The 72089-nt window shown below is 43.3% G+C and overlaps 4 protein-coding genes across 6 annotated transcripts in view; 2 read left to right on the forward strand and 2 right to left on the reverse strand.

The window, feature by feature from the left end:
* Positions 1–2849, forward strand: part of borcs8 (BLOC-1 related complex subunit 8) — a 4418-nt gene extending 1569 nt beyond the window's left edge. Inside the window, exons 5-7 of one of the 3 annotated variants that reach the window (XR_008810023.1) lie at positions 34–124; positions 1068–1170; positions 1765–2849. Coding sequence is in view for 2 of the 3 variants with exons in the window: in XM_056276997.1 (XP_056132972.1) it covers positions 34–103 (70 nt within the window). In the remaining variant the exon portion in view is untranslated. The remainder of the gene's footprint in view (positions 1–33; positions 125–1067; positions 1171–1764) is intronic. The other 2 variants (XM_056276997.1, XM_056276998.1) reach the window with 2 other exon arrangements.
* On the reverse strand, positions 892–3548 carry tmem221 (transmembrane protein 221). The gene is made up of 3 exons (XM_056276996.1): positions 3247–3548; positions 2457–2542; positions 892–1427 (listed from the first exon to the last, which is right to left on the reverse strand). The coding sequence occupies exons 1-3, from the start codon at positions 3546–3548 to the stop codon at positions 892–894; spliced, it is 924 nt and encodes a 307-aa protein (XP_056132971.1).
* A 23868-nt stretch (positions 3549–27416) lies between these two features.
* On the forward strand, positions 27417–39822 carry mef2b (myocyte enhancer factor 2b). Its single transcript, XM_056276999.1, has 9 exons — positions 27417–27519; positions 33777–33850; positions 34710–34913; positions 35007–35135; positions 35389–35578; positions 36794–36942; positions 37600–37714; positions 37903–38014; positions 38289–39822. The coding sequence occupies exons 2-9, from the start codon at positions 33797–33799 to the stop codon at positions 38617–38619; spliced, it is 1284 nt and encodes a 427-aa protein (XP_056132974.1). The 5' UTR covers positions 27417–27519; positions 33777–33796; the 3' UTR covers positions 38620–39822.
* A 2532-nt stretch (positions 39823–42354) lies between these two features.
* Positions 42355–48227, reverse strand: tmem161a (transmembrane protein 161A). Its single transcript, XM_056277455.1, has 11 exons — positions 48184–48227; positions 47554–47657; positions 47374–47457; positions 47047–47138; positions 46696–46852; positions 45542–45757; positions 45106–45249; positions 44885–44998; positions 44545–44719; positions 44241–44337; positions 42355–44085 (listed from the first exon to the last, which is right to left on the reverse strand). The coding sequence occupies exons 1-11, from the start codon at positions 48184–48186 to the stop codon at positions 43781–43783; spliced, it is 1491 nt and encodes a 496-aa protein (XP_056133430.1). The 5' UTR covers positions 48187–48227; the 3' UTR covers positions 42355–43780.
* Positions 48228–72089: the final 23862 nt, after the last annotated feature.

Raw genomic sequence — 72089 nt, forward strand, 5'->3', positions numbered from 1 at the left:
TCTTTTCTTTTTCCTATTGGCACATGCATGCAGTTTAAATGATGTGATCCCCTCTCCCATCCCCTCTGTCCCTGCTCCACATCCCCCACCCACTTCCTCATGACCTCTGTTGGACGTGTCCAAGGTTAGTAGTTCCTCCAACCATAAGTAAAAAAAAGGCCTGTACTTACATGTGTTTCCAGCAGTCATTTGGAAATGGGAGGAATATGCACTCAAGTGTACTTTTTAATGAGCTTTTTGTTAACATTATTTTAAAATACAAGCCATTTAAATGTCCAGTAAGCGTTCGCTGTCAAGTTGAATTCAAATGTGAAGTAAGTATTTATTCATTTTGTAATGAAATAACTTTGAGCGATACATGATGTAAATTCACTTATCTGCACACTGTGCACATATGTTTGGCAATATATCCCCGTCACTGTTCACCACTTTGTTTCAATATAAATTGTTCCATGTCAACGGATGCTATTAAGACTTAAAAAGTTTTGCTAGTTTGATTAATAGGAAACATTGATATGCAAATTAGTTTTAAAATCCATGTAAACTATTCAACAATTGTGCACAAAAGCCTGTCAGAATACTGAATACAAAATAGACTATGATCTGATAAGAGGGGATAAATTATGTCAGACGTCTTCATTCTTATTGTCAGTTTCGTGGGTTTGTGTAAAACCATTACATTCATTCATAAAATTCTTTACATGGTGTTTTTCAGTCTTTGCTTGCACCAAAATCAACGGCGATAAGTTCACATTCTATGCAATAGCAAGTGTACAGGACACCATGTGTATGGAGATGATACTTGATGTTAGCAGCCATCTCGTGGTGTTCTCAAATGTAACCATATCTTCCTTAACTGCACTATCTTGAGAAAGAACAGCCTCTTCCACATCACACTAGAGTAGAGTCCTTTGTGGAAGCCCCCGATTTGCGTGCCAGCACACTTCTCATCTCGTTATTGACCCCGTTCCAGGGTTTAGTCTGGGCCTGCAGCAGGCCGGACTCAGTAGACAGGGTTCTATGCATCCGAGAACTGCCTCCACTGCTGTAACCATCTTTGTCACTAGCCTGGCTCTGAGGCCCTCCAGAAGGAGAGTATGGCTGGTGGTGGTGGTGTTGATCCCGCTGTTTCGGGTTTGCACATGGAGGAAAGGAGATCTGACGGTGGAGGTGAGACTGACTGTGATGTAGTCGGGGTTGGTCCACTCCAAGTTTGAGTTCACATGGTCGGGAGAGGGGGGTGCTACTGCTTCTGTATTCATTTCGGAACAGGGTATCGGGGCCATCATTGTGCCTGGTGCTGTGGGACACTTTAACTAGAGAGTGGGTCAAAATGACCAGAAGGACTAGGATCCCAGAGGACAGGACACATGCACTGGCGATACCTGTCTCCACCTCAAATATCAGAAGCATATAGATGGACATAGCTGCCAAGAGGGATGGGAAGAGGAAGAAAAATAAATTAGGGAATGCCTTTCTCCTGCAAACAGACAGCTGTTTATAGGATGAAGCTCTTCCATATGCAACATAAAATTGACCAAGAAAATATTGGGCATTAGGCTATGCTAAGAAAAGCAGTAACATAGAAATTGTCAGTTGCGTGTAAAATGGGGAAGTAAATTTCTCTCTATCCATACATGAGCCCGGTTCTTCAAATCTGCAAATTGACAAATATATATCTTTGTCATAAAATGTCAAAGAAACAGCATTTTGTTTGGTAGACTAGTTGTTTTGAGCTAATGTGTCCTCTCTCTTGGTTCTCAGGAAAAGGACCATGGATCCAGGCATTCTGAAGGAAGGGGGAGAGAAGCACAGCTCTGGAATGTGAAAATACGTTTTTTTTTCAGGGGTGCTGCTGCAGCATTCTCTCCCTCTGTTCCCCTCTTGATAGAGGCTGAAGTGAGGCCCAAAGGGCAACACCTCCCTCGTCACAATGGAGCAACTGCCTCCAGTGACCCCCACCACCACCACCACCTCCAAACAAGCAGCTCAGCGGATAGAGGACCCACACCACTGCCAGGTTCTGCAGTAAAAAAAAAAAAACTCATGCAGTGGCCACCGCTCAAAGAAGGCTTTGTTCACCTGGACACACCAGTGAAAAAGCAGTAGTGCAGCAGTTTTCCCTCTGCTGTTGAAATCCTCCTGCTTACGTTTGGACCTTACTTTTTTTAAGCTGCGCCATTACGGCAGTCGAATTAAGTTGAGCACAAACAACTGATTGTTTATTTGTGAAGTCTGTTGTAAAAGGATGAAATGATTTAAGAATTAATCTGCTTTGTAATGAATTGTACTTGACATGCATATGGATAAGGTACACATGTGTGGCCACAGGACTGGGGGAGAATGCTGGTGACTTAACAGCACCTCAGCGCTCTTAAATGGCAAACTTGGCAACATGTTCTTACAGAAAGCCGATAAAGAAAGAATGACATGTTATTTCTGTCTCGTAATTTTACCTGCCAGGTACACCGAAACCCCAAGGCAGAACAGTCCAATAGCCACATGTCTCACAGCTCTGCTGTCCAGCAGGAACCAGTCTGCTCTGTGGAGGAAAAAATGGCAAAAATATCAACTTACAAGTGTCATAGCTGCTAAGTTTTTATATATATATATGTGTTTACCATGTGACATTGCAGCTTTGTTTTAACACATACAGCCATTTATAATTGAGTTTTATTTCCTTGGATCTTAGCTGTGTTGTCAGTGGATGACTGAAATTTGTTTGTTCTCGTTATTTTTCGGTTATGTTGATAAATCTGACCTTTAAAGTCATGCAGTGTGTGATTATTGATTCTTCTGTTTGCATTATCTCCATGTTAAATATATTGTTTAAAGTAAATTGATATTTGTCAAAAGTTTTCTCATCAACCCTGCCCTGGAATGTCCTCTTTCTATGAAGAAAGATTTGTAAACCAACGTGGGAAAGAGCCAACAAGTGGCCGTGCACTGACTGCACAATGAGTGGAGTGCCATTGTGTGGACGGGATTCCTGGTGAGTTTAGAGGTGGGGGTCGACCAGCAGCGACAATGCGATCCGTGCTTCTGCACCCTGACACAATAAGCATGCACCTAAATAATTTGGGGGGGGGGGGGTTGTTTTTTTTCCCCCAATGAATCCTGATTAAAAAGTTTCCCTAAATACCAGCGTGCAAACCAGCGTTATACATAACCTAATTAGCATAGCCTGCAAGCAACAAAACGGGAGCTGCAGCCTTTCGATCGGACGGGTTTTATCCTGGAGCGTACCTGTCCGTTAACTGTTCCCCTTTGCAGATCTCAGTTGAAAAGTAGCTGTGGAGGAGACAAACTACCACGGAGCTCAAACTGAGCGTCAGGGACAGGGCAGAGAGCACCGTGCACAGAGGCAGCAGCACTACCCAGACATGGCTCGGCACGACGGAGGTCGCAGGGGGAGAGGAGTCCTTCCCTGCACCGTGTTGTGACTGAAGCTGGAAAATCAGAATGACCGACAAAACGGACATGATGGCCGATAAGATCCCTAGCAGAGACAGCACGAGAAGAGAGCGCTGGCTGTAGGTGTGAGTCATCTCGGCAGACAAGCAGCTTCCTGCACTTGCAGAGAGTTGTATCCTCTCCCCTCTCTCCCTTTTTTTCTTCTTGCAAACCAAAAAAAAAAAGTTTTAATCCTCCGTAAAGTCCGCCAGCATTTGGGAGTTTGCACACAAAAAAAACACAAAAAAAACAATTTAGGTGTCCTTTCGGGGTGGACCGTGGCGTTGGCAGTAGTGTGCTTGTTGTGGGAGCGCAGCCGCTGCTCCGTCCGTCTGAGCATGTGATGTGCTTTAAATCCGCAGATTAAAGAGCCGGGCAATAACAATGGACTTTTCTCTCGGACTCTCGGATACATAATGTCGACGTGCTCCCCGGAGGAGCTGACCAACTTAGCAGAAATAGTCCTCGGCTGAGAAGTGATATCAAGATAATTGTGTTTGCAATTTTGTGTTTGTTTTTCTATTTTATGTAAAATGACCCCTACCTTAGAACACCCCTTACAAAAAAAAATACTTAAAGTTCATTTTATTAAGTAAACTTAAGTGTAGTTGAAGTATAATTTACAAGTTTACTTCATGTAGTAAGTATACTAATATCAATGTACTAGTGGTATACTTGTAAGTATACTATTTTAATATTTCTTCGGACTAAATTGGCCCACTTTTCAGTTTATAATAGTAAACGTTTAAGTATACTATGTAAGTATAGTGTAAGTGTAGGAGTAGTAAACTTTCAGTACAAAAATAGTTCACATCTAAGTTTTATTTTGTACTGCAACTATACTTAGAACTATACTGTAAGTAAACTTAAAGATACTAGTTATAGACTTCTAACCCACTTTTTAGTTCATGAAAATACACTTTGAAGTAAACGTAGACATATACTGTTAGTTTACTAGTTATGTTATACTAGTCCACTTTTTAGTTTATCAAAGTATACTTTAATTATTCTTTAGGTGTAAAAGTAGTAAACTTTAAGTACTCAACTAGTTTTATTTTGTACTGCAACTATACTGTGAACTATACTAGAAGTGAACTTACATGTATACTATTAGCTTACTAGTTATATACGTACTTCTATCCCTCTTTTTAGTTTATGAAAGCACACTTTTAAGTATATCCTCAGTAAACTATAAGTTTAACAGTTTTTATACTGCAAGTATACTTGTACGTTTTCTTTACATGAACTTAACATCATACTTATAGTTTACTACTTAGATAAACACTACCAGTGGACTACACATATAAAATTTCACAAAACATCAAAATGTTCAACCAAATATTGTATTGGATGCCAAAAACGTAAGAAATTAAGTCAACATTCCAGTTTAAACCCAAACACACAGTCTTTAAGGAAGGGTGACTGCTATACCTCTCTACATTTTCTGCCCTGTTAAATGGCCATCCTGGGGTAGTGGAACCACAAAATCGACCCAAAAAAGCTCAACAAAAACATTCAAAAAATTTCCCTTTCAAATGGTCTTCTTCGTGGCCTGCTTGGCATAGCTTTCGTTGTTGCATTTTTTTTTTCTTAGGATACGTCTCACATCTTGCATGCTGATGTCTGGGAACTTTGACAGAGCATGGCCTGTGAGTTAAACACACACAAAAACAAAACATTACTGGTTTTTTTTCTCTCACACAAAATTTACCATACAGCATTAACACAATAACACAGTTAAAGCAGCATGTAGAGACGTGAAATTCAACTCAAGCCCGATTGTTATCTGAACACTAATGCAATCAGCAAAATTTCCAACATGGAACACTGCTGTCATTTTGTAAGAAAAGTTGTAAAAGAATAATGTATTTTATGTAAGTTTATTTTAGAATTACATTTCCCTAAGCACTCACCAATTATAGCATCAAATTTTGTGCTATCGAGTTGTGGCTTTGATTCCATGTGTTTGTGTGCCCTTGATTGTCTCCCTGTCAAACTTGAATGTGACAGGGTTTCCCTGCCATAGACAAGCACCGCAAGGTCACCGATGTAGCCTGATGGATTTGAAGTCTGCAGAGAGTTAAGCTGTCGTCTAGGGACTTTGACATCAGAGCCTGGCACAAAACAATTGAATGATCATTTAGTTTGCAAATGGTTATGTTGTTTTTACATACCAAAGTAATGATAAAATAATGACAGACATTCCGTGGTAAATCTACCTATTCATCAACTGTGCAGTTTGGCATTCCCATATCTCCCGATGAAATTAGTAATGGGATGCAAAATGCTGCTGTGCCACACAAATGAGATTCTGAACACACTGCTCTGTAGTGTTTTCATCCACATTAACCGTTTCATTGGGAAATGTGGGAATGCCACCCAGATTTCCTGTTTGGTCAGGCAACCAGTTAACATGCACATTCACCATTGATGCAGATTTCGAATTAATGTGTAAAGTCACCGTGGAGTTGGTTAATTTACAGATTTACCTGGAAATCATATTATCAGCATTTTCCCATATGGACCATAACATATCTATACATGTGAGCTACTTACCGTATCATCAGATGCTTGAAGAGAAACTCATGCAAAAACTGGTGAGCCTACAGATGTTGTGGGTGTTGACCAGGTGGATGGAGTAGAGGTTTTAACTTTTTCAATCTTCTTTCAACTCTGTCACAACCAAGCTCTGTTAAGAGGATGAAGATATAAATGATTATACGATGGAAATCAGGACGAATTGGAAAAATATAGTTAATTATTTTCCTTTTGGATGTAAAGTTCCTTTACGTTTTTATTTTCTCTGCGTTTTTTTTTGGTGATGTTATCTAGGGCTGAGTATTTGTTAAATTTTTTTTTTATAAAATTACCTCTCATGGCATCTAGTAGCTCTTTAATATTGCCTTCTTTCAGTTTCTTGTTCTCTCTTTTAAGAGCCTTTATTTGCTGCTGCACCTTACACCAGTTCCTGGACATTAGGTCCTTATCTGATGACTCCTCTTTGTCAGTAGATGACTACGCCTAAACACAATAAGGAAAAACAAATAAATAGACTGTCAAACACAAGATGAAATAGTCTACATCCTCTGTGGCAGCAAAAGTCGCATACATACAAGTTATTATTTAAACTCAAAATGACTCACTTCAACTAAAATCTGTAAATATTCAAATTATTTACCTCTAAAGATGCTTGCTTTGCCATCAACTCTTTCTTCAGGCCTTCAATCATTTGGTCCGCTGCCTCTTTTGGAGTAGAGGTTGCTTTTTTGCCCTTTTGCTGTCAAAATGACAATTTAAAGTATATCAGGGATGTGCAGTAAAATTGATTCCAATTGTCCACCTGCTGTTTGGCTTGGTCTTCCTCTTGAGTGTTTGGTTCCAGATGTCTATACCTTTTATGAATTCCTCCCTCTTCTGGCAAAGGTCACTGTAGTTGTCTATGTGTAAAAAAGTTTTGTGCACACTGAGCAAATTAAAATGCCAGTTCGGCCCTCAGGCTATGATCTCAGAACTCTCTAACAGACAGCTTGTTAGTAACTACACTTTTGTCTATTTAAGTCTGTAGATTTCTCATGCTAAAATTTAGTTCTGATAGACTGACGGTTATCCGTTGTCAAGAGACGCTCTAAAAGACATACTGTGTATTAAATTTATTAAATCCATTACCATAAATTAAAATGGCAACGTTACATTTATCCATCCATCTTCATCATCGAGTCTGGGGCACTGTGTTATCATTTTTGAAGTTGTACATTGCTGGTCTTCAATATTCATCCAACCAATATTTTCCCAACTTCCACGGTCTTGTCCTTGAAATAATATCCCAGCAAACATGCCCATGCAGGCCCACTGTGGGTAGGTCTGGGTTTACTGTGGGGCAATGTGGGCAGGAGCAAACCCGCACTAATCCCACAGCCCATAGCCCATAGCCCATGCGGAACCCACAGTAGTTTTGCCCTTTGAGGCCCCTATGTAGGATTATTGTGGGCAAGCCCAACTGTGCTCTTGCCCACAGTAAGCCCACATGGGCCCTCTGTGGGTTAGCCCATGCGGGGCCCACAGTAGTTTTGACCTTTGAGGTCAACCCCCTGTTGACAGTACAGTTAAAACGTTTTAAGATTACAACTGCTTTAGGGTAAGTGGTACTCAAACTTTTTATTTACCATCCATGCCCAATGCTGCATATAGTCAGACCTCTGCAAAAAGGACAGTAAAATGTAAACAAGTTGTCCAAGGTATAACCGGTCCATCCCATACTTAACTAAAACTGCCCATCCAACAAGACAAGTACCGTCTCAACTTTTTGGTTTGTCGCAGCTGTTTCATATTATAGTTAAGAGAAAGAACACTAGTTTTTTTTTGTCCCTTAAATGTTACCATAGAGCAGCTCATGCTGTTTTTTTAACCAACTTAATTACAGATTAACTATTACTCATAACTTTACAATTTTAATAATTTTGAACCATCAGAAATTTAGCGAACATACACACACAGCAGCTTATTGTAGTCTCATATAGTCTGCAATACATCTGACATGTTGTGCATGTGTGCAGTAATAAACTTGACACACTCCATCACTCTAGCACAACACAAGTAAATATAGCCTATAGCCCTGGTTCAGTTTGGGTTTGGTCACGAGGTGGTGCCAATCCTCATTACTTTAAATACTCCAAGAAGTTGGGTTTGGGTAGTTTAATTTGAATTTTGCCCCGCCTGAGTCCACGAAACAATCAAAGTGTCAGTTTACCTAAATAAATAAACACGGTCACATACAGATCATTTTGGCTTTACTTGCCCAGGTTTCGAGACATCTCTGTTCGGGATTTGCCTCTACCCCAACAGGTGAATGGAATCCCAGGCTAGATTAAATGCTCCACCTGTGGCCAACTCATACTGTGCACTTACATTTCAATTGTTGTTTTGTTCAGATGCTGTGACAAAAAGCAGCCGGGCCACAGCATTCGAGATGGAAGCTGCCATCAAAATGTGGCTCAGAAATGCCAGGGATAGAGACAGAGGAAGAAGCAGAAGGAACAAAAAATAAATAGATTCAATGTTTGGGGTTTTTTTAGATTTAATGTTCTTATTGTGTTCAAATGTGGTTCTATGTTTGTTGTTCTGTTTTATAAAAGCATTTAATTTGGTATATAGTTTTTTTTTCAATTCCAATTTTCAATAAATTCTTTCGTCGTATAATTTATATTTTCTTCATTTTTTTGTTTGAGCTGGTTGTCAAATGTCACTAGCATACCAGGTACACATGGGGCACTATGGGCCCGTGTGGGACCACTGCTCCCACCCCAAAGTGTGGGCATGCTAAGGGCCCACAATGGGTCCCACTGAGGGCCCACTCTGCTTAGTGTGGGCAGCCCACACTCAGCCCAGAGTGTGGGCTGCCCATTGATGCCTCACTAGGAGCCTTTAGTGTGGGGCCCACACGTGCCCCGCATGTCATGCCGGTAACGGGCTGTGGTCCCTCTGTTCCTGCCCGCAGTGGCCCCACATGGGCCCCAAACAGGCATGTTTGCTGGGATACGGCTGTGGCTTGCTCAGTAACAGACACGAGGCACGAGGTCTTGGTTAAAAAACCGGGCTTTACTCTTGGACAGATCAACCCGTGAGAACTGAGTTGGAAGAGAAAATAAAATAAATAAAAATACAATAAACGAAATGCATGTTTCACAATTCTTAATTTCCTATAGCAATACAACAGGTAGCATTTTAGCTAGCTAGCACATACATAGCATTCCATAGTAACAAGAGAAATTAGGTTAACTCAAACATACCCCGTGGGCTGCTTGTTATTAGGGGCTAAAATCGTCCTCCTTCCTTTAGGCTTCTACACACTGCACACACGTTCATATGCTTAATATTTTTGCCTGTATCTTTATTTTTCTTTAAGCTATTCTTTTTTTTTTTTTTGCTTCTTGGCGCCTTTTGTAAAGGTGTATAAATCAATTGCGTGAGGAACGCTGACGCAGCAGATTAGTTCCGCCTTTCGGACATTAAAGGGAGGAACCGAAAATTAAAGGAGGATGCCACGCTAAAACTTAACTGGTAATTCGCCATTGTGGTAGATGTTAAACTGACAATAACGTTTTGTTTTGTTTTTTGTTTTTTTACTCCAACCTGTTAAAGGCAGAGTTCGAAGACACTTAACGTCTGTGAGATGTTTGCGCGCGCGAACGGATAAAATAGTCTGGTATCGCGAGAAGTGTGTGGCTGTGTCGAAAAGCGGGAGAAGCGGGACATTCAGGATCACTCCCATCCAAAGGCTACTCTCGATCCCATTTGTCTTTGACAGCACAGTTCTGTGCAACATGGGAAGTGATGGCAAAACGTCTTGTTACAATACTGTCACACTCGAATCGTCAATAAAATCAGCCAAATCTTTATCTGTTTGTGTGGGTTAATAACACTGTGCAGAACAGGTTCAGTTCCACCCGTGTACTACTATTTCAGATATTGTATCCCGAAGCTGAGCTGTTACTATAAACTTGAACATGTAAGTGTGTAAGTATGTAAAATATATGCTGGAGTACTACCTAAAGATGCCAATATGTGTGAAAAAGTATTAGGCTAATCTATCAAAAGTATGCAAATCTCCATCAAAACAGTACAAGTATGCCAATAATACTTGAACTTTTCTGTCAGTATAAACCAAGTATACTTAAGTATAAGTACCAAGTATAAGCCAGATATACTTAAACTTGTCTGTATACTTGTCAGTATAGGCCAAGTATACTTAAGTATAATTTTATTTAGTACATCTCTGATCAGTATATAAAAAGTAAACCATAATCATACTTATTTTTAGTTTAAAATAAGTATACTAACAGTAAACTTGAATAAACTTTTTTGTAAGGGACACGAGACTCCAAAAGGAAATAAACCTGTGTTATTTGGTTATTGGAAACTTTCACTAATCCTCATAGAATGAATTAGTTTACTGGTATGCAAAATAACATCGAGCAAACTCAAACGTGTTGTTTCTCGGTATATTTAATTACACAATGGCAAAAAAAAAGTTATTGGAAAACGTTTGAAGGGTTTTCTATAAATTTTTATCACCTTGGCCTCTCTCTTTCTGCCTACGTCTCAACTTTGAATTCCCTTAGTCTAAGCCAGCGGTCGGGAACCTATGGCTCGCGAGCCATATATGGCTCTTCCGGTGACGGCATATGGCTCCCAGACAATTTTGAGTTGAAAATTATTTTTTTTTCAAAAAAATCAGTTTGGAACTGATTTTAAAATACTTGTGATATTTCTTAATAATACTGTGTCATTTTAAAGTAAACAGAAATTAGTTTTGAAGATAAATTTCACGGGTCACGGGTCACCCGTGGGTCGGGTCGGGAACCAATGGCTCGCGAGCATGTCCGGGTCATTGTAAAGGTGAAGAAATCAATTTTATCAGATAGCCAACTAGTTTATCCGCTTCAACCCTTGTAACGGAAAAGATGGCGAAAAGAAAAAAAGACGATGATTACCGTGCATTCCAGGCTGCGTGGACAGAGGAATTTGCATTTGTGGAGAGAGCAGGATCTGCGGTATGTCTAATATGCAATGATAAAATTGCATCGATGAAACGGTCAAATATAAAGCGGCACTTCGATACGCACCATGCTTCATTTGCATCGAAATCTCCAGCGGGGGACAGCAGGAAAAGGGCATGCGAGGAGCTACAGCGGAGAGTGCAGACGAGTCAGCAGCAACTACGTGTGTGGACCAAGCAAGGTGACGGAAATTCCGCTAGCTTTGCGGGGGCTTTGGCAATAGTAAGGAATGGAAAGTCATTCACAGATGGCGAGTATGCCAAAACATTCATGCTTGATGTGGCCAATGAACTGTTTGATGACTTCCCAAATAAAGACAAGATAATCAAACGAATAAAAGACATGCCCCTGTCAGCAAGAACTGTGCACGATCGTAGCATCATGATGGCAAATCAAGTCGAGGAAACACAAATTAAGGACATAAACGCCGGGACATACTTTTCTCTCGCGTTAGATGAGTCAACAGACGTTAGCCATCTATCTCAGTGCAGTATCATTGCCAGGTATGCTGCAGGTGACACACTGCGTGAGGAAAGCTTGGCTGTTTTGCCAATGAAAGGGACAACAAGAGGAGAGGATTTATTCATGTCTTTCATGGAGTTTGCTAAAGAAAAAAACTACCGATGGATAAACTTATTTCTGTCTGTACTGATGGTGCACCCTGTATGTTGGGGAAGAACAAAGGATTTGTAGCGCTTCTCCGTGAACATGAAAAGAGAGCCATCCTAAGTTTTCATTGCATCCTGCACCAGGAGGCGCTTTGCGCTCAGACGTGTGGCCAGGAGCTTGGCGAGGTGATGTCTCTGGTCATTCGAGTGGTCAACTTTATTGTTGCCCGAGCTTTAAATGATCGCCAGTTTAAAGCTCTGTTAGAAGAAGTTGGGAATCATTATCCCGGTCTGCTTTTACACAGCAACGTGCGTTGGTTGTCAAGGGGGAAGGTGCTCAGCCGTTTTGCAGCTTGCCTGAGTGAAATCCGGACTTTTCTTGAAATGAAAGGCGTCAAGCATCCTGAGCTAGACAACACTGACTGGCTCCTGCAGTTTCACTATCTCGTGGACATAACTGGCCATCTGAACCAGCTCAATGTGAAAATGCAAGGTATTGGAAATACAATCTCATCCCTTCAACAAGCAGTGTTTGCATTTGAAAGCAAGCTGGAAGTCTTTCTCAGGGACATTGAAACAGGTCGTCTTCTGCACTTTGAAAGACTGCAACAATTTAGAGATGCATGCTTAGCAAGTGACTCCACTCAACATCTGGATCTCCAGCAGCTAGCTGGCTTTACGTTCAATCTCCTGCAGTCATTCAAAGCACGTTTTCGTGCGCGCACTGGTCTTTTCAAGTTCATCACTCATCCACATGAGTGTGCAGTGGACAAAATCGACCTGACATGCATCCCCGGGGTCTCTATCGGAGACTTTGAGCTGGAAGTTGCTGACCTGAAGGCATCAGACATGTGGATGAGTAAGTTCAAGTCACTTAATGGAGAGTTGGAAAGTCTTGCGCGACAGCGAGCAGAGCTGGCGAGGGAACACAAGTGGAAAGAAATGAAAAATCTTCAACCTGAAGACCAGCTGATTCTTAAAACTTGGAACGAGCTTCCTGTGACATACCACACAATGCAGCGTGTGAGTATTGCCGTATTGACCATGTTTGGCTCTACATATGCATGTGAACAGTCTTTCTCGCATATGAGGAACATTAAGACCAACCTACGCTCACGTTTAACTGATGGAAGCCTCAACGCCTGCATGAAGCTCAACCTCACCACGTATGAACCAGACTACAAGGCCATCAGCAAAACCATGCAGCACCAGAAGTCGCATTAAAAGTAAGACATATTTAATTTATTATACGTTAAAAATTCTATATGGCTCTCAATGAAATATATTTAGAAATATTTGGCTTTTATGGCTCTCCCAGTCAAAAAGGTTCCCGACCCCTTGTCTAAGCTAAGTATGTTCGGGAATAAATCTGTTTACCAGAGGTCGGTTCTAAGGCGGCTAGGAGGGGGGGAGGGGGGGGGGTTAACTCAACCAGATGGCCGGGTGGTCCACCCATACTAGGTGATCAACACACAAAAAGGAGGAGACATTTTTTGGACCAGCTATCAACATCATTTCACATTATCTGTCCATTGAAACCAAATTTTGTACCCTGTCATTGCCCGTAACTCTCTTGTGGGTTTACTCTGGAGGGATTATCAATGTGACATAGTATTAAGTAAACACTTAAAAAGATTAGACAAGTGTTTCATACATAGTGTGACAAAATGGGTGACCTTATCTATAAAAGGCTTTTTTTTCTTTTTCTTTTTTTTTGCTCTTGGTAAGGGACCCCAGGTTGCCCCAAAATCTCATAAACCCCCTGTTAGTGTGGTCTAGAACTAGGTCTGTTGGAGATGCTGCACATTCACTATATTGTTCGTACTACTGATAACTATATTCCCACAAGCGCGTAATTGCCACGGGGGCCACGTCACCGCCCCCCCACCCCCACCCCAATGTACGAAAGAGGAAATTACCAGACAGGACACAGCGGCCGGCTAACGATCTGCAGCGATAGTTTCGGCGTATGGTAAGCGCGGTGCTAGGGCATCAGGAATGGGGAAGCTAAATTTCCTAAGAATTTCATAAGAAAATATTAGCTTAACCCAGCAGCTAGACAGGCACTTACAAATAATAAAAAAAGTCTTCATTTTACTTTTTTTTCTTTCCCCTTTTTAGTGGCCAATTGCTCCTTATTCTAGTTCAAACACCCACCCTCGTACTGTATGCGTTCGCCAACTGCATCTCTCCGGCCGGCAGTCTCGAAGGAGACGCCTCGCCAGCTCCGTGACAAGGCGACTCCAGGACGAACCACTGCTTTTTCCGACACACACACACAGAGACGCATTCATGTGACGAACACAAGCCCACTCCGCCCCCCTCCTGAAGACAGCGTTGCCAATACGCCCATTTCACGCCGCGGCCATCTTGGATTTTAAAAAAACCAAGCGGCGGGAATTTAGCCACGCCCCCTTCTTGCTTAATTGAAAACGCTGCTGGAAGCAACATGTCGTACTGCTGTGTGTACCATCCTGCAACTCCTATCAAAGAAGGGAAAGAGATAAATCCTTGACGTTTCACCGCTTCCCCAAACGCCTGCACACACATAAGGCATGGGTGGTGAAAATTAAGAGGGATACAGGGCCACATTTTCAGGTAACTACCAATACCTTCACCTAGCAACGTTGTTAGCTAGCTTTCTGGTCTAACTACAACCATAACAGTTAACATGTTGCTGACAGTAACGTCAGATATCATTTGTCATTATAGATCACAGACAACACCAGGGTGTGCTCAAAGCACTTCACCGAGGACTGTTTTCGCAAGATGTTTCTTGGGCTGACAAAACTGAAACCGGGAACTCTACCGACCATTTTCCCATGGTCAAAGCAACCTACGCCGAGGAGGTAGTTAAGTGTACTAACTTTACTAGCAGACAGACATCACGGTAGGTCATGCAGAGATATAATAACGTTAGCTGGATGTTGTCATGAAAATGATTTTAGGATGTTGATGAAATGAAACATAATACCTGCCATTAATAGCTTGTATTGTTAGGGTTCCTGTTCGTGGTGGTCAACCTGCTGGGGAGGTGACACCCGAGTCAGCAGATGAGTGAGTAACGTTTACAGTTGTGCACTCATGTTTACAACTAAATTCCACATTAAGATGCCATATGGCTAAATGTTTACTCCTCCTGCTAGTATTACAACAGACATTATGTACATGTAGGCCTACTGTATGCATTGAGCTGCAGAAGTTGCATGTACATTTAACGTTACTGTATGCATTGAGCTGCAGAGGTTGCACCATGTACAGCCAGTTAAATAATATTGGGGTGACCAGTTTCACTGTGACTAAAACATTAGAAGGGAGACAGAAGTTTGACGTTGAAAAATGTTTGCTCCTGTTTGTAGTCGCATTGGTGACTTAATAGCGGAAGAAGATGAAGAGGAACATGAGGGAGATAGGTGAGTTGTTACTGTCGGTACAATACAATTTTTCAAACATGTACATTACTGCATTGTATAATATGTATATATATATATTTTATTTTTTTTTCAATAGTGGATAACTCTGTTCTGACACATCATCTTGATAACAGGAAAATGTGTGGATTTATATTGCTTCCCACATGTATGACATATCCTCATGCGTCCAGTGAGGTTTGGGCAACTCTACCTGATCATGACTACGATGTGAAGCCCCTTTCTGTGGAAGACCAGCTTGACGCAGTAAAGAAACGCATCGCTTTCCTGGAGGACGAAAATAAAAAGCTGAAAAGTGAGCGTTTTGGTCTAGAACGCTTCCAGTGTGCGCCCAATCTGATCAGGTTTTACACTGGTTTTAAGGATTACCACACCCTCAAAGCACTCTTCTTAGCTCTACAGCCTACTGCGGAGTCCATGGTGCGATGGACTCAAATGCAAAGGAACAGCCATAACCTAGAACACATTTCTGTGTCTGGCTTCCATGCAGAGCATTTATCGCTGATTGATCAGTTTTTCCTGTTCTTGTGCCGTGTGAGGCAGGGCTTTTTTGCTCTGGATTTATCTGTACGATTCAATGTGTCACCGGCCACAGTCAGCAGGAACTGTACGACGCGGGCCAACTATTTGCTCTTTATGTTAGGGACCCTCCCAATATGGCCTAGTAGAGCAGCAGTAGACGAGCTAATGCCACCAGTATTCAGGGACTTCTACCCAAACACAACAGTGATACTAGACTGCACAGAAATCTGCATCGAGACAGCTAGTTTGAAGGTTTTGAACACCATGACGTACTCCCATTATAAAAGTAACACTACACTGAAATCCCTAATTGGGATCACTCCCTCAGGGTCAGTTAGCCTGGTAAGTAACCTATACACAGGATGTATTTCTGATAAGGAGGTAACTAAGAGGTCAGGTGTTCTGGACCTCTTAAGAGTCAGGTGATGAGGTCATGGCCGATAAGGGCTTCCTTATCAAAGACCTGCTCGATGAAATAGATGTAAAACTTGTCATCCCTGCATTTTTAGGCCCAAGTGGACAGTTTAGCTGTGATGAGCTCACAGACACACAGAGTATTGCTGGCTTGAGAATACACGTCGAACGGTCAATAAGACGCATAAAGGAGTACCACATTATTGATGGAGTCATACCCCTTTCACTAAGTTGAACAGTCAACCAACTGTGGACTGTGTGTGCTCTCTTAACAAATTTTCAGGGACCACTGTTTTAAACCTTTGTTAAATTCAGCCGACAAGAAAATAGTGCACACAAACCTTAGATAGATTGAAACTCATTTAACTTCATTTCAGTACAGTCCCATTTTTAGCCCACACCTTGAGATGAGCTATCACTATCTTAGTTTAGTAAACAATTGATTTGAGTTGGTAGCCAGTTCCAGTTTATTGCTACAACAGAATGACAGTTGAACGAACATATTTTAGTTTAAAATGAACCAACAGTGTTGTTAAAGTTAAAGGACAAAGAATTAAAATATTGAAGATGGGACAATCTAATGTATAAATATTGAATGTACAGTATAAAAATGAAATGTATCTTTTTTATTTTATTGTGATTAAACAGCTTCTTTGAATACAGCCCTGTGTGTGTGTCTCTCCTCACTGGCACAGGAGAGGCAGAAAGTACTGGAAAAAGAAAAGATCCAGCTTAGTTTTCATATTGTGGTAAATGACGGTAGGTGCTCGAGGTTGGTAGTCCAAACCATGTTTGCTGCTGCCTGCCCCGGCTGCATCGATTCCCGATTGAGTAAGAAGGGGGCGTGGCTAAGTTCCCACCACTTGGTTTTTTTTAACCCAAGATGGCCGCGGCGTGAAATGGGCGTATTATTGCTGCTTCATCGAATCCGGCGAGACCGAGGAGCGAATCCCGGTCCCCAGTGGGCAACTGCATCAACACAAAGCCGATGCTTAGACCGCCACACCACCGCGGACCCTTCATTTTACTTACTTTACTTATTTTGCGTTAGCATCAATAGCTCTGGCGAATGGGGAGGGGAGGCTTAGGAAGAACTGGCGACGAGCACCGCCTGTTCTTAATAGCTTCACCCGGGGAAGGAGGGGGAACATCCCCTCAGTCTGGGTGGGGTGTCCCACAAAGCTATTAGTGCTAACACCTGAAACTACCTGAGTGTGTTGTATTGTGGTAAGAATACAAATAAGGACGGCTGTAGCATTCGTAGGTTTATTCACTTTCTTTTCCAAGTCTTTTCTTCTTCTTCTACTTCCGGCAAGACCCAGTATTACCGTGCAACAGCATGTTATAACTTGTTATCTGTACAATTCCTGATTATACCGCCACCTGGCGGTATAATCAGGAATTGTACAGAACATCACATTGGAAACACTTCCATCATGAAATTGTAACTGTAGCCTTGCACTTGTAATACTACAACATTAACATGTTACATTTCACAATGAACAATGAGTTAATAGTCACTATGCAAGTAAGAACAATGAGTTAACAGTTACTATGCAATGTATTAAATGAAGTTACATTTACTTTTTCTAACTCAGTGACTAACATAACAAAATCATCCTGACTCTAAGTCATAACAAAATCTTTTGTCCTAACTGGTGCTCGACTCAGCCTGGCCTGTCTAGCAGGAGGTGTGTGTGTATCTGGCTGTAGTGCAGGTGTGTGTGTGTCTACGTGTGATGCAAGTGTATTGTCATGGTCACTGTCGTGGTCACTGTCGCCCCCTTTTTCCCCAAGAGAGAATGGTGCAAGGTACGAAGCATTCCAGCAGCGTCCATCTGACAGTATGTAAGAATACTGTCCTTTCTTCCCCACCACTCTGAGCGGTTTGGAAAACCTGCACTGTGTGCTAGGAAGGATGCCAGGTTTCTTCACCCGGACATACGAGCCACACTGAAAGGACACACTCTTTGCCCCTCGCTTTGATCTGTGTATGCTTTACTCTTGTCCTGTTGTATATGTGTGTGTGTCTGTATATATATATATATATATATATATATATATATATATATATATATATATATATATATATATAAATATACACATTATCCAAACCGCTTATCCTGCTGTCAGGGTCGCAGGGATGCTGGAGCCTATCCCAGCAGTCACTGGGCGGCAGGCAGGGAGACACCTTGGACAGGCCGCCAGGCCATCACAGGGTATTTCTTTAGCTATTCTTCTCAAGCGCCTAAAAACACCCTGAAGCTGAAGCTAAACATTTAACCTTCAATCCCAGTCGGTGGAAAATCCAGAGTATGAAGAATGAGCAGAATATGTCAAATGCCCACGGTACTCAAAACTCACAACACCTGCATCTAACACTTGGACTAAATCATTGGCTTTTTCCCCTCATCAATATTGAATGTTCATCATTCTAACTTCATTATTTAGCGCTAATAAGTTATCAATTCATGCCAGATTGTAACTGACAACTAATGCTCCACATTATTGGAGACTGCGTCTCAGGTTTGAGAAAGCATCCTAAAACTGAGGGCATGAATTGGGTAACACAAGTTCAATAAATACAAACTACTGTAAAACACAACACTAGGGCATCATGAAAACAAGCAGATAGCATGAATCGAAGAGCCGACAGCCTTCATCATCTCTTCCTGTCCTCTGCCTTCATCACCTCCTCCTGTCCTCTGCCTTCAGTCGTCTTTCTACCAACAGCACAAAGACTCATTCCAGCAGTTACATACATATACTATGTGTGTGTGTGTGTATGTGTGCGTGTGTGTGGTTAGCTCGGTTGCCTCACAGCAAGAAGGTCCTGGGTTGGGTGTCGTCCCGGTTCGTCCTCTGTGTGGAGTTTGCATGTTCTCCCTGTGTCTGCGTGGGTTTTCTCTGGGTGCTCCGGTTTCCTCCCACAGTCCAATGACATGTAGGTCAGGTGAATCGGCTGTACTAAATTGCCCCTAAGTATGAGTGTGTGTGTGTGTGTGTGTGTGTGTGTGTGTGTGTGTGTGTGTGTGTGTGTGTGTGTGTGTGTGTGTGTGTGTTTGTGTGTGTGTGTCTGTGTGTGATGGCCTGGCGGCCTGTCCAGGGTGTCTCCCCGCCTGCCGCCCAATAACTTTTGGGATAGGCTCCAGCATCCCTGCAACCCTGAGAGCAGGATAAGCGGTTCAGATAATGGACGGATGGATATACTGTAACCCCTTTTTACCTGGTGTTATAATGCACACAGGAGTCACACTCATATATTAAACAAAACAGGATCCTCGGTTCTCAGCGGTCGATGGTGAGGTGGCTGAAATTCCTGTCTACCCCTAAATGTCGCTAGGGCTAGTGTTATTATTAGAATAGGTAACTATTACATGTGATTGAAAAGTATAACAAGACTGAAAAGTAATAACAAGAAAACTTGAATGGAAATGTAACACATTAAGTAACGTGGTGCCTCCACTGCGGAAATACTACACCCACAATTAAGCTAGTCTACTACGCATTGAATTTAAGTTAGAAATATTCTAAAACTGGTAATTGTTAATACCTATTACCCTATAGGCGTGCGCGCAATTGCTGATCAACTCTGTAATGCCGCTAATAAAAAGTGTAATGCACCAGTGGTTTTCTATATTACTAAGCACATTGAACCAGCACTCTTAACCAGTTAAAATGAGCAGCCAATACACCCAAGATATAATTAAATAGAATAGTAGCTTATCTATTACTTAATAATGGCTATAGTTAATAAAATAAAATGAAATAAACACAATGAATCAAACAATGAGATATATTTAGTGGAGGGTGAAACCAACGTTCACCCCCAGGTGGCAAAGTGGCTCTCTCTATCTTAAAGTGATATAAAAACAAACCAAAATAAAACAGAAGAAAACCAACAACTCCCTTATTGTACTTCACTTCAGTCGTCCCCCAAAACCAAATTTTAACCCTCATCTGGCTGCAGCCTACAACCATTAACCAATGTGATTAAACAAATAAAATGTATAATATCGTAAAACTATCAATCAATCAATCGAATCACAGTGTGCGTAAACAAGAAAACAAAACAATCATGTCATCAGAACCAAGAAGTTAATTTGTAATCTTTTAGCTTCTGTAGCTAAGACAACCCTTACCATTGTGATTACTCAAATAAAATGTATAAAGCTCATAAAGAAAAAAATCAATATTTATTTAGTTTATATAAACAGTTGCAACAATCACGTCAGCAAAACCACAAAGTACTGTAGTTAATATCGTAGCGAATTCGGGGGGGTAGCCGGGAACCGCCGCAGCCAGGACGCGAACCCGTGTCTCCCACACCACGGGCGACTACGTTAACCAGTCGACTAAAGGGCCCGAACCGATAGCCAAGGGCTAGCGAGTCTAGTCATCCGTGGTCGTTACACTACCCCCCCTCCTTCCGGAAGCGCGTCCCTGCGACTCAACATACCAGCTCCCCCACGCCTCAGCGCACGCGCCTCCGATGGCCTCGCGGTCTCCCCATCCCACTTCTGACACCAATGAAGCGAATTCGGGTGGGGCTAGCCGGGAACCGCCGCAGCCAGGACGCAAACCCGGGTCTCCCACACCACGGGCGACTACGCTAACCAGTCGACTAAAGGGCCCGACCTGTTAGCCAAGAGCTAGCGAGTCTAGTCATCCGTGGTCGTTACAATATAAACCATGCGCTTGCCGTTGGGGCCCGTTGGTGCACTGAGGTAACTTTAACCGTTCGCTCCTCGGACTGATGTCAACCCCTTGAGCCGAGCACACGCAGCAACCGCCACAATGCGCGCCCACTTCTAATCGCCGGAGCTCAGGGCGCAAACCCGGTTTGTGTTTGTCAGTGTAAATGTAGGCTACTCACAAGCGCTTCCACTCAGTCCACCAGCCTGGGAACCGTTACCCTCCAGCTGCCTCCTGGCTAGCAGAAGCAAGTCCAGCGGAGCACTGCCACTAAGGAGGCGATCAAGCCCGTCACAGTCCGCTCCTCCTCAAACAGAGAGAGCAGGCAGCAGGTCCTCCCCTCACGAAATTAGAAGATCCCTGTGCAGGGAAACAGAGCTAGCTCACAGCGGCTAGCAATCTTGTCAGCGGTCCAGCGGGTGCTAACTTGTAGCGTCAGCTAGCTAGTTAGCTAACACCAGTTTTTAGCTTAGCTACTACTACTACTACTACTTTCGGCTGCTCCCGTTAGGGGTCGCCACAGCGGATCATCCGTTTCCATTTCTTCCTGTCTTCTGCGTCTTCCTCTGTCACACCAGCCACCTGCATGTCTTCCCTCACCACATCCATAAACCTCCTCTTTGGCCTTCCTCTTCTCCTCTTCCCTGGCAGCTCCATATTCAGCATCCTTCTCCCAATATACTCAGCATCTCTCCTCCACTTAAATTAACACTGCTGAACTTAATATCCGAATGACCAACGCTGTTTAACACTTGTGGGCCTATGTACACGAATATACTTTACACCTGGTCTCTGCGGTGACGCAGAGCAGCACAGGACGGAACCTCCCTCCTCAGGGTGCAGACTCGGACTGACTCGATTTCTCCGCGATTTCGCAGCTACAGTGGATTAACAAATTATGATTGGCTCGTTACAAAATTCAAATAAAAGAACATTAAAAGAATAAATCTGATTGGTCTCAAGTCACAGAATTCCACCTCAACAGCGGGACTCTTTACACTACAAAGCATCCTGGTAAATGTAGTAACAGCAGAAACAAGATACAGGCTATACAATAGAAAAGATATACATAAATATAGTATGCACTAACCATATTTTACCGGTCCTTACCAGACTAATAATAATAATAATAACAATAATAATAATAATAATGTCCAAAAATATATATACGTATATAGTATGCACTAACCATATTTTACAGGTCCTTACCATAATAATAATAATGATAATGATAATAATAATGTCCCTGCTTCTGGACCTCCATCCTGCTTCTTTCCCTCATATAATTTAGGTGAGTAGTAGTGAGTTTTAATGTTTGCCAGTAGATACTGTCCACAAAAAAAATATCATGATTTTGGTGGTTTATTTTTTTTCCAGTGATAATTTTGGGGCCCTAGCCTCTTAACAGCATTGCCTATGAATATATTTGTTGGTCCTTATTACGGGTGACATTATTGTTAACTGAAGACCTTTGTCAGGATCCTGTAGGACTGATGACTCTGTTTTATCAGTGATCTGATTGGTCAGTGGTCGGGCTATTGTGAGGTTTGGATTTGATACCCTAAAGTTAACCTGCTCCAGAGCAGGCCATGCAGCATAAGTTACCATTGTGATGTAAAAGTGAGCCAGCTTCATGACACACACACACACACACACGCACACGCACACGCACGCACGCACACACACACACACACACACACACACACACACACACACACAAACTCCCCACTCGGTCCCCCTCAAACCCTGATCGAGGATTTCGCCCTTCCATTTCCATTCCTTGCATGATTAAATAAGATGTCAATACTCGACCAATATATTTTGTCTGAAATACTGTATGTAAGGATATAACAGTTTTAGCAGAAAAACACAAATGAACAGAACATGTGGTGCACAATGACTTTTGCTTCAAACGGTTATGCATTTATATTATCCACTACAGCAATAGACTTTGGGAACTTTTGGCGTTGACCAAGTGCACCTTGACATACCAAGTCTGCTACTGCGGCTTGTCTTACAGAAAACTTGTTGTTCTTTTAATGGTCAAAGGTTTGGGGGGTTAAGGTGTCAGCTCATGCTGTTGAGATGTAGATAGGAATGTAACTATAAAGGTACATCATATAAAGAATTGCTCTAGCCCATGTACACTGGCCACTGTTGCTATTTCTGAATTCGGCAGCCTCACCACATGCTCTGAAAGAGCTGCGACTGATCTTGTCGAAAGCAGAAGTGAGAAGTTTCAGGAAAAGAAAAAAAAAGCCAAACACGAAAACTCTCCAAAGACACCTTCATCAGACTTAGAATACATTTTCCTCTTCATGCCTGTTTTCTCTTTCAATTTTGAGGGATTTTGAATCACTGTGTTGCTACGTATGATTCAGCCTCCATGCAGAGGACTGATTGTGTGGTGTCCTTATCTATATTACAGCTACGAGACAGCAAAGACTTCAGAAAACTGAACAATTCCATCTTGTCGCAGGTGATTAGCTCGTTGTATTTACAGGTGAAGGTCTTCACTATTTTCTGTCAAGCTTGCGCGCACACACACACACACACACACACACACACACACACACACACACACACACACACACACACACACACACACTTGAAGCCTGGAGACTCTGGCAGTCTGCAGGGAGGTTGCTGTGGATTGCATCAGATGCAGCTTGGGGCCTTTTTGGGGATCACAAACTGTGTTTGTGTGTGCGTGGTGTGTATGGATGTGAGTTTGTGCGCAAGGGAAGGAGAAGGTCTCTGCTCTCTCCCTGGCAAGATTGTTTTGCATTAATAACTCGTCTGCTATATTATTTTTAGGGGTGCCCAACGCATTGTGTCACATTCCAAATATAGGCGAGAATTATGCAGCACATAAATGCGATTCGCTTATTAATGCTAAATATATCTATTAAACTGGCAGTATTACAGGCCCTCATACGCAGGCATAGTGTAGTCTGAAATCTGTATGAGATGTTTTTTTGCAGTCCCAAGACAATGACCCATGTTTCTGTATGTCTCATTATGACTTGCTTGTTTCACAATGAGTCATAGCCGAACACAATCTGTCACATCCAAGTAACGTTTATTGATGAATTTTCAGTAAACACACGTCTGAACTTATTGGGCTGTTCTTACTGTATGTTAATCCTTGACCCAAATGGGTCCACTTTGGACCAAACCTGGGGATAAATCGAAGGCATTGTGCACACAAATAGAAACTGGTTACAGCTGCTATCTATAGAAAACGTGGAGAGGGTTCCTGGGCCCCTTGCCGCTGTCTTACTGTAAGCAGTACTTTGCTTTTGATCATTTTAGTTCCTTTTCTCATTTTCCCTCCATTTCCTTTCTATTTTCAGACCTTATTGATCCATTCGTCTCTCCTTAGCTGTTGAATTTGTGCAACGGTGCACTCGAGAAGTCAGCAGATGGGCGACTCAGAATGCAACGTGAAATATGTGACTTTACACTGGAGATTTCATTAAAGGATATTTCCTGTTTTTATCATTTTCAGCTGTACGGGTTTTTTTTTTTTTTGGACTGAGAGTCAGGTGAAGACAGAGATCGCCAGCTCGTTCTGTGTTTTATTTCACACACATAGCAGCACAATTTAGCCACAAATGTAGACATGGTGGGTGGTACGGTGGCACAGTGGTTAGCGCAGTCACCTAACAGGAATAAGGTCCTGGGTTCGAGCCCTGGAATAGTCCAACCTTGGGGGTCGTCCTGTGTGAAGCTTGGATGTTCTCCCCATGTCTGCGTGGGTTTCCTCCAGGGGCTCTGGTTTCCTCCCACAGTCCAAAGACATGTAGGTCAGATGAATCGGCCATACTAAATCATCCCTAGGTATGGATGTGTGTATGTCGGCCCTGTGTGATAGTCTGATGGCCTGTCCAGGGTGTCTCCCCACCTGCCGCCCAATGACTGCTGGGATAGGCTCCAGCATCCCCACGACCCTGAGAGCAGGATAAGCGGTTCGGGAAATGGATGGATGTAGACATGGTGGACTGGCAGCCTGTCCAGGGTGTCTCCCCACCTGCCGCCCAGTGACTGCTGGGATAGGCTCCAGCATCCTGTGACCCTAAGTAGGATAAGCGGCTTGGATAATGGATGGCTAGATGGATGTAGACATGGACCATCAGAGCAACAGTGATATGCCAATATAGTGATGATAAGCAAACATATCTGATACTTTGTAGGTCCCTGTGGGGAAAACTTTCATGCGCCCGTCTTCATAGAGGTCAAAAGGCAGGGTCGGCGACAGATACATGTCCCTGGAGATGGTGGGGGATCTGTGCCTTGCTCAAGGACACTTCAGCAATGGTAATTCATATAAAACTGGGGCTTGACGTTTGGATCACCAGCTGATGGACCAAGTATCTCCAACCATCCGGCCACAGTTCATCCCACAGCATTAAAGATGATGAATATGTACAAATAGTCGAATAGCCAGTGGTCATCTTTAAATAAATTGATTGATCAATGAACATTTTTTCATGCAACATTTAATCTGAGCTTGAATTATTGATTATTTTAAATTATCATTTAAGTTATCTAGTTTAAACTTAATAAGATATCAGGACAATCTGGCATTATTTATTCATGAAGCCTGTTCTGGAAGGTAAACAAGGACGTGGCCACCCCAGGATGAAGTATATGGACAATTTAAAGGAATGGACAGGACACTGTATGGCTGAAATTTTCAATGCCATAAGAGACAGAGATAGATGGGGCAACATCATCAGGCAGGCAGCGCAAGCAGCTAACGCCCACAAGGACGACGCTGGATGAGTGAGTGAGTGAGGGTGTTCTGGAGGGCATGGAGTCTCTAACTAAGAATATATTCAGCCCCAGATAGCAAAATTGCTGTGGTCTGGACACGTCCCACACCAATACTTTCATCTGGCTGACATACCACGTGGAATGATGGCACTTGGGCGGTCCGCTCCTGTTTGCAAGATCTGGGCCAGAACCAAGCCATAGCAATGCCGCATGTGCCACATATTTGCCAAAGGTGGCCCATACTTGTTTTGTGATATTTAGGCCATATTCACCATTTATCACACGGGCCACTTCAGGGTCACATCCAGATTACATGTTGCCGAGAGCACCACATCTTTGCCAAAAAAGGCCCACGTTTGATGTGGCATATTTGGGCCATATTTGCTATTATACATGTGGGCCACTTTAGGCTCACATCCATTTTGTCAGGGCCAGAAAAAGGCCACCAATGCCACATCATTGCCTGAAGTGGCCCACATCTGGATGCTATCTGGGGTTAGTCAGACACAGTTGCTCTTAAGATAATCTTAAAAGATGTCTTCTTAAAATATCTTGATGCATGCTCAATAATCCAGGTAAGAAAATCAAATAAAGCAGAATCAGTTCATCTGGACACAACATTTATTGGCAGAAACATTTCATCACTTGTGTAATATTGTGTACTATTCACAGAGGATCTGGGAATGGTTGCAATCACAGCATTGTAAGATGGTGACAGATGTACTCTTACCACCACCACCACACAACCCCCCCCCCCCCGGTTCAGGGATGGTCATTCCCTCTTCACATACATGGCCTCTTTGACTCCCAGTTCAAACCAGTATTCCTCCCTATCAAGGATGTGCACATCCTCCTCCTTGAAAGAGTGGCCACTGGCCTGTAGATGGGTATAACTCCAATTAATGGTCACGGCAATTTGCATATTAAACCGATCGTTGGGTTGGGAGCGTTACGCCACTGTATTGTTTATAAGGGTGGGAATACCTGCAGTCTGTTTAGACTGCAGAGGAAACGTTTCTCTCAATAAACGTTGTGTCCAGATGAACTGATTCAACTTTCTTTGAATCTCTTCTTAAAAGAGGACGTGTGTGATATTCTGGGATAGAAGCACAGCCCGGCTGTGCTTCGATCAAGATGTTTTTGAGTGCTTTGAAAACATGGCCTTGTGTTTTTGTTTTTCCACTTCACACACAGAAATGATCAGTTCAGTCCATCTATTCATACAAGTCTCCGGTTTGACAGGTCTGGCGTGTGAAATCCTTTGAGGGTGAAGAGGATCTTCACATCGGTGCAAAAATGTCAACTTCAGACATGTATGTAGGCTCGGTGTGGGGATACACGTGCACAAAGTGTCACAGTACAGTGTTACTTTTCCTTCGACCTGGCGAATCCAACTGACGTCCAGTCGTCACGTTGAGCTGAAAACCAGTTCAGTGTGCGGGGCGAGCGTCACGTGGTCTCCTGTCTGACGCTTCGCGTTCACCTTGCGCCATTTTCACACCCGGAGCATCGTATCGACGAACCGGCTAAGATTAAAATGTAGACACCACTTAATGTTGTTTCTTGTCTCTTCTCCCGTGTATGTGAATGGTGTGACGTGAGTCTCCCCTGTGTGCATGTGTAGTCTGTCCTCCCGTCAGGTCTCCATGGTGACGGTGGTCGCGTGGCTCGGGTCCTGGGCTGTTCCGGTGGCGTCTGGACACTGCCTGGCATCCTTCTCATCGTATTCTTCATGTATTTTATAACTCCACTATACTTCTGTTATCCTCTTTCAGTGTTGTACTGTGTAAACACAACATCCACTGCACGTCTGTCCGTCTTGGGGGAGAGATCCCTCCTCTGTTGCGCTCCCTGAGGTGTCTTCCTATTTTTTTTCTCCATGTTTATTTTTTTAATTTTTTTTAGGGAGTTGTTCCTTATCCGATTCGAGGGTCTAAGGACAGGATGTTGTGTTGCAGTAAAGCCCCATTGAGGCAAATTTGTAATTTCTTATAATGGGCGATACAAATTAAATTGACTTGACACAAGAGGATACCTATACATTAACGAGACATTACAGGGGTAAGTGTACCGGCTGGGTCCCCCCCCCCCACACACACACACACACACACATCTCTCCCGGTGGACGGCTGCGTGTGTCCTGATGTGTATTTACGTTGAGCTCGCAGTGCGACTCAGAGGCGGATGTGTGTCGTCGCTGTTAAACCAATGGCGGTGGTGTATGCTAATACGGAGAGAGAGAGAGAGAGAGAGAGAGAGAGAGAGAGAGAGAGAGAGAGAGAGAGAGAGAGAGAGAGAGAGAGAGAGAGAGAGAGAGAGAGAGAGAGAGAGAGAGAGAGAGAGAGAGAGAGAGAGAGAGAGAGAGAGAGAGAGAGAGAGAGAGAGAGAGAGAGAGAGAGAGAGCGCGCGCGCGAGACGGGTCTGAGAGGAGCGCTCCCGATCCATCAGGTGAACATCTTTTCATCGCAGCCCTCATCCGATGACAAGCTCTCTTTAATAGCTGCGTGAGATATTGAAATATCGCTAAAAATAGACAGATAGTTAAATAAATCAAATCAACGCAGACACGTATTTGCTCGCAGGAACGGGCATCAAAGGAAGGGAGGGCAAACAGGGGAAAAGGCCGCTGGCGTTACCTACAGTATAAACAGGTGAGATCGGGCTTTTACCAACTCGTCTTGTTTGTTAACCGTTTCCACTTTGCCGTAGTTTGTGCGGTTGTGCGCCGTGGCAAGCCGAACATAGTCAGGGATGCTTGGTAACTTTGGGACAGACGGACTATTCTTAACCAGACTGTCTGAGGTGACGTCAGCAATTCGTTAATCGTCCGCAAATACTTCAAGCTGTGTATTTTTACATTTCTTTTTATTTATAGGGTTGAATTCTCGGTTTTAAAATCTGCCCCCCTCTTGGCACGCCGACCCAGACACATGTCCTGGTATCTCATCTGGCAGACTCTTAACTCTCCATCTTAATGAACATCTCAACTGCAACTTTTGATGTACTGTCCCTCACTGGGGCTATTTAAAACCAGACGACACTAAATCAGATTTTTTTTTGTTGTCCCGTTAATGATGATTAAGGATCTATCTCTTTTTGGATTATTGTAGTACTTCTGTGATATAAATAGAGCTAAATCTTAATGTGTTGCATATTTTACGTTCATAACGACATTTGTGAACCAACAAGACAGGAAGACAGATAAATGTAGATTAATAACCCGCTGGATGGATGGATAGATAGATAGATAGATAGATAGATAGATAGATAGATAGATAGATAGATAGATAGATAGATAGATAGATAGATAGATAGATAGATAGATAGATAGATAGATAGATAGATAGATAGATAGATAGATAGATGGATGGATGGATGGATAGATAGATAGATAGATAGATAGATAGATCTACAGAGATTCAGTAAACGGTTGTTTTTGCAGCGTTTTAACAAAAAAAAGATTTTCTACATGAACTTTAACTTTGCTCAACTTCTTGTCCATCCTCTCATATGCTCTGGACAACTTACGTAAAGTTAAAAAAAGAAAGGGTTCATGATCTTGAGTTGCTGTTTTGTGTTCCTGATCAGAGACCATGTGTGCACAGATAGTTGCTGTGCACGCTCCCGCTCATGTGTCCCAGTCTACGGACATGTCATCTTAAAGTGAGATATATGGTGGAGCCCTAAAAGCCCTGCCTCTCTGCAGATTATTATTATTATTTATATTATTATTATTATTATTATTATTATTATTATGTGTGTGTTGTTTGGCCCCGGTGGATGTGGAGGCACTGTATAAGGTAGTGAAAACCCTTTCCACTCTTTATAGAAAGGACACATGTGCGGCTCATACCAATACACTGTTGCTATTCTGGCTCTATCAAAAATATCAAGGCAATTCAATTATCCCCTGTTAAAATTAGACAAACATTTTCTCGCCATTGCTCTGCAAAGGCCCATTAAGCACACGAGCTGCCTGACCCTGGTGACACACACACACGCAAATAACACGCAAACAATCATTTTGGTAATGCTGCAAGAATAAGACGGGTCACTCAGTTTTAGGGAGATTAAGGAGATTCATCAGCCTGTATTGACGAATAAGGTGTGAGCTTCGGCAGGTTTAAGTTAATGTCTTCGTCTTCTCCAAAAACAACAACTTTAATTTGAACTGGCATGACAATCTCATTAACATCTCAGTAAAGCAGATCTGCCTAGCCTGCCTTTGCCTCGGGTGTGAAGGATTTATGTATTGATTCATGCAAATAGAATTTCGGTCCTCTATTTTTGGAGGCAGTTTTGAGCCTGGTTTCACATGTTACCGGGGAGAATTGACATGTCTATGGCGACTAATAGTGAAAACAAGGCTGTGCACAGCCCTGCTTCAGGTGCCGTTCACACGGCTCACAGTTGGCCTGCTCTGTGGCTACGTAGCCTCATCCGTTGCTTCAGCCCATGTTATCACCCGATTCCCTCTCACAGACTTGTTTAATTGGCTGAACTGTTTTCATCTAAACATGTTAGCAAAAGATAATGCTGGCATAAAGAGTGGCAGCAACAGCAAGCTGAAGTTCATTTTATTTTCATATACATATAAAAGTACCATGCACCAACCAATGCATTCAAATGCATATGCTCCATGGTGGCATGGGGTTATTTCCACCCAATGAATGAACTGAACTTACTGAATCTCTAATTCTTGATATAACTGAGATGCAATACTATCAGCATTTGAACTTCCCCCATCTGACTTTAATACATGATAACATCAGCATTAGTCTTGTGACGACTTTGGCCCAGACCTGTTTTTCCTCAGCCAAATAAATAGAGCAATGCAGTGGAAGGTCTGATCTTAACTTTTCGTAACAGGAATGAGCCTACATTTGAAATACTGTAAGACACATTTTCTTACGCCAAGCCTTGGCGCTCTCAAGGGTTTACGAAGAGGAAATAGGTGATACTACAGAAGGCCCAAAATACATTATTTCTAATATTAACCCTGTACTTATAATTCACCGCAACCGTCTAAATGTTTGACTTGATACAGTAGCGAGCATAGAAACTTGCAAATTGATCAGTCTTACCAAACGTTCAGGGGACTGACTGTTTCAATGATGTTGTCTACTGATGCAGAGGCCGTTTGTTATCTGTGTGTAACCACTGTTGTTCATCTGAGGTCCCCCAGTGATTCTTTTTACAAGATCCCATTCCCGGAGGACTAAGATGTAGTAGGAGGGAGAGAGGCTACTTTATGTAAGGGCCCAACTGTCTGTGTTGTGTTGTGTGTGGGCCTGTTTGTGTGTTTAATTTTTCCCCCCACTGTCTAGCTTCTGGTAAGTTGTCTGAGGAAACTACCATGTCTCTCCCAAAAGGAGTTGGAAACCCAAGGCCAATTACGGCATCCATAAATCTCAATTCACACGTACATGTTAATAAACCAGGCACGTGCTCTTCTCTGATTCGGCGCCATTTTCCGGCGCCGAAGTCACTAAAGCGTCCAGGAGCCCCTTGAACGGGTCACTCACCTCACACACCCCGTTTACACTTGGTTTTAACATGCGTTTTTGTTTTTTGTTTTGTTTTCTTTGGGGGGGGGTTGCGATCGGATCACAAGCGGACAGTACTAAATACAAGTGTAAACGACCACCAAAACGTTTTGTGAACCAGTTACGCAAACCACTTGCCGAGGTGGTCTGAGACGCATTTGACCACATATATTTTGTAGTGTAAACGCTAATGCGTCCCGATGCGTCCCCGACAAGGACGTAACAGGAAAATGCGTCATCAATGCCGGATGTGGCGGTCGTTTGTTTTTGTTTTTGGTAACAGCGAGCCAACTTTTGAAAAAAAAAAAGGAGAGAGAGGAGAGTGTAAGACGTGGCTGGAGTACAAGTAAAAGGAGATGCCTAACCTCCATTTGGGCAGAAAAATCAATCCTGTCAATCTCAACAGTTGGAATAGTCGTACATGTATATTTGCGCTTGAAACGTCTTCAAACATTAGCTATTGTTTTCACAGCGAGTCCACAAATCTGGCGCTTGACTGAGGCCCTTTTACCTTGTAGCGGAAGTGACGTAGACAGTAACGAAATCGTCTTCGGAGTAGCGAAATCTGATCACAGGTGGTCAAGCAGGACGCATTTGGAGACGCATAAGCGGTTTGCATAATGAATGAACGATGAATGAATGAATGAATGACACAGGTGTAAACGGCGATGTATCTCGCTGTCCACTTGTGATCCGATCGCCCAAAACGCATTTTAAACTCAAGTGTAAACAGGGTGACAGAGGGCGAACTTCGCGCGGCGCGTCGGGTCCTGCTGCTGGGCCGTTTTTGGCGCGGACAGATCTCGAGCAGCAGTTCTACGAGACGCCATTGTCTAGACACAAACATATGAAACCGTCGGGGCTTTGCTGTCTTGTCTGTGTCTCAAGGGGGTTAGAGGAAAAACCTCCAGACCACACCGAGATCGAGCCGACCCCCCTCACCGTGTGGTCGGAGGCACAGTTATGTATATTTGACCGGGTCGCCATGAGAGCGGCAGGGTTGTCTACGGTGGAGATGGTGGCGGTATTGTCAGGTCTGAGCGGGGAGGAACTTTCAGTAAAACACTCAGATAAGGATCTCTGGCCTGGCCTGGCCTCGCGTCAGCTCATATCTCCTAGTTCCCTCTGCTCTGACAACCCGATACAAGGTCCAATTGTTTTTATCTTCTCTGTCCAACAGACAAAATTTAATGTTTTTTTGGGGGGGGGGGGGTTGTATCGGTTGACTTCAGCGTGATAGCCACACTGTTGTATCTGTTTCCGGTCAGCGCTGGTTCTTGTGGTCATGTATTCGCCATCAAAATATCGCTAACTTCGTTTTCTCTGTTGCTTCTAATCAGTTACTGCTGTGTTTCACCAAGTCATTAAGGAGATGGTGCCAGTTAGGTGTGCTATAGATGAGTGAACAAAAGCTTACCTCTGTACTTCATTTCGGTGTGTCTTGTCTTTTCAGCATTACTCGGTCCATTGGACACCACAGTACTTTAAAAGGTAATGATGGGGGCAGTAAGATGGATTCCACCAAAAATGCCCCAGATGCCTGTGTGCCAAGAGTAGGGCGAGGGGTGCGCGGCGGGCACTGTTTGGGTCGTGGGAACACAGGCACCATATCCGCTCAGTCACCATCAGGAGGATTTGGGACTAAATATAGAAAAGGTCATACATGTCCGATATGAGGGGGAAAACCAGCAAATGCTCCCCTGAGCTTTGGATCAGCACTGTACAGTGCAGGGTAGAGGAGTAAGAGAGCCACTTGACATGGCAGTCATATCAGCGATGGAGACAACTGTTAGCACAGACTAAGTAAAGTTGCTTTTCCCTTAATGTAACATTGCATGAGTATGCATTGGTGTTAAGTCATTGTACAAGCCGCTAGCCTCGCCCTCATGAGCAGGGATGCGAAGAGCAGCTGTAGGTAATAAAGCTGTATCTAATGAACGCCTGATTTCAAACACTGTGTGGTATCTGTTTCCACGGTATCTTTTGTATAGACAGGATGCTGATCAGGAAAAACAATGGACCGAGTTTCAGAAACTGACATTCTCAGGGTGACCCACTGCTCACCCATGTCTTTGTACGCCCCTCTCACTCTTAACGTCTTTTTCTAACCTAGCTTAACATGGGAGAGGAGGGGGTGGATTAACTTTGGCAAACTGTTCCCATCTTTTGAAAACACACTATTTTCCAGCTGCTGCACGATTTTCGCCATGGCCTGCTCTACCTTTTAAAGGGCGCTATCATATATATTTTTAACCCTGTCTCGTGGGGCTGCATAGTGTAGCACAGCAATGTGCCGTGGCCTTGGGGTAACCCAGACTGTGGGGGTGTCAGGCTGCGTGGTCTGCTGGCCAGGCAAGGGCCACTCTAACTTTAGACCGCATCGCCTCATGGCGGTAAAAATAAACACCCTGCCATTACCGAGGGGGATGGGTGGGACTTAAGTGGTTTAAACCAAACAGATGAAATTTTCCCATCAGAGGAATATGAAGATTAATGGGTGTATTGCTGAGCATTGGCATTGTTTTGATAAATGCTAGTATGATTCTGCTATGAAGGGCCATACACAGGGATTTTAATCTTACTGCTGTAATAGTCACTTTAATTGACTCGTTTCCCATTTAATTTTTTTTATCTGATTTTTACTATGCCATGGACTAGAACAGCAGAGGTTTTAGTCATTTAAGATTTGCATTGCATTTTCCTCTGCAGTAGGAGTAATTTAGAAAATGTAATAGTACTTTGTTGTAATGTTTTTATGAACTATCTTTTCAGAGTGTGGGACTGCTGAGAGAATGGGCAGAAAGAAAATACAAATTTCTCGTATTCTGGACCAGAGGAATCGACAGGTGAGCCTATATGCAACATTATATTTATATCGGTCATAAAAAGAATCATGTCATTCGTCAGATATGATAAATATAGTGGAACATGCTTTGGCATAGGAACATATCAGCAACTTGCATAGTGACATATGTCTCATTCTGGTAAACATGGCACACATTCAGTGAAAGGGACATTGTAGGACACGACACTAGTGCACTAGACAGTGAACTATACATATCCCTTTACATATACGTGTTCAGCATTCTATCGCCATGTGCATTTTGGGCAGCATGGCGTGCAGGACTTTCAACATTACGTGAAAGTCCTGCAGTGCACAACAAAAAAAATTATAATAAAAGAAAAAAATTAAGATAATTATGCTTAGAGGGAAGAAATAGGTTGTAAGCATTGTGGAGCATGGATGTTGTTCCTGAGGTCAAAGTAGCAGAGTGTTCAAAGGCTTGTGTCGGCATTCTGTATAGTGCCAGTTTGTGCAAGCGACACAAGCTAATAATATAAAGGACTGACAAAGCAATACCAGTAGTGGGATTACAAACGGATTCATCTTTTTATAGCTCATTAGTATGCTATGGGTACTGCATTTGACATGTTTGGACATGTACCTCAAAAAGATATTTAATATTACACCCTATATGTAGCCTGCTTTCTAATTTATTGGTCTACCGCCAATTACTCCTGTAGGTTTCAAACTTTCATTAAACTATTCAAGCAAGTTCAAAAATAATATATATTAAAAATATGTGAATAAGATATATTAATGAGAATTTAAGATTTTGCCTCTAGGTAGTTGATACTTCCACACACACAAAAAAAGCTTGTACTACACCAACAACATCAATTATTGTTTTCCTCCTATCCCAGGTGACCTTCACCAAACGTAAGTTTGGCCTAATGAAGAAGGCTTATGAGCTGAGTGTGCTTTGTGACTGTGAGATCGCCCTGATCATCTTCAATAGCACCAACCGTCTGTTCCAATATGCCAGCACAGACATGGACAAAGTCCTGCTTAAATACACGGAGTACAGCGAGCCACATGAAAGTCGCACCAACATGGATATACTAGAGGTACTGTCAGAGGATCGATGAAAGGAAAGATGAATAGCTCCAAGTGTGATGCAAACCGTTGGTAATTTTCTATTTCTACTCTCTCTGCACCAGACACTGCGTAGGAAAGGTCTCGGTCTGGATGGCTCAGAGTTAGACAGCGAGGAAAGCATGCAGGTGGCAACAGACAAGTTTCCTATCAGGGAGAGCATGGACTTCTCTGTGGCCCGTCAGCGCTACTATGTCAGTATGCACACACTTCCACGTACATGTGTACAGACATACTCTTACACTGCCCTAAATTGAGGCAAGCTATTCACTAATTTGTTTAGAAAACAAAAACAAACGAAAGTAGTAATCCCAAATTGTTGTAGCACAGTAATGTTGCTGAAATGGAAGCAAGTGGGAAAGTGTAACTGCTAAAAAGATAATTTTGTAAATTTGGAGAGTTGAATCGTTTTCTACTGTTTTACAAATATTTTCACTCTGTCGTCAGGCACCATCTCTACTCACCCCAGAGGCTCAGTTACTGGTGTCTCCAGTCTGTGAGAATGGCTTTCCCACCACCGCTGGACCCAGCCTGACACCCCACAGACTGCCGGCCTTCAAACCGCTGGGCTCCAGATCAGGATCTGGTAGCCCCGCCTCCCCGCAAAAACACAATGCCTTCATGACTCCTCACTCAGGTGAGTTTACAGATAAAATGGCCTTTTTAACTTACTGTCCTGTGAAACACAATCAGGATTCCCTCACCCACCAGTGGCACTGTGAACCGCATGAACAGGAGTTTGTTTTGTGTGCGTTGGCATAGAGACATACAGTCATCTTAATGAGAGGTGCAGTGCATACTAAAACACACTGTGCAAGGACAACAGAACCTCACACATGATATGGACTTCACATGTGATCAAGTAATGGACAGCAGGCCGTACAAATTTATCTGTGTCCAAATGTATGACTGTTGAGGGAGAATGATTTATACCAAAGAGGATTGGGCTTTGGGAACTAGTATTGGAGTTGTGATACTGCACCCAAATACCCTATCCTGCAATGTATTATATTCTGCTGTGTGGCCTGTGAGAGAAGGGGCCAGAGTCTCAAAGTTTCATTCCTGAAAATTATAATCAACCATGTGACAAAAATGTGAGATTCTTATAAATTGCTTAATGTCATGGAATTAAAACGCTCCAAATAATATTTTAGAGGTAACTTTTTTATTCAGTTTGTTGACTGTAATAACATTTTGAGATATGTTATCATCTCTATGTTATGTGAGGTGAACATCAAACTCACTGTACAACTGAACGTGCAGCTAGATCCTTTTGAAAAGGAATCTGTCAGATAGTTGGATGGATGGCATACATACTCTGTTTGTGTGTGTGTGTGTGTGTGTGAGTGCACATAGGCACACGCGTGCCCCGACACATTTGAGTGTATGCATGCGTGTGTTCTTTCTGTGAAACTGACCCACCCCTTGTAAAATTACATCTGCGAGCAGTTTTGTGGTTTCTGAATGGCGTGCACTGCACCTGCAAGTCATGTTTTGTTGTTCAGTGTGTTTGTATCTGTAACGAGTAGATGTGTTCGTCACGCTGCAAAAAGGTTGAGTAATTCAGATCAGTTCATCATAGGGACTTTTCCTGTGTCAGTATGCTGGAATGTTTTACAAATATTAACACAGCCTCATGAATCCCGAGTGCCAGATGTCCAATAGAGATCAGATACTAATCGGATGGTAAATCTAAAAGAAGAAGTTCTGTTTTTATCACAGATGGAGATAGCTAGAGAAACAGAGAGACAGAGCGAGAGAGAGAAAACATGAAAGAGAATGAACGTGAGTGAAACAAATGTTCTACCCACATCTCATTTTTCACTTCCTGCTTCTGTCTTTCACTGCATAGGCATTGGCTACTCTGTCTTCTCCCATGGAAACCTCAGTCGGTCTCTGGAAATGAAGACCCCACCTCCACTGAACCTGGGCTGTGACAACATGCGGGGAGACGCTGTTAACCCGGGCCTGGGCGGCACACGCGCCAACCTCAGCTCTGCTGTAAGGAGTCGTTACTATCCAACAAAGTTGATGCATCAGCATGGTTTCATGTTCATTCTGTCCTCAGGCACCTTCTCTACTCACCCAGGAGGCTCATAGAGACTTTTCCTTGTTGATGGTTATCTTATCCACATAAGATAACCACATGGTTGTTGTGCTTCTAACCCTTAAAGTTGATAGTCAACACTGCATTTATTTGCACTGTATGGCTACTTGCATCTACATCAGCTAGGGGAAACTTCTTTATTTCTGTTGATTCTCATTAACAGTTTTGTATACATCTCTATGTCTCTCTCTCTCTCTCAATTCAAAGTTGCTTTAAATGAATGAAATACAAAATATAAATATTGCTAGAGCATACATTCAGTAATATATACAATATACTGTGGCAGGATGAGGAAAAAACACAGGAGATGAAGGCGAGTTTGCTGTTTATTCCTCAGCTCCAAAACCAAACTAAAGCAGGAACAACCCTGCACCAGCAAGCCCGGCCTCATCCTGCCACAATACATACATATACAATCATACATATAATAACTCAGTAATCTCCCTTGCCATCGCGCTCTGTCTCTCTTCCTCTGACTCATATTCACAATGAGTGGACTGCAGTTGACATGCTGAAGTTTGACGGTTTCTGTCTGTCTCCCTCATCTCCAGAGAGGCCTCTTGTACCAAGGTTTGCACCCTGGCAGTTCAATGGTCTCTATGGGAAAAGCAGGGCTGCTCAGCCACAGTTTTGGAAGCTACAGCCTGCCATCCTCTGGTGCACCGGGTACGTGTGTCTCTCACCCTGCAGTACTGTGGTGTTTCAGTATCTGTGATCTCAAAAGTACATCTTTGAGACAATGCCCTCTTACACTCGTTCATTTGTGGAGAGTTATCGCATGCATAAATGTAAGGCAGTGCCTTCTTTTAGCATTCCTTCATTTTTAACCTCGCTCTTTCTTTCTGTCTACACAGAGTACGGCCACTCAAGCTTTTCCCACTCGGTCAGTCTACAGCGAGGAGCAGTGAACCCCTGGCAGTCAATGCAGCCACTTCAGGAGCCCCATGGGCCTCATATGAGCCCGGTGTAAGGACACTGACACAGCATATGTAGAGTGTGGTTCAAATGTGTGGGGAGAATATGGACTTCTAAGCCTTGGGTTCCCTCTGTTGCCCTCTGTTGGTTTTATCTGGGATGCTTATCACTTTAGGTACATTAATGTGTAAACATTTGAAGTACAATACACCGTTGTCCTTCTAATAAGTACTATAAGTGAATATAAATCGTAACTAAGATTAAATCCACAGGTCAATGTCTTGACATCTTGATATCCGTTTCTCTGTCTTCTTGCTGTTTCTAGGTTGTCCAGTGGAGGGTGCTCCTACCCCTCCCAGAATCCCACTCCAACCTCTCCGCCTCTGCCCTCCCTTAACGTCAGCATCAAGTCAGAACAAGCCTCTCCTGAGCACATGTCCTCTTCCACCTCCCCTCCTTTGCACCACATCAGGCAGCATTCACCAATGAGTGCCCCGGATTCTGTTCGCCATACCCCTCCGGAACGCTACCCGACCAATGAGAGAAAGGAGTTTTCCAAAGCCGGCTACCCACCGCTGGCCCAACACCTGGGAGAGCAGGAGAAAGGAGGGCAGCCTCACAGGCAATTAGAGATCAGTGATGGGTGGCAGAGATAGCTGGCTTGTACAGTAGTTTACATCGCTCCCGCCATCTGACCCCCTATCTTTCACCGAGCTCTGCCTATCAAATCAACACACACACACACACACACACACACACACACACACACACATACACACACACACACACACACATCATCCCATCGAGGAAAGCCTCTCTCTGTCTCCTCATGTAGAGCTGGTCTCTCTTGGGGTAATGAGCAACTGTCCCTGCATCTCTGATTGATCCCGTGACTAGATGCATACAGACATACTGTAGCTCTTTTGTTTGTTTAAGTTTAGGTTTCTGTGCCAAACAGATGCGGATCAAAATACTATTTGAATTTCTTTTCTTTTTTTTCTTCCATTTCTGTGATTGATTGAACTTACCTACTGCAGCACAATGGGACCAGTTGAATTGCCCCAAAAGTGCAAAACCCACTTGCCTGAAGGTTCAGCAGAATAATTTTACGATAATTGACAATTATTATGTTATCTGTGACAAGTGACCCAGGTGTTTTGTGGAAATTGGTGTTTTGTTGTAGTACCACATCAGAATAAAGTTTGTCCTGGAGAACGTTCATAATGTTGCTCAGCCTTTGAGCGCAGTGTCTCCGTGCACAGTAATACTTCACTTCCACCTCCCCTGTTACTGTGTACATATATATAACTTTTAATGCTTTAGCCTAAAATCAATGAGGTGGTTGGCCCACATGAGACCAGTTAGGTATTATCTGTCAGTGTGGCCTTGGCCTTTCCTTCGGGACTGGTGAGACGTGCCTGTACAGTCATGTTAAGACTTATGAACATTTTTAACAAAAAAATCTGGCGTTGATAAATCTGTCTCAGGGATTTTGGATGATTTTGTTTTTTTTTGTTAGGTTTTGACAGGCTTCGTTTGAATCTTTCTTTTTAAGAATACACATGCTCATAAACTAAGCTTCGGTAGTACCCCCCCGCACACCCCAATTGACTGATTGTCATTTCATATTTTTACTTTACTACGGCCAAACAAAAAATCTTCAGTGTCTATTTCACCTAAAGACCAAAATGTGTAGCATTCATCCCTGCACAGCCATTGTAACTAAATAATGCAGCAAACGTTGACATACTGTGTATTTTTACTGTGGCCAAATTGATTAAGAAACGTATCCTACTGCAAGTTTGGCAAATAAAATCATTTTCTGAAGGTGTTTTTTTTCTGTGTGCATCATTTTATAATTGACCTTTAATGTGATTATTATCTTATGCTATTTCTAAATTGTTTATGGAGGGAAATAATTGTCTTCCCTGATTATAATTGTGTAGTGTGGTTAATTGCCCAACTGAATAAATCACAGTACATGACGTTTATTTTGATTTTTTTGGGGGGGGGTTGTTTTCATCACTTCTATCCCTTCATGAACTCACACACTGCACTGCATTTCTGTACTTTTGATTTGCAAGTCCATTTATGTGTTCAGTATATAAACCAAATTCAGTCTCATATGGATTTACGTCCTTTTGATTCAGCAAAACTTGTCCACACATGGTCACGTAATGCCGTAATTTGCAATACAACAGGAGAAGGAGTGTGCATGGAAATTTCTGTCTTTATTGATGGGTTTTAGACAGGTTCACTACAAACACATTTAGACAAAAAATTGCAGAAAACACTATGCAGACCCAGCCGGCGAGTGGAGGTCTTCAAATGCAAGTGCTGCTGTGGGCTTAAGCTCTGTTTGGATTCTTTTAGTTTCTTTTTTTTTGTGATGATAAATGCTGGCATTTGAAACCATGTTAAAGATATTTTGATTTTTCCATACTTATTACACATTTGTTTAGTGCCTCAATACGCCAGAACGAAAACAATTTGATCCGACATACTGTAAGGGCACATCCATCAAAAGACCTTTAAAGTCTATGAAATGACGTCTCCTTTCAACTAAAGATGTTAATTTGTGCATTCATTTTAAAATTGAGGCGTTTTGCAGTTTACTGTGTGTTCTGGGGGGGGGGGGCGATTCAGCGGCCACCTTTTTGATGTCCCTTCAATCTGAAGACATAAAATGATGTCTGCCACTATGTATCAGTTTTTCATGCCTATTTATTTATTCTTATTCACGTTTCATCCTTTGATCACATGTACTCCCTCATTATCATGTCTGGCCCTGCCAGACCCCTCACCAGGCAGCCACCGAAGAGGAGACAAAAAGAATGGGCCCACTTGAAAGACAGGAGACCTTTCAAAGAAAATACAGTCGGTACAAAAGGGCTTATTTCCACAGCTGGATGACTCATGTTAACTATGCCGGCACATTCTCTTATTCAACCCCTATGGAGCATGGGCCTTCCTTTCGATTTCAACTAAGAGAGCGACATGGAAATAATGGCTGACACGACCAACACTCCCACACTGTGGAGTCCGGCTCAGCTGAGCTCTGGTCTGTCTCTGTCGCCTGTCCTCTAAATGAAAAGAGTCTTACGCAGGTCATGTCTGGTCTGCTCCCCTGAGACCAAGGCCAGTCTACAGGCCATGTCTGGGTCTGCACACACATGCACACACACACACACACACACGCACACACACACACACACACACACACACACACACACACACACACACACACACACACACACACACACACACACACACACACACACACACACACACACACACATGCACGCACACTCCCTGGTCCCTATAGCAACAACAGTCCTCCATCGCTGCTGCTCGGCCTGCAGTCTACAGAGAAGACTTGAGGGGGCCTCAGGCCTCCAGCACGGACATATATAATTAATGTGATTATATAGATATGTCAATCCCGTCGCCTTCCAGTTCATTAGGCCAGACACTGTCCTAGACCTGTCACAGACTCAGAGAGGCACGTAGTTGGACTGGTCATGGAAGGCAAAGACAAGAGACAGAGAAGCTGAGGACATTGTCTCCAAACCTTAACAATGCGTACAACTCAATGTACGCTTGCATGTCTGCAGTTCACCCATCAGTCCATTCGGTGATCCTAAATGGCTTTATACATCCAAGAGCTGGACAAAATGGACATGTTAACCTGAAATATTCTTCTACTACTTCCCTTTTATCTTACAACCTCCTAAAAAACAAGTGAAAAATAATTGCGAAAAATAACAAAACAAGCATACCAGTGCTGACTTTTGGTCTGATTTAATAAATATCAAAGCCATTAACTGGTACCCCCCTTCTAAACATCCACACTTCCACACTTCTCACTAACAGTATAGACATTGTCTAATGAAACACGTCCTTAGCTGGTGTTCGACATACAACTGCATGTACATCTCCCACGTGCAAAAATCAATATGCATAACACGCATAATTTAATATGGTTTAAACCTCTATTTCAAACATGATCACACCATGGTGGAACGGGCTGGGGAATGTTTGCACAATAACGTACATGGTGTATATTTTCTAACAGCTGCTTTAGTCAAAGTGGACGAGCACAAACATCTCATCCCAGACTCACGAGGGCCACCAAGTTCACAGTAATTATCAGCGATTAAAGCATGATCTTCTCAGGAGGTTGGGGTCGGAGTTCATGACCCAATACAGCGGCGAGACACTCCATTGTCATGCACGTCTTTTGTCGAACGGAGCGCCGCTACTGAGAAAGGGAAACGCCTTTTATCACTGCGATCTCCCATGCTCCTTGACAGCAGACAGAAGTTAAATAGGAGGAAAGACCGCATTATATACATCCTATGCAGTAACATCAATATGCCAGCAGAGGATTTTAAAATAAGAATTTATTAAGCCACACACACACACAAAAAAAAACATTCAGATTATAGCCAAATGCTCGCACACCATGCATTCAATAAGTCTCTTTAAATGATGTAAAAAGGTTCAGAACAATTTTTTTATGTCAACTTCACAGTATAACAGCATTTCAGGTCATTCAATCATACCATCTGACAACAAGTTTCTCTCAAATCAAACTTGACACAAATGGAACGTACAAATGTACAGCGTATATACATCTGTGCCACTGACAATAAGTTATTCGAAAGCAACATATGAATAAATTAATTAAAAACAAAGCGCTGACACTGATACAGTAGGCAAATCCATTGCAGACCCAAGGTGGATTCAAAGCAGAGTCCCCCTTTAATCTTTGTTGCACGTAGTTTGGCAATAAAAACAAATTCCGAACTCCATTTAAGTAACTGAGACGATTGGACATTGCAGTTTAGAGGATTAAAAAAAACAAAAAAAAGCACGGGATTAGAGTGATAAACTTATCCATTCACTGTAAAATAATCTAAAACCACATGAACAGGGAGAGAAGAGTATCTTAAAATTCATTCAAAATCCCTGAGTTCTCAGGCACTTGAGAATTCTGAAGTGAACTCCTTCCTTAAATAACAAGCCCACCAAGGCAAATTTCTAACTTGTGATAATGGGCCATACAAATAAAACTGACCTGCCTTAAAAGCTCCCCACTCTCCACTCATTTGGTTTTTAGGTTAAACAAACACATTTATGACTGATGGATAGCCACAACTGGAGTTTTCACTGATCCATGGTCAACTTTGCTAGAATAGGCTGGATCTGAGCTTAACAACTGTTTTGCAATCAATACGGTATAGCAGACAAAACTCAAGCAGTAACATCTTTGAGCACTCTTTAAACCGGTTACTTGGAATCCCTCTCATAAATAATCTAATCTACACAGGCTAGAAGTAGTGGTGCCTACCTTGCTACCTATTCAAATCTGTTCTGCAGCATTTCGCAGTGTTCCGTGTGTAGAACAAAATTGTTTACTGGCATAGATGTACTGGAGAAAGTTACAGAAACATCTCATGCCAGGGTATTTGGACAGCGTTCAGTTCCCTTTATAGTAATCCCAGTCATGCATAGATGGAACAGTAGCCTCCTGGTCAAGCGTAGCCTAAAAGGCAACAGTGCAGCAAAGACTCAAAAGACAGGGCCTTTCAACCTGTCAACTTTCAAGACAGTTTGGCAATTTAGTTACAATTGCTGCTATGACCGAAAATGTGAGAACCCCCCCCCCCCCCTACAAAAGAAAACCATTCTATCAGACTCCTGTGTGTTTCAATCAAAACGCCCACCTTGCGGTCTGTAGGCATACTGCGCAACTGGGTAATAAAAGCCTGGGGCTGGTGTTGCATTCTGAGTTGAGTGTTGTGCCGCTCTGCCTCAGTTGTGCATGAGGTATTGGTAGAAGTAGATGCCAAACAGAGAGCTGACAACCTGGCAGGCGGCCACCCACCAGGTCAGGAAAGCAAAGAAGCCTCGGAAGAAGAGAGGGGTCAGGACAGAGCGCAGTGCGCTGAAGGCCTCTAAAAGGTGGGCAACGGTGGCCTGTATATCCTCCTCCATATCTTCAGGCCCCTCCTCATCTTCATCAACTCCACTGGGTAAGACTGGCGCTACAGTGGGCATCACCAGCACGGGGGTTACCCCAGGTGTCTCCTCTGCACCCAAACCCCAGGAGAAGTCGCCTGGGAGAGAAACTGAGATAAGTTAACATGCCAAAACCTAAGTAAGAGAAGTGTGATTGTGTGTGACTGTGCCAATGTTAAGTCATCATGCCTTGATCATCCTTTTTTTTTTTTTAACATGTGTGGGTATGTGTACTGGAAGGGCTCCTACTTACCTAGTGCCTTTAGGGCAAGTGTGGAGAAAAGGATGAGCACAACAGGAGCCAGGTATTGCAGGGTAACTACCGTCAGATAGCAGAACACACGGGTAACCTGAGAAAAGAGTATGGGGGAACAAAACTTTTAACTTAATGCACCATAAATAATTACAGAGATGTTTCTTTACTATTTGCTTAGTAAGGCCATCCCTTGTTTGGCAATTACCATTCACTTGGCTGAATTTACATGAAAAATATTCCATTCAGATATCTTCCGCTTAAAAGGGGGGGGGGGGGGTTATATATTGAGCCCAGATCTGACCTTTCTCTGGATGTCGATAGCAGCAATACGGCCGGCCTCCTTCTTCATCTGTTCCACCCACTTCTGTGCCAGATTGAGGTAGGCCTGCAGGTGGTAACGGGTCAAAGCCAGCCGCAGCACACACAGTACCACTATTATCCATAGGCGCATACTATCAAATGTGGCACTGGACACACTGAAAGAACAGATGTGACAGAGGGTTAGTTCAAGTCAACGCCAGGTTTTCACGTGGGAAATCTACAAACTTCATGTGAAATTATAAACATAAATAGATAAACATAAAAACTCAAGAATGTGAAGTTGGTAGTCTGACTGATAAAACATATGTGCCCATACTTACAGTGTAATAGAGGTTTTACCCATTGGTGCATTGGCCAGGAAGTCCCTAGCAATTGGCTTGACCCAAAGTACCAATATGATGACTGGAGACAGAAAGCTCATGTGCAATAGAATCCTACAGTAAACAATAACAACAATATTAATGGAGTAAATCACAGCGATCAAGTTATATTGTCAGGGGATCTAAGAGTACACTGCTTCAACTCTTGTGAAAATTCTTACTGGACGAGTGGGCGGTCTGAGTTCATCTGTACAGCATCTAGATGAGTCTGAGCCAATCGCAGCCCAGGGAAGGCAAGAAGAGCACCGATATAAGCACAGACAGCAGCCAGACCTAGCTTTACTGTCAGCTTAGTGACTGGTACTCTGGTAGGAATCAAACAACAACAATTAGGCATCAACTACGGCTATTTCTTAATTTCAACCACTTTGACTTAACAACCATGATCATTAAGGACTTTCATACCAAAAGTATAGAGCCCGTTATTAGGGCATACTTAATACTACATTACGACAGTGTCCATCAGTGGACATTTCAAACCGATATCAACTATTAGCTCAAAAAAACAAGGGGGAAATGGAATGTCCATAATTCATCCATAATGTATGAGCTGACATCAAGGGATGGTAGATACTTTAGCGTTAAAGAAATACTCACGACCAGTCAGCATAGCCTTGCTGTTTGGCAAATATCTCTAAGTTGTCAAAAAGGCTAACAAAGCCTGAATCTAGGCCAAACTCCAGGTAGTCTTCTCTGACCACCAGCACCAGCATGGCCATAAGAAGAGACAGGAATCCAAAGGCCAGGCATACTGAGCGCTCACCACCCTCATCTGACTGAAAGTAGTGGCTCATCAGTGTGTGCAAGGTCCTCCTATGGGCTTAGTGTTAAGGGAAAATAAAGGACAGTGGAAACAAATAGCAGGCCTTCATCCCTCCGGACAAGGACTGACCATGGATGGTCAAGGCTAATCCGTGATCTTCCACAATTTGTTTTTTTTTACTGATGTCTTTTTACATCAGGTCTATTACAATACAATTATAAAGGTCATAAACAGAAACCACTTACTCGTTACTAGAGACATCAAGCATGATGGGAGAACCTTTTTTTTCTCCTACAGCCAATGACAAAGAAAACAGACACCCAAAAGTCTGGGCACAGCTGATAAATCCTCTGTGAACAGAAGGGGTATTCACACTAACCAACAGTCTAGACAAAACAAAAACAAATCTCTATTAGGACTCCTCTGAGACCCTTTGATGAAAACTCATGGCATCTGTGGCAAAGTGCATATTCTCGAATTGTTTGGAAAAGAGAAACAAATAGTGACAGTGGCCCTGTTTTAACAGTGTTAGAAGGTGTCCCTGTTTTCCACCCTGTTCCTGCTGGGATAGGCTCCAGTCCCCAGTGACCCTGAATTGGATTAAGTGGGTATAGATAATACACATACATACATGGATATAATGATATAGGTTATTGGTTTGTGTATATATATTAGTAAAACAGTTTAGCTATGGAGCGCCTCCGTAACCGAATAGTTACAGCGAATGCAACATGGCCGCAACTGTAGATTCCAGCCAGCGACCTTTGTTGCACGTTATACCCCTCTCTCTCTCCCACATGTGCTGTCTGCCTCTTCACTACTATTACTACTACTTTCGGCTGCTGCCGTTAGGGGTCGCTACATTAAAAATGAAACAGTTCAGATAATTCTGTATTTAAAGCAAGGGTATTGTGTAAATGAGAGAAATCAATATTTGGCTGTTCAGAGACAATTACTATAAAATACAGGGATTACAGGCGAAGGATACAGGGCAAGAAAAATAGTCAGGACACACCAGATGGCTCCCATATTGACCTCTTTGTTGGCATCCAATACACTGTAGTAGCACTCAGTGAACAGGAAGACACCAGTCGCATAGACAGCAAAGTCTATCAAACACTGGTACTCCAGGAAGAAACGCAACACTAGAAAAAAACAACAAGAGTAGGGTAGAAATGTCAGAAGATACCCATGTTTTGTACATTTTGACTGAATCTGCAATTAAATACATTGTATTAATCATGGAACATTGGTCTATCAATGCTGGGCGTGTCAACTGTGGCGCCTGCACTGTGTTTAAAAGTCACTTTGGTATAGAAGACAGTTGTGTTTGTTTTACCAAGAGCATCAAGGGCGTTGACTGGAGCTTTCTCCAAATGAAGGTCAATGTCCTTAGGCACTGTGAGAGGCTTACTTTCCCCGTTTTGTCTCCTTGAATGGGCACAGGAAGCAAAAACATGAAAACAGAAAAATGGGCAAACACAAATATACTTCAATTAGTGATTCATGTCATTTTAGCCTACTTCTCGATCAGACTTGCAGTACTCTACAGTGCCAAGTTTTACTTAACGGAAAAACGAATTTCTTTCTCTAAGCATTATCATGTATTACATAAGGCTACATTAGTGAGTCCACAGTAACCCCACAACCTCTACAAAGCTCACACCTGTCTCTCCTGCCAGCTTTGGGCATCTGCTTCCCTGCCAGAGCACACAGCTCTCCTTCTGATGGGTGCTTATACCGGAATAAACTGTAAGGAATAAAAGCCGTTTTCATTTGGAAAGTGCAAAGTATATAATGTACACATGTATGCAGCATTATCGGTGATTTGAGTAGGTGAATCTACCTGCCGTTGCAGAGGAGCCAGCGGGCAAAGGAATAATGTGGTGCCATCCTTTGCATCATGCAAGCAGCCAGTAAGCTGACCACCAGCTGAATCCCCTTGAATGCCTGTCAGAGGAAACACAAACACCAGATTTATTGTGACAACAAATAACCTGATCTGACACTCAAACGATCGATTTCCATATCAAGACTAGAACACACGTGTCACAGTCAGTCTACAACTGTGACAGTCAGTCAAGGGGTTATGTATCCCCCCCGCCCCCCGCTATTTAAAAATGCCAATGCTTTGTGAAGGGACAGCCCTGGCTTCAAAGAAAGCAACATAAGTTTACGTGACGAGGGACGGGCTGCAGTATCTGCATGCAGGATGCCGGCGAGTTAATAGCAAGAGGTTGGCGTTACGCATATGTTCACATAGACTTGGTTTAGGCACTTGACAAATGAATGAAAACGAGGACGTTAAGCTAACGTACTAAATTTAGCTAAACCTCTACAGCTGTCAACGCTGTTGCTAGCTGTAGCTTAGCTAGATAACGTTAGCAAGTTAGCTCTAAGAGCAGTTCGTCACATCTTCAGACTTGTTGTCGGGCGTGATCAGACACTGAAGTGCTATGAATGATGCAAAACTCACCATCTTCTCGGGACGATTTAATTTGTGAGAGCGTATCGTAGATCCTTCGCACGCATGAGTGTCCTGACAGCTGAACCAACTGACATGTGAAACTGTAGCACGTCCCCGGATGTGGTACTGGCGTCAAAAGACAAGAGAAGAAGAGTACGCTTCTCCTTCTTTAGTTTTCAAGCGGTTGATGGACAACGATTTTCATGGTGACCGGTGCCCGAAATTTTCCCCTTGCCAGGGCGTTTGAGTACTTACGTTATTACAGGACATATGCAACGGGATAGAGAGCTATTTGGTTTGTTTATTTTATTTTCAGGATTGCAGAATTAAAGTATTCAGTACAAAACACGTGAATGCTGCACCAACATTTCTCTTCTTTCTTTCTCTCCTCTGGGTTTATCTCTAATTATCGTGTAAAACCGTATCAATCTTACTTCCTTATTCTTCCTCAATACCCCCTAAATGCATCTCCAAAACCCCTATAATGATAATCTCCGTGATTGATGCTTACAACATCATGTATTTTACATTTGATTGCCTAAAAAGAAAGTATTTGCTAATCATCAAGATTAAGGACTCAGATGTGCGTGTTGTAGGCTACGCTGTACTTGGGTGCCCACTCATACACACATCAGAGGGAGAGAAAAGGCAGGCATCTTAATTCTGATGATGAAATATCACCTTATTTTATTATTATTATTTGTTTATTTATTTTTGCATTTTCGTGTCAGAGTGTTGAAATACCACACAGCAACATAGTAATCTGCAAACCTCATAACAAACATGTTTGTAATTTGCTAATAAATGATTTCGTAGCGTCAGTTTAGACTAAGCCACGAGCGTCGGGGGAATCTCTTGGCAAAGACGTGACACCTCTGTGTGCACCGACGCATCCCCCGTGTGTGGTATGCTTGATCACGCAGGGTGAGCTTCACTGTCACTGTCCACATACACACAGACAGACACATACATACTCACAGCCCTTGCCTGGACATGCATTATAATGTCAGATCATCCTCTAAAGCAGAGGTCTGTATGGCCTCAAAGGGTGCACAGGGTATCCAACAACAAACCCTCCAAAGATCTCCTGCCAAACCATTCACGGCATTCAAATCTGTGTTTAGCATGTGCGTTCATGTTATTTGGGTGGTCTAAGAAGTTGATTGAATTCCCTCCTTTTACTAATTGGCAGCACCCCTCCTGGTGAAGATGTGTCTGATGCTTTGCTCAGGGCATTTGTGCACAAGAGCATGACATTTCAATGAGAATGGCGAATGTGATCAAACGTCGCTTTCTGTAATGAAGAAAAAAGCATCTCCGGTGGGTACTATGCACCACTGAATAGGCATCTGTACACATTAATCATGTAAAATTTTCTTTTTCAAGTTTGCCCTTCGAGTAAACACCGTTTTGATCACGTTAAGGCTGGCAGATGTAGGATTTAGAAGATTTAAATGTAGAAGAACTTTATTATTTGTGTTATAGGTGGCAGGTTGTTTCTGGGTTTCTGATTTGTGGAACTTGACAAATCGTGATTTTGAACTTAAATTTACTTTTTACTTGTCAATTTTAGACAAATAAACGTGCGTTGATTCGCCACAAACAAACAAAAAATCTTCATTGAATGTGTTGATGATCTGTATGGAAATGAAGTGTACCTCTTGGACCTCTACTAAACAATGCATGCCCATACGACTTGTGTTATTATGTTGTTTGATTATTTTTATTTTATGGCCAGACCGTCATAATGACTCAATCGCCTCCAACGTCTAATTTTTTTCTGAAGACATAAAGACATGAGTGTGTGACCACAAGCAGCAAAGACACTGAGGGGAATCCATGATTTTAATGTGTTCTCTCCTTATTGTAGGTACACATCTGCCTTACGTCCACAACACTGGAACTCCAATCAGACAAGAAGAAACAGTTCTGTATGGCGTGTGTGTGAGTGTGTGTGTGGGGGGGGGGGGTCACTTTCATTATTACCATCTTGGACACAAATGGTAATCCTTCGGTTATATTAGCCATCTGTGTTGGAAGTGGCGGGATAGAAATTACTAGAGAAAATGGACACAAATAAAATGCTAATGCATTGTGGGTTACAAGTGCCCCCCCCTCCAACACACACACACACACACACACACACACACACACACACACACACACACACACACACACACACACAGACTTCTGCCGAGCTCAGGGGGCCTCTTGGTTCCCACACCACTTCTCAGTGTCTCTCCCAGGAAACCACCGAGATACCGTCGGTTGTCTCTGGGCGCGCAGCAGCGACGTGGCCCTCCCATTGGCTCGTCTTTGTTTGGCGCATGCACGTTATTCATCCCCTCATTTGAATATATGCAAACGTCGCAATGGTGCCCTGTCAAAGGACACTCCCACCTCCTCCCCTCTTCTCTCTCTCTCCCTCTCTCCCTCTCTCTCTCTCTCTCTCTCTCTCTCTCTCTCTCTCTCTCTCTCTCTCTCTCTCTCTCTCTCTCTCTCTCTCTCTCTCTCTCTCTCTCTCTCTCTCTCTCTCTCTCTCTCTCTCTCTCTCTCTCTCTCTCTCTCTCTCTCGCTCTCTCTCTCTCCTTTCCTCCGGCCTTCTCTCCCTTATAGCTACCCACCTCCTCCTCCGCATGAGTTGATGTGGCGGACAGCTGTGGGAACCAGCTATATGGTTGCTGCTTTGTCAGAGAGATGCAAGAAAAGAGCACCAAGATTCATTGCTATAAGATACCCAAGACAGATGTATATCATAGGGAAGCTCACAGCAAAGAAGGGAAGAGTGGGGGGGGGGACAGGCAGAGATGGAGAGACAGGCAAAGAGAGGCAGACAGAAAAAAAAGGATACAGGGTGGGTGTGTATTTGTGTTAGAGAGAGAGAGGGGGGAGTACAATGCAGGAAAAGAGCCCCTCAGGGAGGTGATTTCACAGTGCCTCTTTTACCCCCCACCTGGCAACCATTCATCTTCTGCCCCGTGCACAATCAAACCCAGCATGGTGCCAGAGATGCCAGATATGCTACCAGCCAGATGTACACTGTCTTCTTATGGGACAGGGCTGATCGACAAAAGTGGTGTTTGTCCACCTCAGCCAGCATGACATGTGACAAGCAAATAAGATGCTTACCTTTCTGCAATGCCTCTCGGGCCTTCTTAACCATCTGACTACCGTACGAAGGAATCAAATTGGCGGAAGAGTCAGAGATTCATCATGTAAGACTTAACTGAAAACAGAACTTTTAAATCTATCATCCCCGCCCGATGATCTTATCCAAGGGATGATGAAACAGGTGGGTGAACATTTCACATCGCCGAGGCCGTTTTTCAGATCCACTGCAGTTATGCGGCGCTGCTCTGAGAGCCGTCTCAATTTATGTCTCGTCTCCTGTCCAGCAGCAGCTTTACAGGCCTCTTGTCCACGTCACAATATGAGCTATACAGAGGACGACGGGCGTGTGTTGCTAAAATAAATCGATTAATTTTGCGCACAACTGCACACACTCGCACGAACTGACTCAAACCAGACCTCTTGACCTTTCCTGACTCTCAACACTCAGACAGAAACAAGTCATGAAACACCACCCGTTCTACAACCACCGTTTGAAAAACAGAAAACCCAGCTACACCTGCATTTGCAAGGTGACGACAAAAACAAAACACACAATTCTAACAAAATTACAGCAAATTGTGGTAGATTGTTCTTGCCTGACTATTTTTAATGGTTCCTCAGTATGATTTTTCTCTCATTGCTAAGCAATTGGATGATGTACCTCAGGTAATGATTTTTTTATTTATTTCCCAGAGCAGATATGTAACATTTAGGAAATGATCTATTCAAATCGTTTCAAATAAATGACCAAATATATTGTGCTGACATATTGCATTATTCAGTGACTGTATCCAATTCATCATCTTTTTGTTTCCAGCTTCAGATACAAGCAGGATGCAATAAACTGGGCCTGCTGCTGCTGCTGCTGCCGTTGCCGCTGCTGTGATGTGTTAAGCTGTTACTTTGGCGTGTCCTCACACGCATTGTGGATTTGGACGGCATGAATCAGTGCTGGTCTATATACCAGCACTGTAATTACAGTGTATACTGTCATTACACAAACGTACACTGGTGATGCCATTATGCCGAGGGCCTGTTGTGCTGTGACCATCTTATATAGTCCCACAGATGATCCCCTGCCCAACATGCGCAGAGGGGTGTTTATTAATAACACGTAACACACACACACACACACACACACACACACACACACACACACACACACACACACACACACACACACTGTGGTTGTAGCTGAGTTGTTTCTTTTCTTTTTTTTTTACAGCTGAACTGAAGAAGGGTGAATTGTTGGGATATTCAGCTCAAACCGGTTGTTCTAAAACCTGAACATTTTAATTTCACGTTTCTTTAATTTGAAAGTGAAGTTGTGTGCGCCTCTGTGTTCTCCACCTCGGGCACCACATTAGCAACCAGTAATAATCAGGGAAATACACCCATCACTTAATTGGCATTCCGGAATTTGACACTAAGATATTTTGCGGTAGTAGAATTCCCTTTACGGCCCCGATTGGGCCTGATGAAGTTGCGTACGTTTGTAAGATGGCGTCGTTATCAAATTATTTCACTATTGATCCGCAGCGGGACAAGCGCACGATACGTTGAACAACATGTCCGGCAAAGCCCATATAGGCACTGCCTATACCCCGGTTGAAAATCTAAAGTGGACCGACAATCAAGCAGACTTTAGCGAATTAACCCCCCACCCCCCACCCCCCCCCACCCCCACGGCCCCCGGCCTCCACCACCCCCACGAATTTGTTCTACGCGTTAACGTGTTTTGAATGACAATCGTGAGAACAAGCGCCGCGCTTGAACTTGAACCGGACGGAGCCGCCTGGGAAAGGAGGCGCGCGCTGTTGGCCCCTGACTCCTCTCTTTTCATAGGGGGGCTGAGGGGAGGAGGCTGGGAGGGAGGGAGGGGGGGGAGGCTGATGTCAGCGCTCATTTGCATAAAATTCAGCCTGTTTCTAATTAAACCGGGAAAGCGTCGAGCAACTCGGGTCTGTTTTCACGTGGCAGGGAATGAACCAACATCTCCGCCACGGCCCTCCACGCGGCGGCCGCTTGCCGACCTCCTGAAGGACACACGTGTGTAAGTTGACGGGAGTTGTAGTTCCGTGTCTTCTTGCGGGATGCATGATCCTCAGATAGATATAGGGGGAGGGAGGGAGGGAGGGCCGAAATATTTTATTAGAGGCACAATTTAGAGTGTGTGTGGGGGGGGCGTTAACGTTTTGTTGAATTGGTTTATTTGATCTTATTTTATTTATTCATCTATTTATTTATTTATCTGTGTATTTGGTGAATATCTGGCTAGTTCTTCATGGGATGGACATATCCGCTGATACAGCTTAACTGACCTCGCTGGTCCAGGAAGGGAGGTGGTGTCAAGGTGCATCTCTGCATTTGCCCTTTAGCCACCTTTCTGCCGCATGTCTGCAGATGTGTGTGTTGAACTGGCATGTCGCTGGCATGTCGTGTTGGTGGCGTTGGTTAAATTGCGTGGTACATTTTGGTATCTGATGTGTTTTTGCTTAACTGATAAGTGCGCTAAGTGTTTCTGATTTTGCTCCAGATCTGCTTGATTCAAGTGTGCGTAGCTGCAGCAGAGAGACGCTATTCCCCCTGAAAGCCTCTGCATTAGGCCAAGTGGGCATTTCGGCTGAGTGAATCCACACTGAACGACACTGTGGGTCATATCAGCCTTAACCTGTAATGCAGCAGAGTGTGTGGGGTGGGGGGGTGGGGGTGCACGTGTCTGTCACGTCTCACACTCCCCACTGCTGCTGGCATTGATGGTAGATTTGGCTCAGATAATCCTTGCTCACCTGCTTAGGCATTTCTCTCCAAACCCATATAGCATGAGAAACTTTCATTGAGCTCTTGGGTTACAGCACCAGAATTGCAGTATATTATGTAATGTATATTATGCAAATTTTTTTGCATTGCTTTTTTTTTTTTTTTACACAGAGTGCTTCTCGTTATGAGTACGTTTTAGTATTTGGGGTCCCCGTAGCTGTTTAACACATAGAAATGAAGAAATGCCTGTAATGTTAACCACTGTGCTACTTGCAGAACCAGGTGCGGTGTCATTTGTACTCTTAGACGTGGTGTCAGAGGCCCAGCTTTGTTTTTAACCAAATAACCTTGCAAGAACCTTAACTGGATCTGACTGCAGGCTGCACTAGTTAGAGGCCTCCTTTTTGGCCCTCACATTTTGTGCATTTCAAGTTTCCGTAATTAGAAGACAAATGTGAGCACTTTGTAATTTCCATGTCTCATCAAGATTTCCCCCCCGTGCACTAAAATACCATGCTGCAAAGCGGCTGATTGACGGTTCGTTTCTGGGTTTCTCGAGTATCCCTGAGCTTTGGTAACCGAAATGGATCAGACATAACCTATAAGTAATCCACACGTAGAACAAAAACACTTGCAACTTGTTGAAGCTTCACTCTAACTCATTTCTATTCAGCTGATTGCACCTCAATGTATTAGTGTGGCACGAATTTGATGGCATGACAAAGGATGCGACAAGCGTTTGCTCTATTATTAACTTAATGTGTGACTTTTGACATCTATAGATGTCCCCGTGTCAGGTCAAGTCCTTTTGAAGGGCGTCTATCACAGTTCCCATAAGTGCTCACTTGAACTGGTCAGCTGCAGCCCAACCGAACCTCATGTGACTCAGTTTCGTTACCATAGTGTGTGTGTGTATGTGTGTGTGTGTGTGTGTGTGTGTGTGTGTGTGTGTGTGTGTGTGTGTGTGTGTATACACTGTTATAAGTTATATGATAATTGCCAAACATAAATGATCCTATTTAGTTGTTTCAATGAGCCTATATGTAAACAACACAAATTAAGCAAAACATTTATTAGATTAGCTGGCTCTCTTATTACTGAGGCTAAGGACATTTAAGCACTATGATGAAAAACTCCCTTTTTTACACAAAAGCTTTATTTTGCTCAGACAGAAAAGGGGACAAACGTGCAAAACGCAAAGTTATTATAAAATAATAATAATAATAATAATAATAATTGCCAGACAGAAAAGTTGAGACTCAGATGGGTTTTTTTATTATTATTTTGATAAGTTGTCCATGGCAAGAGGGATAAAATACTGAAGTTCTGAAATAGAAAGAAAGAAAGAAAGAAAGAAAGAAAGAAAGAAAGAAAGAAAGAAAGAAAGAAAGAAAGAAAGAAAAAGAAAAAGAAATGTTTTGTTTTTCATTCCCATTTCCAACTCAGTGTAACTCAGTACAGGTTCCGTACAGTTTCAGTACAGGTTAAGTAGAAGTTTAGTACATGTTTAGTTTAAGTTCAGTACATGTTCAGTACAGGTTAGTACAGGCTCAGTACATGTTCAGTACAGTGTAGTACAGGTTCAGTACATGTTAATAACAGGTTCAGTACAGGTTCAGTACAGTACAGGTTAGTACATGTTCAGTAACAGGTTCAGTACAGGTTCAGTAACAGGTTCAGTGCATATTAATAACAGGTTCAGTACAGTACAGTACAGTACAGGTTAGTACAGGTTAGTACAGGTTTAGTACATACCGATGGCACAACAGATGATAGTGCATATAAAGTGTAATACATTATGCTGCCTCTGTATTTCAAAGACAGTCCTCTTGTCTCTCTCTTGTGTATATACATATACATATCTATATCTATAGCTATATCTATAGATATAGCTATATATATATATATATATATATATATATAGTATATATGTGTGATAAAAGTCTACATCATGCTCACAGAAGCTGAGGATTTCCGTTGAACCCAGAAAAAAGAAACAAAATAATATTTTACCTTCCGTCGTTGTCGCCAAATACTGATCTGCTCTTCACTAAGACATGAAACTCATTAAACTATTCCTTCATCCTCGCAATCAATAGCTATCAAACGAAAAAAAAGAATATGCTTAATTATAGAAATGTCACGCGATTGGGGCGCATGTGTAGTAATTAAAGATATTTTTTTGTGTCAGACTTCTCGGGCAGTGTATGATATGACGTCATATTCCCATATAATGATCCGATGTGACAGAAACTTTCAGAAACGCTGTGTAGGCAAATCTTTTTACTGTTGGGGCGTTGATGTCGTTTTTGTCATTTAATCGCCCATTGCCCGTTTCATACAACAATTTCGGGGCCGATAATTTACATATAATTATATATAATTTATTAAATCACCTACTTGGAATGTTTGTGTTAATGTGTTCAAGTATGAGAAGGCCTCTGTCATCACGTCATGGGCTATGACGTTACATTATGTCAAATGTATATCTGTAGGATGATCTTTTTTTTATTAATTCATACACCTCCTTGATCATATTGGGGCTTGTTGTCCATCTGTTTTCCTTAAATTCAAAATAAAATTACAAATTACCTCCGTGTATATTTCCTGCATAAACTGCGCAGTTATTATTTTTTAATATAAGTTGCTGCAGAGAAGCGATAGACCATGTTGTATGTTTGGAGGATGTTGTCGTTGTTGTTGTTGTTGTTGTTGTTGGGGAGGGAATCCGTTTTTAAACGCCGGGCTTCGTTGTGTGTGCCGTCGTTTGATACAGACAGACCCCGTGTGGGCCTGTCTACGCCATTAACCAACGGCTATGGTGCTCTCCGGCCGGTAGGTGGCGGTGTGGGGCACCATAGAGACTATAGCGGTCCTACGTTCATTCAATACTGGGCTGTCTGAAGGCCGTTTTGCATCAATGGCAAGTTCTGTAAGAAATTATTTTTGACATTATTTTCGTCAGCGTAGCTGTTATATTTTGTGAAGGTCTGTGTAAAAGTCAACTCTGTGTGTGTGTGTGTGTGTGTGTGTGTGTGTGTGTGTGTGTGTGTGTGTGTGTGTGTGTGTGTGTGATCTTTAGAGTGCTTTAAATAAGGCGAATGACCAAATTAAAAAAAAGCCACACAGATATCTGCCAATATCTGGTTTATTTCCCTTCTCTTCATCACATTCTAATCAATTATTATTGAAGGTTATCTATTAATTGTTACAAAAAACTCGTGTTTCCCAGTATGACAGGGTCATTTTGATAGTTAAACTACTGGACAGATCGTGTTTTAGCTTTCATCATCTCTTAATCTTATTTTCCTTGTGCTTCTTTGTCCTTATTCCACATTATAAACAGCAAACATACACAGTATTATTTATCCTGAGCAATATATCAAGATATAAATTTAGTAATAATTTCTCCAACGAGCTGCTTATTCCAGTGTAATATAGAAATAGTTTTTTTAATCAATCAACTACCATGTTGTCGAACTCCAAATACATTTTGTCATATAATTTTATATTTAGGCAGAAATATCTATATCTTTATTTTTATTATTATTATTATTATTTAATATCATCGTTATATCATCATCGTCATTCTTATTCTTATTCTTCTTATTATTATAGCATCATCTTCATCATCATTATTATTTTTATTTTTATTGTAATCTGTAGCAGCAATGATTGTAGTAGTCGTGGTATTAGTAGGCTTATTAGTTGTAATTAGGGATACTTTAGACAGAATAAAACTTTGTTTTATATTTAAACTTGGTCGTGATCTTGAACTTGTCTTTGTCCTTACAGTACAACCGGCTTACATTAATTTGCATCAAAATTTCTGACTACAAGTAATGGAGAGTGTTGTTTATGGACACACACACACACACACACACACACACACACACACACACACACACACACACACACACACACACACACACACACGCACGCACACACGCAAATTATATTGGAAATACAAATACAGCGATACATATTCTTTTCTGGTAGAGTGATAAAAAGTCATTTCTTATAGTCTTAATTAGCCTAGTTTCAGAACATTTCTTTACATTTGATTAAAATGATGCAACGAACTCATATTCTGATCAAAATCAAAAAATATTTGTCGCTATTAGCCTATCGCGTGTCCTACATGTCAGGTCAACATGGCACATAGGATTTCATGAAACGTGGTTCCTTTTTTTCTTCATCTATATGTATGTATGGACCTATTGAATAACATCCATGGGTAACCTATCCTGGTGTCTGACGTCAGCACGCAAAGACTCACGTAAATTTCAAAACGCTGCTCTGGTCGCATGTCGCTATCGTTCCGAGGCGCGTGTGTGCGTCTTTAGAGTCTACGGTTCTTTTAGCGGTTAGCTGGTAGTTGTCGCGCGGCGTTGGCGTTGAGACGGCCATCTGGCACGTGTCTGTCAACCGTGCGCGCCGTTGCGCACGGCGAGAAGATGGAGACGTTGCATCGTAGCGCGTGAAGCAACGTGATGCAGGAGCTCTGGGTAAGCGTCTCCTCCTCCTGCTCCGCCACTACACAGAGGCTGCGACACCTGCACCACTCTAGACCCCCTCCCCCTCCCCCTCTGGTGTTCGGTCCTCTCCCTTTCCCACAGTATTCCCTCGTTCATCCATCGCCTTCAACCGTTCCCCGGCAGCGCGTGCCCCCCGGTGCGCGGCCGCGTGTGCTCGGTCTACCCCAGCGGCGAGCCGTTAACGCGTCGCACTTCGAGCAGAGGAGGTCGCAGGGCTGGAGATCACTTCGCTCTAAAAGTGGCTCTCCGACTTTGGCTTCGGTATTGGGGCGGAAAATGGCTCGCTGTCTAGCTACTCCGCAACCATCAGGACTTGGATTGTGGGGAGGCGAGAAGAAGAAGAAGAAAAAGAAGAAGAAGAGTGTGGCGGGGGTCGAAGTATGTATGCGCTACTGCACCTTTGTGCAAATGTCATCTGCAAACTGTCATGCTGCCCTGCAGGTCCCTTGGCACTTGGTGACGAGCGATGGCTTTTTGATCCATTCTTCACCACCACCCCCCCACCACCACCACCACCCGGTTCGTAAATCCAACCCATGTGCCCGTGTCTGTCGATCTGTGGGTCTTCGGCGAGCCTCCTCCACCCATTTCTACGACCCCCCCCCCCTCCACTCTGCATCTCCATCTTTCTCACTGTGTCTATCAAATGGTTCAGCGAGGGGAAAGAAAACCCGGTTGTAACTACAAGGGCCGGCGCGTCATTCAAACAGAACAATGGTTCACAATGGTCAAGTAAATAGGCGTGCGAAAACTGTTTGGGTTGCTGTACACGTCCACGCCAGCCGGTGTGTGTGTGTGTGTGGGGGGGGGGGGGCAGCTGCCACATACAGCAGCCCTACAGACGCACCGGCAGCCTGCGAAGGGACCGCGAGCTGCGTGTGACGCGTGCGGGAGCGGGTGCTGGCACGGCAACCGTCGTCTCCGGCCAGCCAAGCAAAAGTGATGCCGGTATAGCGCAGCTGGCAAAAAAAACTGCCGCAGGTTTGAGTCTGGATCCACTCATATTTGTGTATTTGTTTGCTCGCATGCAAAGTTGCAGCCCGTCATTGCGGGGTCGCGCCGTTTATTTCTCCTCCTGGACTGGGCGCCAATAGCGACCAGTAGGTAAATACGTGTACGAAAAGAAATATAATGTGGACTTGAACCCAAAAGCGATGGCGGTGGAATACCCAAAGCTCTTACGTGTAAGTAAGTATATTTATTATTACGTATATGGTGTGCTTGGCGAGCGTTTTAACTTTGCTTATTAGCAACAAAAGCAACTAATAATAATGATAATAACAATGATAATAGTAATGAAGAAATAGCAGCAGTGATATAAATATAATGTGTGTAATATGATTCAGAATTGTTGAATAGAAACGGTCACACCTCGACTTGAATACATGATCAAAAAAACAAAACATGGACATGAGGCGCGTGTAGTGGTGACGGGGCTGGACGGGCTGCAGCGTGTCAAGCAGACAGTCATGTGATGTGTGATTGTGTGAATGTGATTGTGTGACTGTGATTGTGACTGCGTGACTATGTGATTGTGTGACTATGGGACTGTGATTGTATGACTGTGACTGTGTGATTGTGTGACTATGTGATTGTGTAACTGTATGTCTGTGTGACTGTGATTGTGACTGTGATTGTGACTGTGTGCCTGTGTGATTGTGTGATTGTGTAACTGTGTGACTGTGTGATTGTGTGACTGTGTAACTGTGATTGTGATTGTGTAACAGTGCGATTGTGTGCCTGTGTGACTGTGTGCCTGTGTGATTGTGTAACTATGTGATTGTGTGACTGTGATTGTGACTATGTGGTTGTGTGACCGTGTGACAGTGTGATTGTGTGACTGTGCAACTATGTGATTGTGTGACTGTGTGCCTGTGTGACCGTGTGACAGTGTGATTGTGTGACCGCGTGATTGTGCGGCTGTTGGGGAGCAGCCTGGGAAAGTGCTCCCGTGGCTGGGAGCTGGAGTGTGTTGACGCCAGACCCTCTTGTTAAGAAGACTTCTGTGCTGCCAGACAGCATTGTGATGCTAATGAACACCCGCACGTTGTTGAACTTGATGTTGACTTCTTTCCTTTGGGCGACATCCCCCCCCCGTCCCCCGTCACTTGTTTGTGGGAAAATCTTCTCCGGAGCTACAGTGTGAAATTAATTAGTCGGCCTTTTGCAGCGGACAACAATGGAGCCCCAGAGAAACGCACAAAGACTCTTTTATTCCCCTTTTTTTGTGGAGCAGTTTATTTTACCAAACTTCAAGAAAAAAAAAACAACACTACTTTTTTGGGGGGATTACTTTTTTAGGGTTTTCTTTTCCCTGATAGAAAGGCTTGGTTAGAAGCAAACGGTCTTTATTAGAGATGCTGAGCCATTAAAAACTGGCAAAGCCGAATTTTTTTTTATTTGCTGCGATTTTGCACTTGGCATGGTTAATCATGTGTGTGTGTGTGTGTGTGTGTGTGTGTGTGTGTGTGTGTGTGTGTGTGTGTGTGTGTGTGTGTGTGTGATGCTCATCACTACTTTGGATTGCGTAAATTTAATAATAAAATGCCGTTCATTATCAAGCTTAACTGGTTTTTGATATAAGAATATAGGCGAATTTTAAGTATTTTAAGAGTTAAAATCTTAAAAATTTACGGACTGATCGGCACTTCATAGTTTTTCTTCTTTCATTCTTTCTTTCTTTCTTTTCCTACTCTTCCACGGGCCGTCGACGCAACGCAACAGGTTTAGTCTACCGTAAATTGTATTGCTGGAATCATTGACCTGTTTTTTCCCCCACTCTATTTCCACCATCTATTCTTTTCTTTTCTATTCTTTTCTTTTCTATTCTTTTTTGTTGTTGCTCGAATCATTTTATTAATCATACAAGGCTGGAGAACCGTATTCGTGTCCTCGTGTTGACTCACGACGTACTGTAACGATATAAATAACACACGTGACCTCGCTGCGTGGACGATGATCATTAACAAGAGCACGTGCCCCCCCCCCCAATCTATCTAGTTCAAATTCGTTGGATTTGTCGGTATGTTGTTGAGGTTATAAGCTCTTTTGTTTTATCTTCGACAGGACAATGTTGGACGCCTCTCACACAGCGGCCACATCAAAGGTAAAAAAACAAAAACAGAAACAAAACAATTCTCTACAAATGTTTACTTGACCTGACTACTGTCTTCTGTGTGAACGCCGTCTTCCGCCGTGTGACGGTTAGAGGGTCTGTCGGTAGTTTGTCGGTAGTGAATGCTGTATGAATATAATGGGAATCTGATACGTCTATGCAGGCCTACTCCCCCCCGCCCCGCCCCGCCGCCGCCATCCATTATCGTTTAACGTCAACATTTATTAGGTTAATGGATTCTGGGAAGACAACAGAATTTAGATCATGGATTTTTATCCAAATGTGTTCATTTCTTTACAACTACTCATCGGGCCTATATATATAGAACATTAAAAAAAGATAAACGTCCCACAAACGGTGGCATCCGTTTCTGCCTCTTTAATACACGAGCTACACCGGGTTGGTCCTCTTTGCTTCAACTTTCGATAAGTCTTTTCTCAGAATTATTTTTTTTTGCCAGTTTATAAATCAAAATGATGCAGAGTTGCCTTGCTGTGCAGCTGCAGCAAGAGATAACATCTCTGTGAATTAGTCCTACATGAGCCATCACACCATTTATAAACAATGTGACAGGATGACAATGACAGAGCCTCGTTTAAGATTTCACTCTGAGATCTAACCAGCAAGAAGACATTCAGGAACACAACAGAACGGAACAGAACAGAGCAGAATAGAATAGAACAAAACAGAATAGAATAAAACAGAACAGAATGGAATAGAATAGAACAAAACAGAATAGAATAGAACAGAATAGAATAAAGCAGAACAAAACAGAATAGAACAGACTAGAATAGAATAAAACAGAACAGAATAGAATGGAATAGAATAAAGAGGCCGACAGCCAAGATAGCGCTGTACAGTATGTAATAAAGCAGGGGACGCTGGAAGGGTGTGTGTGTGTGTGCGTGCGTCTCATTGCATTCACGTGAGTGACGATATAGGCAAAGCTGCTAGGCTCTATTAGAGGGCTGCCATGTTTCCAACGGAAAAAAAAGAAAAATGTGAACGTAGTTAGTGGTAACATATATATACACGCGCGCACGCACGCACACACAAAGTTTTTGACCTTCAAAATGCGGTAGCCCCGCTATTTGTACATTTTCTTTGACTACTTAACAAACGTATAGGTGTCGGTAAGCAAGCAGGCTTGTACAATTTTTTTAACGAATTCAGCAATGAAAAAAACAAGTATTTCCCTCCTGGAGAATGTAGGGTGTAGGGTGCAGGTTAATGATGCTCAGCTTTTATCGGTGCTCCGGTGCCACCGATGTTTTCTACTCCTGCACGTGTGGTGGGTGCATGGCGTCTATGCGTCGTGCCAGCAGGGGAAACCTTCCGGGTTAGACAGCCGGACCACGTGACAGACTGAACACAGGTTCCCAGCCGGAGTAAAACAACCGCTGCACGTATACACAGGCGTCATGCCAGTATACACGTCATAGGAATTAATTAAAATGGGAAAGCTGAAAAAATAAATAAGAAAATAAAAATAAAAAATGACGCTTCACTGCACCCTTTTTTTTAGATTATCACTCACTAGCATATTTACATCTGGCCTTTTTGTGAGAAGGGCGGGTTCACACCGTTTAAAATGGTTGAAACATTACGTTAAAGCCCCCCCCCCCGTCTTCTGTCTCGATTAAGTCTGTATACCCGGATCTGAATGAGGACATCGCCCCGAGACATCTCCTGAACAAATCGTGCAGAAAAACGTCGCCTCCCGTTTGCTTTGCATGGCGATCATATAAACCAAACACAGGCCAACCCTGAGCCTCGGGCCCCCTCTCACCCAGCATGCACTGTAGCTCATCTGACATTAACGTATAAAGCTACGGTAGTACCTGACACACGTGCACGTGGTTCAAGGACCGTAAGGGACGATGAATTATTATTATTATGATTATTATTAGTATTATTATTAGCTTATACTGTAGGTCAAAATGGCATTCCTCTAAGTTTATAACGGATGCAGGTCTTAAGTTTAACGCCAGGCTCTTTATAACTAACGAGCCTGCGTCTGCAGTCTAAAGTGGAATAGTTTATTCCATATCCTGTCCCATTTTCCACTCTGCATGTGGTACAATCCATTTTCCTAACAAGAATAGGGGTGCATCAGACAAACCCCTCTTTTACGCCTCAATTACATCTTAGCGTCTCTCGCTCTCTCTCCTCTCTCTCTCTCTCTCTCTCTCTCTCTCTCTCTCTCTCTCTCTCTCTCTCTCTCTCTCTCTCTCACATAACACGTTGCACTACTGTGTAATCGGCCCACTGTTTTTGATTTTGTGGTCATCTGTGAATATGAGCACGAGTGTAACGCAGCTATTAGTTGTATCATAACCCATATAGTAAATGGGAGGGGGTGTTGTTTCCTTATTGTTGCCTTACTATGGCTGCTACAAACTCTCTCGCAGATTTTTTTAACCAGACTGTCGCAAATATCCCTTCTCTAATGTCACCTACAGGCCTATAGCCTGCAGATTGCTTTAGTGCCTTGTTCATGCCACTGTACCCTCAATGTAGGTCTATCTTTATGTAGACGATACTGCTGTAATTACCCAGTAAGGGTGCTGTTGATAAATACGATAAATATATGATTTTAAACAAACCATTGAATGGGACCAGTTGTGTGGTGTCGCACACGTCGAACCAAATGTCACGAGTGGGCCAACGTACGATGCACATGCAAATACCTATCTAGTCAAGTAAATATGTTGCTCATACATGCATGCATGCTGACGTCGAATTCAGCTAAACTACTAAACTATAATTCACATCCCATTATTTCGGGGCATCAGTTCACTTCTTCCTTTTTTTTTGAGTCAACGAAATAAATAGGCTACATTAGCGTCCTGAGAGATCACGCTAACTGAGCCTAACAGCCTAAAGCAACTGAACGGTTGTATTCATGGCGGTTTATAACTTGGAGAGCCTTGGCAAACCCTGGTTTTAGTACTGATGTCGAGCCATTGTTGTGCAGCAGAGAGGCGTCGGGGTGTTACGCTGTTTGGAGCTCATGGGGGGCCACTGCGGAGCGCTTGGTCACGGCTTGTGTCCGCTCCGTGTGTCCCGGCGTTGCTCCGCCATGCGTGTCAATAAACACGTCGGATGCTGATGACGTCACGTTTCTCACCGGCGACCTGACCCCCGTGGCCCCTCGTGATACCCTGCAGCCCGCCAGCGCCGCGGTTGCTCCGGTTTGTCTCTCCGCTCCCTTGTCTTGTCTCGTCTTGTCTTGTCTTGTCTCGTCTTGTAATTTCGATGCTTTGGTCGCCGGACGTGTGTCTTACAAGCGGCTGTGGAGGTTAGTCCACCAGGACACAAACGAAGACGATGTGCAGAAGGCTTTGTTTGGATGTGCCGTGCCGGCATCCCACCTATAGACTGAGAGCGCTGCACAGCCGGGGAGAGAGAGAGAGGGAGTGAGAGAGAGTGAGGGGGAGGGAGAGAGGGAGAGAGAGAGAGAGAGAGAGAGGTGTGTGTGTGTGTGTGTGTGTGTGAGGGGGGGGGCTCTCGTCATGGACTGGTTCTGAACTAATGTAGGCTGCTGGCCGTGTGCTCGGTAGTTTCTACGCTTTGTGAAATTTAATAACTCGCGTGAGCCCATCAGATAACGACGTATCTAGCCGCAATATGCAGTTCTGCCGCAAAAGTATTTACCGAGTGAGTATATATTTTCTATTCTCAATTCACAGGCCTCTGCCATTTTTTTTGTTGTGATATTTTTTGTTAATACGGGGCTATTTTTGAATCGACATGTAGCCGGGCAGCTCTTTCAAGACAGAACAAGTTACAGTTGGATGAGAAATAATAAAATTTAGTCGTGTGACGCAATGTTACGCAATGTACTAACGTAACACCTCAACCCACGCCGTTACCATCAATCAGTCTCCATTTCATCACATGGCGTTCAAATTGTCAAGCGTGTTCCATTTTCCCCCCCCCCCCCCCCCCTCTTGTCCCGGTTTGATAGAATAAACATTACCTGCACTATTTTTTTTAGCACTCCTGTTGCCAAACAGCAGGCGTACAACAGCATGCATGATGTGTGTGTGTGTGTGTGTGTGTGTGTGTGTGTGTGGCAGTGGCAGTGGCAGTGGCTATGCAGACTAACGTGCTCTCGTTCAACCTGTCAACACTGACATCAGCTGAGGCTGGTCTTGCTCCACCGACGCTACGCTGTTGACATTTAGTTGCAAAGCGTGTACGTACTGCAAGCTAGGCCGCAACTCGTGTTTTGGTTGTTTGTCATGCTTTCAAACAATTCACGGGATTAATTCACTGGGCTATAGTCCCGAAATGGGTCGATGTGAGCTGGCATTTAAAACAATGGGCTCGCTTGCCGGCTGTTTGTGCATGACTGTGCTACGGTAGAGGACCCGGGCAAGCCATCTCTCATTCAGCTGGACCGAAGCTTTATTATCGCTGGACCAGTAGAGCTCAGGATGTGGCTACCGTGTGTCGTCTACACATCCGGCACCAGTGAGGTTAGCCTTGCAGCCTGCCGGGTCTATACTGTACAGGGATGACAAGTGCGTGTCACGTTATTATTCTTTTTAATTAGTGATTCAGTCGAGTAGTTGGAGCCAAACGCAAGGCTTGCGTGATTGTCGTACTTGAATATCGTGTATCGGATACAGCGTATAATCAAAGGAGGCCAAATCATGCATGTTCTGTAGAAGAGATAGATAGATAGATAGATAGATAGATAGACTCACTCGGCTAAAGATAGGAGCGGGGAAGAGAGAGAGAGAGCGCGAGAGAGAGGGGCGTCAGCGTCGCTAGCGCCTGTGTGCTTGCAGGCGGAATGCAATGGCTCCATGTGACCACAACAGAAGCAGCCTCTCCCCCCGACACGCGGCGGCTCCTTTAAGAGACGTGGGTTAGTTTTTCTCTTTGGTTATCTAGCTGTATGAGTTTATGTAATATCATAAAGCTAGAGAACCGAATGTATAAACTAATTCCGCCGACTTCGTGACGGAGCGAATCGGAGCTTGGACGGAGGGGCTGCCAAGAGAGGAAGAGGCAGCCTGCGTTTCACTGAAGAGCGGAGCCTTGGCAGCGTTCATCACCGCAAGCACGAAAACACCTCTCTGGATGCTAAATGGAAATGCCTCCATGCGGATGTACATCCCGGACTTTCTTTCGCGGGAGACGCGAGGAGTGACAGTAGATAGGAGTCGTAGAGGACGGAGACGGGCTCTGCTCACAACAGATTGATGACGAGGTGGGGAGAAACGCGGCAGTGGTACCCGGAATCTGCTCCGGGGCTCGTTTTCCGGTCTGGCGCATTGCATGCCGTGCCAAGTTGTTCGCTGTGTATTATTTCTCTCGTTAATGGTGTGATCACATTAAGGTGGATGACCTGGAGGTGAGCTAAACGTGGTTAGGAGCCCGACAGGACACGTCTTTCACCTGATTGGACGGCTCCCCGGAGTCACGTGATCTACCCAGCAGCAGCAGCAGCAGCAGCTCCCATATCCTCGCTGTATCTGGCGATATGGAAAAAGGGGCTATAACAATCAAAGCTAATGCACCCATGGCAGGCTTTTATGTATGTTGGTCAGCCGCTCTGCCTCTGTCAGTTAAAAGGGTAATATATCTGCACGGCTGCTCCACACTTCCTCTAAGCAGGTGAAAGTGGGACGATACTGTGGATTGTCGCTGTATGGTGAAAAAAAAACAACTTACTGATCATTTTTGGCCAAAGTGGTATGCGGTCATTGACGCACGTGCCTCCATACTGCATTGCTGTTTGGCGAGATGACAGGTGTTGTCATTCTAGGGTCTTACTATAGCTGGCATGGTATGTGGGGGGGGGAGAGATGATGATAATGTATCAAAGCTCAGCAAAGTGATGCATCTCAGGTTATGAACTGGCGAGGAAGATGTCGCCGTGATGGAGTAGAGGTTTGTCAAAGGGATCATCTTAAATCTCTGGTCTTAGCTTGATTGATGCCCTTCTTAACAGGGGCTTTGGGCCTTGTTTACCATACATAGGACTGGACAATGGCTTACATTGCTGTATATACCATTGTATCCTAAAGCATGGGCTTAAAGGCCTGTAGAAAATTTCATGTAGGGGAAACCATACACAACCCTACGTTTCATAGACACTGTGACAAATCAAGACTGCATTGATAGCCTAGCAGTGTGTGTTGAAGACAGCTTAAACAGATGCAGTTTAATCTTGGCGACGCAGGATAAAAGGCACATTTAGAGTTGTTACTGTGGTAATATACGGCTCGGGGCATAGTTTATGATTAAATAACTCAGAAGCATGGGCCATATATACCTCTTTACAGGCTGGTTACTGTCACTGACAGCTGTTTGTCTGATTAAAGATTTCCAGATAGGGGGCTGTACAGCAAACACACAAAAATACACATATGCACGAATGCATGCACGCACACATGCATGCACACACACATGCACGCATGCACACATGCACACGCAAACATATCATTTACAGGTCTGTCTCTCTAGGCCTTACATGGGCTGTTCCAGGACCAATCTGAAAGAACACACTGAGATTTTAGGGGCAAGATAAACAGAAAGGCTGGGGCATCAGGGATCAGGCAACATTTTTCCCAGGTCTAATATGTCAAGACTGTTTGGGATGGACCTCATCCCTCCCTGTTCCTGCTCCATCCGCTTTCAATGCAGAGCGGCTTCCTCCGGGTGTAGGGACTTGCCGGGATAGGGAGTTTACTTTAAAGTGAGGCCTGTTTGGTAGCTGCTATTGCTTTAGCCGCCCATTTTGTGTCAGCTTACACATTCACTCTTTACTGGATATTATCAAGCCTGGAGTGACACAAAGCAGGTAGATAGATACAAAGGGCCCCTGCTTGCTGCATCACAACCCATCACTGTGTGCTTGGAAAAGTATTTAGCCAGAACCCAGATTGTCATAACCCTCCTCGTTCATAGAAATACGCTTGGGTAGCTATGGACTGGCGTGCGTGTGTGTGTGTGTGTGTGTGTGCGTGCGTGTGCGTGTGCGTGCGTAGTTTATCTTTCCTTGTGGTTTTGTGTGCATGTGAATGCATCTGCGTCTTTATGTAAAGTAGCAGGTACAGAACCGTAGGGTGTGTAATTATAATGATCACAGCGGTAAAGCAATCCATACAATCACATATTTCAAAGCACCGATTTTTTGTTTTGATCAACGCGAGATATCAGGACACCGGTGTCTATTTCACTATGACATGATAGGGTGTGCAGTAACGGAGAAGACCGTTATACCGTCATGCGTAGAATCTCATGGGGGGGGTGTATAGACAGAAACATGATTTGATAAACTGATTCATCTGATGCAAGCCTCTATATTATTAGCTACATTTTGACAAATATGGCTTAAGATGATTTCTGAGACAGATGTGCAGTAGTTTGCAAATATGCATGTATTCTGTTCTGAGAGGGAGCCGTGTGAGATTTATTAAGCGAGCGCATTTATAATACATTACCGTGTGATACGCTGTAACTAATCCGTCTGCAGACCTAAGGTGTCATTCCATCAGCACCACCCTGCAAGCCTCTCCCGGTGGATATTCATGCATTGGCGAGGAGTAATAAATAAAGGATATAGGGAGAGCCCTTTGAGAGCGAAGCACAGTCTGCTGAGTGTCTGAGAGGCACGTTGCATGTTGGGGTTCCCACATTAATTTGTGTGTGTGTGTGTGTGTGTCTGGGCCCTCTCCACCATCAGGAGGAGGCCCTCAGCACCAGATGGAGCCTAGTCTAGCCTAGTCTAGTCTGCTCCTGCCTCCCAGCACCTGCTGTAGAGCCACACTCAGACAGGGAAAGAAAACAAATTAGCATCTGTTGTCGTGCACTGTGATTTTTTTCCCGTTTTCCAAACTAAGTTGTGTCCCCCCCCTTTCCCAAATCCTCTTTGCTTTTCGTCCTAATGGGGTGAGATGAATGAACAACGATAGCCACAATGGTGCGGCAGGAAACAATGGCGCTGAAGCCAATGTAGATGAAATGAGATGAGGGGAAGTGTGTGAGGGGAAAAATATGGCCATAGATGGAGAGCTCTTCATACATGCAATGCATTTCTAACCAACCTGTTATGCCTGTAGCGTTTCCTGCTGAAGGGCAGATATGTCACTAGGTCTCTCTCTCTCTCTCTCGCTCACTCTCTTATTCATCTCTCTGCTGCATTGAAGACATAAAAAAAATCAGCAGCTGATGAATGGTTATGTGTGTTCACTGATATTTACATTTGATAGTTTCATAGGTTTTAGAGAATGTATAGAGTTGAACACTGCATATTCCTTGGGAGGTTTTGAGTCAAACACACATGCAGTGTATATATATTTTAGGTTTTACAGTCTTACTGCATGCATCTGGAAACTATAATCCTGTAGATGCTATCTCTTTGATGGTCGCTTTCCATCTACAATGAAGAGGAGTGTGTGTGTGTGTGTGTGTGTGTGTGTGTGTGTGTGTGTGTGTGTGTGTGTGTGTGTGTGTGTGTGTGTGTGTGTGTGTGTGTATTTGTGCAAGTGTTTACATGGGTGCCGCTCCACATAATTTCTAGTAATGCCTCGGAGAAGAAATATTAATATGGTAGCATGCCATTTATTGCACTAGGTGTGCTCTTCCTCTTTTTCTTGATTGTAAGATGATGCTGAAGTTCACAAGGTGTGAGAATTTGTTAAATTCATATTTAGGTGTGACATGATATATCTCCTGGAGTTCTGCGATGAAAATCCCGTAAGACTTGGGGGGGGGGGGGGTGCTGTCTAGCATGAGTTTGCAGCTGGGAACAGTTCCCTAAAAAGATCTCTTGATGGTTAGGCTCATATTTTGTTAAGATGGTGTGCTTTCTCTCAGGCCCATGGTATAGGTATCTTTGGAGCTGCCTGTTGTTATCGTCGCAGCTACATCGAGTGTCAATGGATTTGTCTCGTATTATTATTTTCATTGTTATCAGGTCTACTATAGATTTATGTTCTTTTAGAAAGGGCCATATTCTTGTCTTTTCATTGTGTTGTGAATTCAATATCATTCTTTTACCTTTAAATTCAATAGCTTGTATAATCCTTTTTTTGCTCTGAACTTATGAATGTCTGAATTTGGTAGCTTAGCAACAGCCTCTGGCCTATTGCATGCAACGGAAAGAGAAAAGAAGAAACCCTGGGCTGATTTGCAGCCTTAAAACCAGCAAAGAACCTGCATTTTCACGGACCTCGGTCCTTTTTGTGTCCCGTGCCGTCTAATGGGAGCTGTACGCGTGCTCTATTGCTCGCGTGCCCGTGCCCGCGCGTGCGTTTTACATAATGCGCGACATCACACTCCCCTTTACGACGCTGCCAAGTCGAAATTCAACGTAACTTCAGAAACGCAGACGTCCCTGTTTCCACCGTGGCGCCGTGAGTGTAGTATCTGTTTTCTTTTAATGATATGAAGGAAAAAAAATCCGCCAAGTTCAATTTGTAAAGAATGTGAAATGATCGTGGCACGCACACGTCTTTGTTTAATGGCGCATTAAAGGTGCCCCCCCCACGCCGACGTACTCACGTGTTTTTCGGTCGTTGCTGAATTCAGGTTCAGATTTGAAGTCTGGAAATGAACTCTTTCTCTTTCCACGGGCATGACTCTGATGTCTAAAGCCCCACACGTTACTCAGGCCTAGCTGGAGGCGAGAAAAGTTTCTGAAATCCAATGTCCTTTATGAAGGAAATTCGTGGCCATTTATCTGCAATTCACCATTTCACAGACCTCAGCCTCTGTATTTGCCTTTCTTAATTTATGCATATTTTTCTTACACATGATGTATTGGTGGATTTAATTTTTATGGCCGATATATATATATATATATAATCCAGTGAGTCAAGTAAATTCTTTATGAGATAGTATACAAGCCTGTTTCATGCCATAAGCGACCATCAGCTGTCAATAAAGCTACACGGTAAAGAACATACCCTTTACTGCCCTGTCATGCACGTCACGTGCACAACGTCCAATAGGGGAGGGAGAGGTGCGACATTCAAAAATTCAAAAAAGATATTATATATATATATATTTATATACACTACCGTTCAAAAGTTTGGGATCACCCAAACAATTTTGTGTTTTCCATGAAAAGTCACACTTATTCACCACCATATGTTGTGAAATGAATAGAAAATAGAGTCAAGACATTGACAAGGTTAGAAATAATGATTTGTATTTGAAATAAGATTTTTTTTACATCAAACTTTGCTTTCTTCAAAGAATCCTCCATTTGCAGCAATTACAGCATTGCAGACCTTTGGCATTCTAGCTGTTAATTTGTTGAGGTAATCTGGAGAAATTGCACCCCACGCTTCCAGAAGCAGCTCCCACAAGTTGGATTGGTTGGATGGGCACTTCTTTGAGCAGATTGAGTTTCTGGAGCATCACAT

The sequence above is a fragment of the Lampris incognitus genome, chromosome 3 (assembly GCF_029633865.1).
Source record: "Lampris incognitus isolate fLamInc1 chromosome 3, fLamInc1.hap2, whole genome shotgun sequence".
Taxonomy (NCBI): domain Eukaryota; kingdom Metazoa; phylum Chordata; class Actinopteri; order Lampriformes; family Lampridae; genus Lampris; species Lampris incognitus.

Coding starts and splice junctions, on each gene's coding strand:
- tmem221 (XM_056276996.1), bottom strand. CDS start 3,548: ATGACTCACACCTACAGCCAGCGCTCTCTTCTCGTGCTGTCTCTGCTA. Junction 2,543..3,246: donor GGGGAACAGTTAACGGACAG/GTACGCTCCAGG, acceptor TTTCCTCCACAG/AGCAGACTGGTTCCTGCTGG. Junction 1,428..2,456: donor GGTTTCGGTGTACCTGGCAG/GTAAAATTACGA, acceptor CCCTCTTGGCAG/CTATGTCCATCTATATGCTT.
- tmem161a (XM_056277455.1), bottom strand. Junction 47,458..47,553: donor TGGCTCCTCTGCAACGGCAG/GTAGATTCACCT, acceptor TATTCCTTACAG/TTTATTCCGGTATAAGCACC. Junction 45,758..46,695: donor CTGACTATTTTTCTTGCCCT/GTATCCTTCGCC, acceptor CTAAGCCCATAG/GAGGACCTTGCACACACTGA.
- mef2b (XM_056276999.1), top strand. CDS start 33,797: ATGGGCAGAAAGAAAATACAAATTTCTCGTATTCTGGACCAGAGGAAT. Junction 34,914..35,006: donor CCAACATGGATATACTAGAG/GTACTGTCAGAG, acceptor TCTCTGCACCAG/ACACTGCGTAGGAAAGGTCT. Junction 37,715..37,902: donor GCCATCCTCTGGTGCACCGG/GTACGTGTGTCT, acceptor CTGTCTACACAG/AGTACGGCCACTCAAGCTTT.